The 72,089-nt window shown below is 36.0% G+C and overlaps 3 protein-coding genes, 1 long non-coding RNA gene and 2 pseudogenes across 4 annotated transcripts; 4 read left to right on the plus strand and 2 right to left on the minus strand.

Annotated features, from left to right (window-relative positions):
• Positions 1-5,386: 5,386 nt before the first annotated feature.
• On the minus strand, positions 5,387-5,888 carry LOC148585325 (epoxide hydrolase 3 pseudogene; annotated as a pseudogene).
• Positions 5,889-7,963: 2,075 nt separating this feature from the next.
• LOC148585326 (uncharacterized) lies at positions 7,964-10,543 on the plus strand (annotated as a pseudogene).
• A 1,738-nt stretch (positions 10,544-12,281) lies between these two features.
• LOC148585327 (uncharacterized) lies at positions 12,282-13,053 on the plus strand. Its single transcript, XM_088516713.1, has 4 exons — positions 12,282-12,326; positions 12,419-12,670; positions 12,773-12,865; positions 12,940-13,053. The coding sequence occupies exons 1-4, from the start codon at positions 12,282-12,284 to the stop codon at positions 13,051-13,053; spliced, it is 504 nt and encodes a 167-aa protein (XP_088372839.1).
• A 16,858-nt stretch (positions 13,054-29,911) lies between these two features.
• LOC148585328 (uncharacterized) lies at positions 29,912-30,887 on the plus strand. Its single transcript, XM_088516212.1, has 4 exons — positions 29,912-29,966; positions 30,042-30,146; positions 30,253-30,605; positions 30,706-30,887. Exons 3-4 carry the CDS (start codon positions 30,259-30,261, stop codon positions 30,752-30,754), a joined length of 396 nt encoding a protein of 131 aa, XP_088372338.1. The 5' UTR covers positions 29,912-29,966; positions 30,042-30,146; positions 30,253-30,258; the 3' UTR covers positions 30,755-30,887.
• An 842-nt stretch (positions 30,888-31,729) lies between these two features.
• Positions 31,730-32,405, plus strand: LOC148585329 (uncharacterized). Its single transcript, XR_015912062.1, has 3 exons — positions 31,730-31,783; positions 31,859-31,963; positions 32,180-32,405. It is a non-coding gene; the product is annotated as an uncharacterized LOC148585329 (long non-coding RNA).
• Positions 32,406-63,661: 31,256 nt separating this feature from the next.
• Positions 63,662-71,427, minus strand: LOC132183070 (wax ester synthase/diacylglycerol acyltransferase 4-like). Its single transcript, XM_059596465.2, has 5 exons — positions 71,239-71,427; positions 67,162-67,734; positions 64,769-65,122; positions 64,510-64,647; positions 63,662-63,826 (listed from the first exon to the last, which is right to left on the minus strand). The coding sequence occupies exons 1-5, from the start codon at positions 71,425-71,427 to the stop codon at positions 63,662-63,664; spliced, it is 1,419 nt and encodes a 472-aa protein (XP_059452448.1).
• Positions 71,428-72,089: the final 662 nt, after the last annotated feature.

Raw genomic sequence — 72,089 nt, forward strand, 5'->3', positions numbered from 1 at the left:
TGCGGTTCTTCGATTCATTCATAAAAAAAAAAAAATCAATAAAATATTTTTTTATTGTTGTATTTATTTTTGAAAGGATTAATAAAAATGAGAACTCTAAATATAATAATAATATTAAAATAAATATTATTTAATTAATATATAAATATTAAAAAAAAAATAAGGCTTCATTTAAAAGTTTATCCTAAAGCCCAAAAAAGACATTGAGTCGGCCCTACAGTCACATATTTATGCTCAACAAAAACAACTACCACAACTTTGAGGTGTAATTAATTTTCCAAGTCACAAGTGACTGCAAAATAACTAAAAGCTTAAAAACAAGGCACAAAAAGTTTCTCCTTGACAGAAAAAGAGTGCTGATCGGAACCTTGCCGGAAAAATCCTGTAAAACGTCGGAAAAAGCTAATCTCCCAGAAACTAATGGGGACAATGGGAGGTGCAGCCTTTGAGGTGGCGCTACCTATTGTTCGTTGAGGCCATTAGGGAGAGATTGGATTTGCCCGACGAGTATTTGTCAGGAAGGTAGTCACTTCTGGTTCACGTTTTTCACACGTTGGAGGATTCTCAAAACCGTTTTCTCGCTAGGATCTACCTAGAGGAGAAGGATCCGTTTTCCTTATCTTCTTGAGATTAAGGAAGGAGTCAGTATGGAGGGAGACCAAAACAAACCTTGGCCAAATCATCCTTTGCTGGAAGAGGAATATGAGGAGGTCGAAATTGAAGCAGAAGAAGTCAATGTGGTAGCCTCATGGGGCCAACTATGTGTCATTGGAAAACTAGTAGCGGATCGGCTTGTGAGTAGGGAGACCATCAAAAAGTCTCGTATGAGCTGGTGGAAACCCCTGGGATCTACTACTTTTAAGGAGTTGGGAGATAACTTATTCTTGATAGAATTTGATAATCACTGGGATAAAGCTCGAGTTCTTGAAGGGAGACCCTGTGTCTTTGAAGGATCGCTGTTCTTAGTTGAGGACTTTGATGGCCGATCGTCACCATCATCAATTACCTTTGATCGGGCATCCTTTTGGGTACGAATGCTAAACTTGCCGCTGGTCTGCATGGTAGAGAGGTAGGCCGTAAAATTGGAGCGACAATGGGAGTGGTAGAAGAGATTGACACAGATGCTGATAGGGTAGGATGGGGGGAATTCTTGAGAGTTAAAGTCTCCCTGGATCTGTCTAAACCTCTTTCTCGGGGCAGAATACTGAAGCTCCAGGGGGTTTCTAAGTGGATTACATTCCAGTACGAAAGACTACCAAAATACTACTTCCAATGTGGTGTCCTTCAACATGTAAGAGGAGGATGCCAGAAGCAGAGTTCTCTGAAAAATAATGACTCTATGGGTCATTGTGGTCCAGAACTTAGAGCACCTTCACCAACAAGGAGGGGGGAAAGAAATCAAGGGAGACAATCAGCTAGACCGGGACCGGTGGGAGTAGAAAATCCGGCAAAAGACTACACCAACCGAGCTCATCCTGATATGCGATACCAACAGCCGAAACAAACACAGGAGGAGAAAGGAGTTCCTTTAGACGTCTCCGGCGAGGATTTTCCGGTGAGCCCACAGGATCGATTCGGCAAGGGAAAAAACGTAAATCACGGAGAAAATGGGGGTGGTGAATATCGCAATGAATGCCAAGGATCTGTAACGGCTGGAAAATCTGCGAACAACCTGGATGCTGTCAATGACGGGATGCGCAGGAGGAATTCACGGGATTTGCGCATGGAAAGATCTCCACTTTATGCAAATACTAGAGAAGATTTCTCTCAAAAGGAAAAGTTTCCTACTGGAGGAATGTCTGAGATGGCGGGGGGAGGCTTTGATGGCACTATGCAGGAAGCATCTAGTGAATCAGGTGGGGTAGGCCCAAAGGCTAGCCCAGGAGGATCAGCTTACAAAGGCCCACTAATAGCTGAAGTAGCCAAGACTGTCAAAGCAGCCCAAGAAGCAAGTAAAAATCCTGACAAAGCTTTGGTTACGTGGAAAAGAAAACATGGGGAAGAACTAGACGCACAGGGTACGAAGAAAACACTACAAGCAATATGGTCTTTAGCGACCAAATAAATAGCGGCGACCCCAAAGTCGCCGCTATTGAGGGGTCATTACCGGCGACTTTTTTTAGTCGCCGCTAATGACCCATTAATAACGACGACTTTTAGGTCGCCGCTAATAGTGGACGCTTAAAACCAAAAAAAAATTTATTTAGCAGCAACAACAATAGCGGCGACTTATAGTCGCCGCTATTAAGCATCATTAGCGGCGACGCTACGATGTCGCCGCTATTAAACAACAATAGCGGCGACCCCTGTCGCCGCTAATAATACACCAAACAGCGGCGACCTTAGGGTCACCGCTGATGAGAGTCAACAGCGGCGACTCTAAGGAGTCGCCGCTAATAAGTTGTCATTAGCGGCAACTCTACAGTCGCCGCTATTGACATAAGAAATAATTAAAAAAATAATTAGCGGCGATAATAGAGTCGCCGCTATTGAGGGGTCATTAGCGGCGACTACAAATGTTGCCGCTAATGACCCCTCAATAGCGGCGACTTTGGGTCGCCGCCATTGACCGGGGAAAAAAGTAATTAAAATTAATAGCGGCGACCCAAAAGTCGCCGCTATTGACACGGGAAAAGTTATTAAGATTAATTAGCGGCGACCCAAAAGTCGCCGCTATTAATGGATCAGTAGCGGCGACTAAAAAAGTTGCCGCTAATGACCCCTCAATAGCGGCGACTACTGGGGTGGCCGCTATTGACACGGGAAAAAGTAATTTAAATTAATTAGCGGCGACCCAAAAGTTGCCGCTATTAATGGGTCATTAGCGGCGACTAGAAAAGTTGCCGCTAATGACCCCTTAATAGCGGCGACTATTGGGTGGCCGCTATTGACACGGGAAAAAGTAATTTAAATTAATTAGCGGCGACCCAAAAGTTGCCGCTATTAATGGGTCATTAGCGGCGACGTTTTTAGTGGCCGCTAATGACCCCTCAATAGCAGCGACCCAATAGTCGCCGCTATTTACACCTGAAAAAAAAAAAAAAAAAAAAAAAAAAAAAAAAAAATTATAAATATTGGGGCGATGCTATTGATCCTACATATATAATAGAAAAAATTATTTACCAAAAATTCACCCCGAATCCTCCGATAATATGTCATTATTTCTTTTATATTAATTATTGGTGAATTTTTTCTATTTTTCTATTTTCTATTCTTATTTTATATAAAAAATCAATATTTATTTTTTTCTTTTAAAGAAAACAAATTATCCTATTAATTATTATTGAAGTTTTCTATTTCTTATTCTTATTTAAACGTTTGATCGAACAATCGACCGATCTTGGTGAATTAATTCGATTGATCGTGATAGAATCAAATGATTGATCAAACATCCGATCGATCCAGGTGAATTAGTTCAATTGATCGTGATATGATCAAATGATCGATCAAACATCGATCCTATGAATTAGTTCGATTGATCGTGATGGGGTCAAATGTTTGATCAAGCATCCAATCGATCCTGGTGAATTAGTTCGATTGATCGTGATAAGAACAAATGATTGATCGAACATCTGATTGATCCTAATGAATTAGTTCGATTGATCGTGATAGGATCAAACATCTGATTGAATCCTCCGATCGATCATAATGAATTAGTTCAATTGATCGTGATAGGATCAAACGATCGATCATAATGAATTAGTTCGATTGATTGTGATAGGATCAAATGTTCAGTCAAACATCTGATTGATCCTAATGAATTAGTTCGATTGATCGAGATAGAATCGAATGTTCGATCGATCTTACTGAATTAATTCAATTGATCGTGATAGGATCAAATTATCGATCAAACATCCGATCGATCCTACTAAATTAATTATATTGATCGTGATATGATCAAATGATCGATCAAGCATCCGATCGATCCAGGTGAATTAGTTCAATTGATCGTGATATGATCAAATGATCGATCAAACATCGATCCTATGAATTAGTTCGATTGATCGTGATGGGATCAAATGTTTGATCAAGCATCCAATCGATCCTGGTGAATTAGTTCGATTGATTGTGATAAGAACAAATGATTGATCGAACATCCGATTGATCCTAATGAATTAGTTCAATTGATCGTGATAGGATCAAACCTCTGATCGAATCCTCTGATCGATCATAATGAATTAGTTCAATTGATCGTGATAGGATCAAACGATCGATCATAATGAATTAGTTCGATTGATCGGGATAGGATCAACTGTTCGGTCAAACATCTGATTGATCCTAATGAATTAGTTCGATTGATCAAGATAGAATCAAATGTCCGATCGATCCTACTGAATTAATTCAATTGATCGTGATAGGATCAAATTATCGATCAAACATCCGATCGATCCTACTAAATTAATTATATTGATCGTGATATGATCAAATGATCGATCAAGCATCCGATCACTCTTAATGAATTAGTTCGATTGATCGTGATATGATTAAATATTCGATCAAACATCCGATCGATCCTAATGAATTAGTTTGATTGATTGTGATATAATCAATTGATAGATCAAACTGGATACAATTAAAGGTTCAATCGAATACTCAATTGAACTGTAAGCTTTTTACATTATCTTAGTGCCTTAGTTATATTGATTTTATATTATTTTTGAATTTTGTAGTATTTTATAATTAATTATAAGATAAATATCAACTTAATGATCTTTATCATAAAAATTTATTAAACGGAAATTTTTAGTTAATATTATAATAATAAAAATATATTACAAGAGAAATTTAAAAAAAAAAAACCCTAAATAAATAAATAAATAAAAATTAAAAAATTGTAAGTATAATTTAAAAAAATAAAAAAAATAAAAAAAAATAATAATTAAGCTCATTAGCGGCGACTAAGGTCGCCGCTATTGAGTGCGCATAAAAACTTGGCGCCAGCTATTGGCGCGATTTCTTAAATTTTCAGACCTGTTTTCTTTGTTTTTTTCTTCTTTTTTTTTTCGATCAAAATCCCTCATCACTCATCAGTACTCTCTCACTCAGACCTCCCTCATCAGTACTCTCTCACTCTCACTCTCTCTCTCTCTCTCTCTCTCTCTCTCTCTCTCTCTCTCTCTCCGGCAGCTCTCTTTCCGGCGCAGCTCTCTCTCTCCGGCAGCTCTCTCTCCGGCGCACTCAACTCTCTCCGGTAGCTCGATCTCTCTCCGGCGTACCTCTCTCCGGTATGAGTTTCTCCTAAATGCTTGAAAACCTTAAATGCCTCTCAGTACTCAAATAGTATATATCCATGAATTGTGATTTGAAGAAATTAAAAAATGTGTACTGCCTCTGCTCTAGATCTGCTTCTCTTTCTATTTTTTCCCTACAGAATTGATTGTTTCCTTTAAATTGATTGTAAACTGTTTATTTCAGCAATAGCTCCCCGGTCAGTTCCCACCACAAATGCCTTCTCACATCACAAAAGCATAACAATCAATATTCCCTATAGAAATACCAGCAATTTTGCTGCAAAAAATTATTGAGGATCCGAATCACAGGAAACAAACACACACACACAAAACACACACACACACACACACACATATATATATATATATATATACCTGGTGTTCACCATAATGGTCAAGCAGGCCAATGAGATCACCAACAATATGCATACAAGTGTAGGAACTGGGGCTGATTGGGGAGTCAGAGCCGCCATAACCTCTCAAATCAGGTGCCACCACATGATACCCCTGGTTAGCCAAGTGGGTTATCTGGTGGCGCCAAGAAAACCAGGTTTCCGGGAAGCCATGAAGCAGTAGAACAAGTGGTCCGGTCCCTTGCTCTGCTATGTGCAACCATATCCCGTTGGTTTTGATCCTCTGCTGCTTCGTTTCACTCATGGTCTCCTCTCCTACCTAATTTTTCTAAAATTTGAGAGAGAAAGAGAGAGAGGCCTTGTCAATCATTCTATGGATAAGGATGCAGAAGTTGGTAAATACAAAGGAAAACGACATAGATGAGAAAGTTGACTTTCAACACATGGAATGATTCTATGGATAAGGACGCTTTGTGTTAAATTATTATATAATTACTGTACAAAATCAGGTTTTTAATACAGTCTCAAGAGAATAAAATTTAAAAATCATAGTAAAGATTAAGAATGAATTTTATTGCTTGGTGTGAACTAGATAGCCTAAAAATAATAAACCACAATCCCCTGCTGCTATCCGGAAACTAAAAACTGCCATATATACTGAGCCAAAGTGTGTTACTTAGCCTGATTCATACGTAAAGAATTGACATATAGGAGAATCGATTTGAAGTGTCTCCATATAATTCCTAAGAACATCTCCCACATCTGTGAGGTTCAAGATTACCAACGAAGTAACCTTATAGGTTGAGCTGCAAGCTTTAGCTTCAACCGATTTGCTCAACTTCTCAATCTACACCAAAAACATACCATAAATAATCTGAAAGTCTTATGCAGACAATAACTGAATACAAGATCACATACAATAAACTAGCAGCAATTGTTGAAAACCCCAGAATGTTTATCGCTTTATACCTTTCTTTCTTTGCAGGGAAATAAAAATAAATTAAAAAAAAAATCCATTTAATATACATTAAATATTTTACAAATTGTGATTCAAAGATTGTTATGACTGATAAGATGCTTTGACTTGCTCCATTGATCAATGACAGCACAATTTTATTATTCCTAGTTTGGTAGTACATCATTTTTTTTTTCTGTTTTGTTTAATCTTGACCCCCAATAATGTTCTTAATTATGTGCACATGGCACGTAGACAACAACAATTCGTTTACCAAGACATGATATCAAACCAGCCAAACAAAAGTATAAATTATTGTTAGGCTTCAATAATTTGGGCCACTACATTTATGACTTCTTGTTATAGTGGATAAAGATGCTCAAACACAAGCCAAAAACCACTACTTCAAAATCAACCTTTTTAATTTTTGAAAACCCATCTCATCAATTCACATCATGCCAAACTAATTATAGAACGTATTGGCAGGTTTATCTTAAACAAGTTTTATGGTAGCTATCAAATATATTAATAGTCTCTACAGTTAAAACAGACGTACATGTATTTAAGCCTTGTTTGGGAAGCAAGATTTTTCAACTCAAACTCAATTTTTTTTTTAAATTCATGTTTGGCAATTTTTTAAACTCAACTCAAAATTTTTTAACTTAACTCAAAAATTTTCAATCCAATTAATAAAAATTAAAAAAAATAAAATAAAAATAAATTTAGGGTGACCGAAATAAAGATTGAACAACCAAATTTTTTTTCTTTAAAAAAAGAAAAAGAAAAAAACATTTAATGAGCAAAAACTACTTTTGAAAAGTTTGGCAAAAACAATAACTTTGCAAAAAGTCAAGAGATATGTTATTGTGTGGTCATCGAGACACCATAAACGTGTATGGTGATCAACGCCATACACGCCAAAATGGATGAAAAGTTTGAGCAAAATGGATGAAAAGTTTGATTATAAAAAGGTCAAAAAAAAAAATTAAAAATTAAAACATGTAAACGTGTATGGTGATCAACGCCACAAAGATGTCAGTTTCATTGCAGAAACTAACATCTTTTTTAAGCCTCAATGAAGACAGAGGTAAAATTTATAGAATGAAACTATTTGTAATTATAAAATTACAAATATCCGTTTTATATGGGCTTTGTCCTTTAATATCAAACCATTCCATAAACTGCAAATTATATATATGTCACGCATGAAAGAAGATGACATCTTTTACAACTACAAATAAAAGATGTCAGTTTCTTGCACAAGATGACATCCAATGATTTAATGTCATAACCCTTATGTATCTTAGATGTTGGTAAATAGTTCCAAGTTGAATAATTTCATATTATAGAGGTAACGTTTATCTTCTCTAAACACGCTTGTGATTAAATGTAGGGAAAGAGTAACTTGTGATAGTGACATTGAGATGGATAAGAGTTGGATGCAAGAACCTATTCGATGTTCAGATCGATATCTAAAAGGACTTGAAGAATTCTTTACAATGGCACGTCCATGTGTGGATGTAAATGGTATTATGAGGTGTCCATGTCGTGATTGTGCAAATCGATATTTTCGTCATATTGAATTGGTGGAGAGTCACTTGTATCTACATGGAATTGATCGCACATACACTCGATGGATATTTCATGGGGAAGAAGATCCGGGTAATATAAACGTGACTGCCAACTTACACACTAATACAAATGCGAGGATAGAGGAGGTTGATGAGATCGAAGAATTGTTAGGCGATGTTCAAATGGGGACATTTTTGGAAGCCAACATAGGTGAATCCTCTACTAGTCGGGGTCCAGCAACTGACAATCACGAACATAGAACCGGTTTTGGTCGATTATGGGAAGATGGCATGGGTGAACTTTATCCAGGCTGTGATAAATTTACAAAAGTAGCTTTTATTTTGAAGATGCTTAATATAAAGACGATTTGCAACATAAGTAACAAGGCATTCGATATGATTATTAAGTTGACAAAGGAGGCCCTTCCTGATGGAGAGACTTTGCCATGCTCCTACCGAGCAGCAAAGCGATATTGCCGGGACTTGAGTTTTGGTTATGAGTCTATACATGCATGCCAGAATGATTGTGTGCTTTTTTGGATGGAACATGCTGATAAAGTACAATGCCCAACATGCAACACTTCAAGATGGAGTTGTGTTAAGGGTAGCGGCAAGAAAATTTCTCAAAAGGTCTTGCGGTATTTCCCAATAAAACCGAGGTTGCAACGATTGTTCATGTCGAAAGATATGGCCAAAAATATGAGGTGGCACAAAGATGAACGAAAAGATGACGGCAACACTCTAGGACACCCAGCCGATGGTCTTGCATGGAAAGAGTTTGATAAAGAACATGAATGGTTTGCTCGTGATTCCCGCAACGTGCGACTTGGTTTGGCAAGTGATGGTTTCAACCCATTTGGTAATATGAGTACCACATATAACATATGGCCAGTAGTATTAATGCCGTACAATTTACCTCCATGGATGTGTATGAAGGATCCAAATATGATATTGTCCTTAATTATCCCTGGTCGCACTGCACCTGGAAACGACATTGATGTGTATTTGCGGCCTTTAGTTGATGATTTGCATGAATTATGGAATGAAGGTGTAACCACTTATGATTCTTTGACTAAAGAGACATTTCAGTTGCATGTAGCGTTACTATGGACCATCAATGATTTTCCCGCGTATGGAAACTTGTCTGGTTATTCTACGAAGGGAAAACTGGCATGTCCGGTATGTAACAAGGATACAATGTCTTATAGGTTGAAGTATGGGTCTAAAGAGTGTTGCATGTGTCATCGTAGGTGGCTTCCTCAAGACCATGTGTGGCGACAAGAAAAAGAATTGTTCGATGGTACAGAGGAGCATAGATTGGAACCTGAAGAAATGTCCAGAGATCAACTGTTGCAACAACTAATACATGTTGAACATGTGCAGTTTGGGAAACATATTGGGAACAAGAGAAAGCATCGCACAAGTGATGGTGATATAAATGTGTCGAATTGGAGGAAGAAAAGTATTTTCTTTAAGTTGCCTTATTGGTCAACATTGAAATTACGACACAATTTAGATGTCATGCACATTGAGAAGAACATATGTGATAGTATCTTGGGTACATTGATGAATATTCCTGGGAAGACAAAGGACACAGCCAACGCACGAAGAGATTTACGTGAGATGGGTATACGTAAAGAATTACACTTGCAGACAAATGGTGCAACCACCAAGATGCCAGTTGCGGCGTACACTTTGACAAGAGATGAGAAGAACCAGTTATGTGAGTGGCTGAAATGTGTAAAATTTCCTGATGGGTATGCGTCTAACATTGGTTGATGTGTGAACAAGCTTCCTGGCAGGATATCGGGAATGAAAAGCCATGATTGTCATGTTTTCTTACAGCGCTTACTTCCTGTTGCGATCCGTGGAAAATTAACGCCTGAAATAGAAAAAACATTGATTGAGATGAGTAATTTTTTTACGCAGTTGTGTGCACGGACATTAAAAGTAGATATCTTGAAGCAAATGAAGGTCGACATTGTTGTGATTCTATGCAAGATGGAACAAATATTTCCACCAGCATTTTTTGATGTTATGGTCCATCTAGCAGTTCATTTACCTCGAGAGGCTGAGCTTGGGGGACCGGTACAAAACCGTTGGATGTATCCAATGGAAAGGACACTTGGTAAACATAAGAGGAAGGTGCGAAACAAAGCGCGACCGGAGGCTTCAATTGCTGAGGCTTATTTAGTTGATGAGTGTTTGACGTTTTGCTCCATGTATCTTCGTGGGATTGAGACAAGATGGAGCCGTGAAGAGCGAAATGCTGACGGCTGTATGGAAGAAACGGAACAAGGCCTCGATGTGTTCTTTCAGCGAGTTCGACCATTGGGTGCGGCAAAATATATGACACTTGATGAGAACATTTTTGCGAGGGCTCGATGGTATGTACTTAGCAATTGTAAGGAAACAGCTTCATACTTGCAGTAAGTGTATAATTGTGGGTTCCTTATCCGATTCTCTTTTGTTTAATCATGACACTAGATGATTACTAACGACATACACTTGTCTACGCAGTGAACACTATCAGATGATCGAACGGGGAGGTGGCCATGACATTGAGAAGAAGCATGAGGCCACATTTGAGCGCTGGTTTCGAGATAATATATACAGTGGTGGGCGTAATGCAGAAAATGTCCCAGAACAATTATATCATCTTTCACTCGGGCCTGATCGTCAAGTTAGATCGTATAGAGGTTGCATTGTGAATGGGGTTAGGTTCCACACAAAAGAATGTGCAGAAACTCGTACTACCCAGAGTAGTGGTATTGTTGTGAAAGGTGGGTACAACACGTCAGACGATGAGTACTATGGTGAGTTGAAGAGCATTTTTGAGTTATGTTACCCTGGCTGAAATCGGGTGTATCTATTTGAGTGCGATTGGTGGGACACTGGGAGTAATACGCGGGGAATAAGAAAGGAACAAGGTTTTACAATTGTGAATACCTCTCGTAAATGGTATGAGTCCGACCCGTTCATATTAGCATGCCAAGCTGCGCAAGTGTTTTACTTGAGTGATCCTAAATTGGGTGGCAGTTGGAAAGTAGCACAGACGCTGACCAATAGAAACACATACTATAATCCAACAGTGGTAGGGGAAGATAATGAGAATGGTGACCAAGGAACCAACAATGAGGTATACCAGGAAAATGAATGTGTTGGGGGTAATATTGCAATTGTTGAAAACTCTACTATGTTACGTAGAGATGATTCGACAATACCTATTGACGAATTATATGTGCAACTTGATGCAAGCATGTTCATTGACGATAACCCTTCGATTGAGGAGCACAATACTAACTCCGATAGTGAAGAAGAGTTAAGTAGTAACTATGACACAGAATCTGAGCACACAGAGAACTCTGAACACGAACAGTCATCCTCAAGCAACAATGATACAGACTATGATACAGAATGATCAAGTTGGAATTGGATTAACAAATTGTATGATGTGTTGCTACTCATATTTTATTTTTAGTTTTTCTTTTTCTACATATTGACCACTTATGTGCAATTAACTAAATTAAGTATATGAACAATTTTTTTTGTCCAAACCATATAGCATGCAATATTATGGTTATATGACTGATCCACATTTATTTTGTGTTGTTTGCAGATCTATCAGAACAACTACAAATGGTGATAGGGCAAAGCCAAGGGCGTGGCCGAGTCCAAGGTCGTGGTCAACTCCGAGGTCAAGGCCGAGGCCTGTGTCATGTTGAGGATCGTGATAGGCCGACTCTCGTTGATGTTGATGACGATATGGACATGCCATCACCGGTGACCCTCGATTCGGCGGAGGGCCATAGCCATTCTTCCCATGAGCGGTCTAATGACATACCCTCATCGGGAGTTGCACCCACTGCAAGCTGTAAGTGAATATAAAATCTTTTTCTTATTAGTTTGTTGCATACACTGTGCGAACTTCTTTTCCAGATACAACTAACTATGTTTTCATATTTTGATTAATAGCTAGCACGTCTGTTAGACGGCCAAGGGGTCAGAACAAGAATTCCAAGGTTAATGATATGATAGATAAGGATGGTCCGCTCAATTTGGAATTCAAGGATGAGTATGTCGTACCTGTGGGCGACAATTCCGGGGCGTGGTCGAGGATAATTCTAAGATTGTCCTCGATCATTGCGACCTCCATTATCAGAGTTGGACCATGGTCCCAGATGAAATGGTGAAAAGATTGGAAGAACGAGTGAAGGTATAAATCTCATTGTGTATGTGTATTATGTCACTTGCTACAAATAATGTGACAAACTTTTGACCATTGTTTTCGTAATTACTATGTCTCAGGGTACATTCGTTTTGGATACGGAGCTACAGAAGCACAAGGATGCCTTAAAGCATCAACTAGGTAAGGCCTATAATAGGAAACACTCCGCATTGCACCTCAAGAACTACCAAATTTATTTCAAAAATGTGGATAGAGATGATTTAGTAGCAGTGGCCAATGCTCAAGCCGAGGCGAGGGCCAATGTTCCAACTGGTATTTCTCCGGAACAATGGCCTGCTATATGTGATTCATTCGAAGTTGATATATGGAAGGTAAACACATCTTATTCAAATAGATAGTCAATTATTATTTCTAAGATTTGTATTCAGCTATAAAAAATGAAATTAATATGTTTTTTGATTGAATTTTTGTAGAAAAAATCTGAGCGAAATAAGAAAAACAGAGCAAAGATGGAAACAAATCATACCGCTGGCAGCACGACGTTCGTCAATATCATTCACAAGAAGGTAAGAATATATAGTGTTAGGCTTTTATAGTAATGTTCTTCAGTGTAACAGTTAATTATGTGTATTATGTGCAGGCAAAGAAAACTAATGCCGCACCCAATCCGATAGAAATATACAAGGACACGCACACTAACAAGGATGGGATATTTGTGAGTGAGTACGCTGAGAGTAAATATGTAAGTGAATGAAATGGGTACTCATGATGAATATGTCTAATGAACTTGCATGGCTTATTTAGTTGAGGTTTATATGGATTGTGCAGAATGAAATGGAATCAATAGGAGCAAACTTCGACAACACTAATGCCAGCCAAGAAGACATTTTCTTAAAGGTGCTAGGTGGACACCGCTCAGGACATGTCAGAGGAAAAGGTTGTGGTGCCAAACCTACCAAGTCAAATTCCTCATGCAACCAACAAAACCATGATGAATGCTTGGCTAAACAGCTAGAAACCGAAGAGAAACTAGCTGCTATGGAGGCATCATTTCAGGCCGAAATTAGGGAGTCAAAAGCATCACAAATTGCTATGGAGGCAACATTTCAGGCCGAAATTAAGGAGTCAAAAGCATCACAAGCTGCTATGGAGGCAGCATTTCAGGCCCAAATTAAGGAGTCAAAAGCATCTCAAGCTGCTATGCAAGCACAAATGGAAATGCTGCTAAAACATATAGGAGGGTAAAAGAATCTTGCCTACAACTTTTTTATTTTTTTATTTCACACACATATCAAGTAATTGTTAGAAAGATCATTGATTATGATATGAATTCTATTATTCCTAGGATTGGAGGGAGCTCTTATGGATCTCAAGCAAGCGGAAGCAACATTTGAAAGAGTTTTTGTTGTATTTAGTTTAAGACTTTGTTTTAATATTATTAAGATTTGTATTATAGGGTAAGAACTTTAAATAGTTTGAATGTTTAAGAACTTGGAGAGTGCTTTAGTTGTACTTTGTTGAAGAAGTTTTAAAATTACAAAGATTATAACAAATTTGGTTTGTGTTAGAAGGTAAGAACTTCAAACAGTTTTTTTGTTTAAGAACTTTGAGTTAGTGAACCTCTCTTGACATGTTTATCAAGTTGAGTAAACAATGCAAGAGAGTAATATTATATAACAATATTTCATTTTTAAGTGTATACAGGATGACATGAGTGGAAGATGTGCAAGGAGTTGTGGCGCTAAAGGACTCAAATAACAATGGGTAAGATATTTCAATCCCATTGTCATTCACTTGTTGGTGGGAAGTTAATTCCATTTAATACAAGTATATAACACTATTTTCTTTTTTTAGTGTATGTAGAATGGCTGGAGAGAAAGATAGGCAAGAAATTGTTGCACTAAAGGACTCAATTGATGGTAAGTTATTTCAAACCTATTGTCACTCACTTGTTGGTGGAAGTACTGTGAAATGTAGCGAGCGGGAGGCTTGCATGGAGTTATAAGGATGAGTAAAATGTGAATTGGAGTGTTTGGTTTTTGATTATATTTGTTTGTTGGTTTGCGTTTGTGACCTCATTAATCATATAAGCTTATGTTTGTGTTTGATTGTGGTAATTAAGGCCGACGATCTTTTTTTGTCTTACGTTATTTGTTTCAGGAAAAAAGAATTGCTTTTAGTCTTAGTTAATTCTTTTTTTTTTTTTTTTTTTTTAGTTTCTTCATATGAATGTTTGTTTCAGATCAGTGAGCTATACCCAGTTTGTAGTTAGATCTAACAACTAGTTTGACACCCCAAGAAGGTCTCATTTGGATGGTTTTTTTTTTTAAATTTTTGTTTGTTTTCTGGTGAATTTTATTTTCAACATTTGTTTGTTCCACCGTTATGTGAGTTGCTCTTCTTTTTATAAGAATTTGCAAGCATGTAAATAGCAAATACTAGAAGCATTTGAATAAAAGATAGTGTTATTCCTTTGCTTGATGAGATGAAGTCCTTTATTTTTTTTTGGACATAGTTTGTGCTCATAGGTGAGGACTCAAACCCTTCAATATATGTAAGGTTTGTTGCTCTTAGGGTCCACAATTCAAAGGCAAGCCTTGGATTGGGTGGTTTAGTTTGATTGACTTAGCATGAGTTTACTTTTGATTATAACCTCATTATCCGAACGTCCCCAACATGTCATTATTTTGTGTTGTTGTTTCCCTCTTTTCACTTTTTGTTTCATGATAAGAAGTGAATCCTTGAATCCACTTGTCCTTCCATATGCAATGCTTGCACCAACTTGTTTTAATGGTTTAGCTATTATTCATTTGCTTGATGAGATGAAGTCCTTTATTTTTTTTGGACATAGTTTGTGCTCATAGGTGAGGACTCAAACCCTTCAATATATGTAAGGTTTGTTGCTCTTAGGGTCCACAATTCAAAGGCAAGCCTTGGATTGGGTGGTTTAGTTTGATTGATTTGGCATGAGTTTACTTTTGATTATAACCTTATTGTCCGGACGTCCCCAACATGTCATTATTTTGTGTTGTTGTTTCCCTCTTTTCACTTTTTTTTCATGATAAGAAGTGAATCCTTGAATCCACTTGTCTTTCCATATGCAATGCTTGCACCAACTTGTTTTAATGGTTTACCTATTATTCCTTTGCTTGATGAGATGAAGTCCTTTATTATTTTTTGGACATAGTTTGTGCTCATAGGTGAGGACTCAAACCCTTCAATATATGTAAGGTTTGTTGCTCTTAGGGTCCACAATTCAAAGGCAAGCCTTGGATTGGGTGGTTTAGTTTGATTGACTTGGCATGAGTTTACTTTTGATTATAACCTTATTGTCCGGACGTCCCCGACATGTCATTATTTTGTGTTGTTGTTTCCCTCTTTCACTTTTTGTTTCATGATAAGAAGTGAATCCTTGAATCCACTTGTCCTTCCATATGCAATGCTTGCACCAACTTGTTTTAATGGTTTACCTATTATTCCTTTGCTTGATGAGATGAAGTCCTTTATTATTTTTTGGACATAGTTTGTGCTCATAGGTGAGGACTCAAACCCTTCAATATATGTAAGGTTTGTTGCTCTTAGGGTCCACAATTCAAAGGCAAGCCTTGGATTGGGTGGTTTAGTTTGATTGACTTGGCATGAGTTTACTTTTGATTATAACCTTATTGTCCGGACGTCCCCAACATGTCATTATTTTGTGTTGTTGTTTCCCTCTTTTCACTTTTTGTTTCATGATAAGAAGTTAATCCTTCAATCCACTTGTCCTTCCATATGCAATGCTTGCACCAACTTGTTTTAATGGTTTAGCTATTATTCATTTGCTTGATGAGATGAAGTCCTTTATTTTTTTTTGGACATAGTTTGTGCTCATAGGTGAGGACTCAAATCCTTCAATATATGTAAGGTTTGTTGCTCTTAGGGTCCACAATTCAAAGGCAAGCCTTGGATTGGGTGGTTTAGTTTGATTGACTTGGCATGAGTTTACTTTTGATTATAACCTTATTGTCCGGACGTCCCCAACATGTCATTATTTTGTGTTGTTGTTTCCCTCTTTCACTTTTTGTTTCATGATAAGAAGTGAATCCTTGAATCCACTTGTCCTTCCATATGCAATGCTTGCACCAACTTGTTTTAATGGTTTAGCTATTATTCCTTTGCTTGATGAGATGAAGTCCTTTATTATTTTTTGGACATAGTTTGTGCTCATAGGTGAGGACTCAAACCCTTCAATATATGTAAGGTTTGTTGCTCTTAGGGTCCACAATTCAAAGGCAAGCCTTGGATTGGGTGGTTTAGTTTGATTGACTTGGCATGAGTTTACTTTTGATTATAACCTTATTGTCCGGACGTCCCCAACATGTCATTATTTTGTGTTGTTGTTTCCCTCTTTTCACTTTTTGTTTCATGATAAGAAGTGAATCCTTCAATCCACTTGTCCTTCCATATGCAATGCTTGCACCAACTTGTTTTAATGGTTTAGCTATTATTCCTTTGCTTGATGAGATGAAGTCCTTTATTTTTTTTTGGACATAGTTTGTGCTCATAGGTGAGGACTCAAACCCTTCAATATATGTAAGGTTTGTTGCTCTTAGAGTCCACAATTCAAAGGCAAGCCTTGGATTAGGTGGTTTAGTTTGATTGACTTGGCATGAGTTTACTTTTGATTATAACCTTATTGTCCAAACGTCCCAACATGTCATTATTTTGTGTTGTTGTTTCCCTCTTTTCACTTTTTGTTTCATGATAAGAAGTGAATCCTTGAATCCACTTGTCCTTTCATATATATGCAATGCTTGCACCGATTAACTTTAGTTATCTCGAGCGATTTGACTATAAATAGGTCGACCCTAAAGAGTCGGTAGTAAATCAAAAAAAAAATTAAAAATTAAAATAGATGACTAATAGCGTCCACGCTAAGTGGACGCTGAAGATACCTCATTAGGGTCGACTTTTATCGACCCTAAAGAGTCGGTAGTAAATCAAAAAATAAATAAAAAATTAAAATAGATGACTAATAGCGTCCACTCTAAGTGGACGCTGAAGATACCTCATTAGCGTCGACTTTAAAAGTCGACCCTAATGCTTATGTATTAGGGTCGACTTTTATCGACCCTAAAGAGTCGGTAGTAAATCAAAAAAAAAAATTAAAAATTAAAATAGATGACTAATAGCGTCCACTCTAAGTGGACGCTGAAGATACCTCATTAGCGTCGACTTTAAAAGTTGACCCTAATGCTTATGTATTAGGGTCGACTTTTATCGACCCTAAAGAGTCGGTAGTAAATCAAAAAAAAATTAAAAATTAAAATAGATGACGAATAGCGTCCACTCTATGTGGACGCTGAAGATACCTCATTAGGGTCGACTTTGAAAGTCGACCCTAATGCTTATGTATTAGGGTCGACAAAAGTCGACCCTAAAGAGTCGGTAGTAAATCAAAAAAATAAATAAAAAATTAAAATAGATGACTAATAGCGTCCACTCTAAGTGGACGCTGAAGATACCTCATTAGCGTCGACTTTAAAAGTCGACCCTAATGCTTATGTATTAGGGTCGACTTTTATCGACCCTAAAGAGTCGGTAGTAAATCAAAAAAAAAATTTAAAAAAAAAATAGATGACCAATAGCGTCCACTCTAAGTGGACGCTGAAGATACCTCATTAGGGTCGACTTTTTAATGCTTATGTATTAGGGTCGACAAAAGTCGACCCTAAAGAGTCGGTAGTAAATCAAAAAAAAAAAAAAAAAAATCTGTTATTGCGATCGATCGCACCTTGGGTGCGATCGATCGTAATAACAGAATGTTGAAATCCAATATTATTCAATTACTGCGATCGATCGTAACCATGGTGCGACCGATCGCAATAACAGAAAGTTGGATTTCAACATTCTGTTACTGCGATCGATCGCACACAAGGTACGATCGATCGCAGTAACAGAATGTTGGAATCCAACTTTCTGTTATTGCGATCGGTCGCACACAAGGTGCGATCGATCGCAGTAACAGAATGTTGAAATCCAACTTTCTGTTATTGCAATCGGTCGCACCCATGCAGAAAGACTCAAATATATATATATATTTTATTGCTGCCCAATAACGTCTACTAAAATTGTGTATATATATATCACTGCATTATTTAAAATTTTTAAATAAAGTGACACAATATGCACCGTCGATTCCATCCTCCTAAAGAAAGATTTTAAATTGTATATATTTGCCATTTGGTTAGTTGTTACATTTGGACTAAATTGAAGAGTTAATTCTCATTTCATAATTCATATTAAATTTTACAGATCTAATAGTGTATATATATTATATGATGAATATATTGATACCTTGTGGAAAGATTTTACACTGTTAAATATAACAAAATAAAATCTAAACCGTAAAATAATTCATCTCAGTTTTAAGTGAAAATATATTGATACCTTGCAATTCAAAAACTGGCCATGTGCAAATACGGGGTCATTCCCATAAGAAAACACAAAAGCAAGTCAAAAGAAACAAAACTAAAGACAAATAAAAAGATTAACTTAAAACATATTGAACAAAATAAAAAGGGTAAACTATGGGGTGCCTCCCATGAGCGCTAAGTTTAATGTCTTCAGCCAGACGATAGTCCCTGCTTACTGTTGTCTAGAAGATGATGCTCCTGCAGATGGTGGTGGCAACCGGTTGACAATGGACTGCATCAATTCTTCTAAGGCGCCTAGGCGTTTGTCCATCAATTCGTTATTTTTCCGAGCCTCCTTTCTTTGGCCAGCCAACTCTCTCCGAAGGCCCGCTATTTCTTCACTAAGTGAGCGGTTTCGTGCTTCACGAAAAATTCTCGGGGCCTCCTCCTCAGCTGTCTCTGAATCAACTATAGGTTCATCTTCGGCCATTGGCTCGGCCTCATACTCTTCCGCACCAGCTGCTGGTGCTGGAGCTACCTGGGGCATGTGGGAGAGGCTCTTGTTCCATTGGCGAATGCCAAATATGGGAGTAGTAGTGACTGGGTCATCAGCTGCGGTACCCTTGACGCCTTTCTTCCGGAGGATGTAGGAGATTAAGTATGGGAAAGGCAACCCCCATGAATGTGTGGACCCCGCTCCTCCAACGTGCACCCCATTCCAAAATTTGTAAATTTGCCTCCAAATTATGTCGGGAATGGAGTACCAAGCACCTTTATGGAAGGCGTAGAGTGCTTGAAGAAATTGATCCCGCCTCTGACTTTTGTGCCCCAAGGGAAAAGCATTACGGTGTAATACGGAGTCCACAAACCAAAGCCGTTGAAGTAGCTTGGATCGGCTGGCGGCATTATGGTGGGCATCGGCATATATCCCTTCGCACATGTCGTCAATAATTTCCGCCACGTAGAAGCTGTCCGGTTGGTCAGCAAGTTGTGCGGCTTCTGGAGGTTGCTCATCATTGCATTGAAGGGCAGCAGCAATGTCGGCCCGTGTTATGTCAATAGCTTTGCCTTGCACTTTCGAAGAGAGGGCAGCTATCTTCCTGCAGTCATGAGATAGGTGGACATAAAACTCGATCACCAATTTTCTGTAAGCAGTGGGGGTGACCGGCTTGAAAAGCTTCTTTAGCTCCCGTCGCTTGAACTCGGCGACCGCCCATTGAGTCCCCTCAAGATTTTCAAAGTCTTCGCGAATGGCGAAAGTGGTCTCAAATAGCAGCTCCCGTTCCTCAAAAGTGGGCGGGGGAGAAATGGCTCGGGTATCAGACCCTCGGGAGGACGAAGCTCGAGTTCTTGGCATGATGAGCTTGATTGGGGACTTTTGTCGAACACCTGGCGTGCACTAGAGATAGGCAAAATTGCAAAACAACACAACTTCGCTCAAAACCCCCTGCAAAAACATCCAAATCCAACCACAACAAAGCAATGTGGGTGGATGAACACCCACAATTGCAGAAATATGAGAAAAAAAAAATAATTCAAAAGTGCTCGTGGTTGGGGTGTTGATGGGAATGGGGAATGGGGTGTAAAGTAGAGGTGGTGAAAAGTACCTGGTATGGTTGCCGGAGAAGACAACCGTGTGGTGGTTGTGTGGTAGAAGTGATTAAAAATGGTGGACGAGTGGTTGTGCCGGAGGTGCGTGGGTGCCTTAGAGAGGTGTACGGCGCAAGGGGGGAAGAAAATTTTATGGGGGGTGGGGAGAAAGTGACCTAAAATAGGTCACGTGGTGTGCTGTCCGAGTGCAATCGATCGCACACATAGTGCGATCGATCGCACTCGGCCAAGGATGTGTGTGTTGATTCTGTGATTGCGATCGATCGCAATCACAGAATCACCATACATATATATATATATATATATATATATTTTATGCAATTATTATTTTTTTTAATTTTTATTGCATAATGTACAACAACTTCGATCATGATATGATCAAATGATTGATCAAACTTGAAACAATTGAAATTGAATGTTTGATTAGACATCCAATTGGTCCAACCTAGTGCATTCGTTTGATCGATCGTGATAACATCAAATAATCGAACAAAATTCAAACAAATTAAATGTTCGATCGAACATTGAATTGAACTCTAAGCATTTTCCATTATATTAGTGCATTACTTAAATTGATCGGGATACAATCAATAAAACTTGACATGATTGAAGGTTCAATCAAACATCTGCTAAAATCAATTCCGATCGATACTATTACATATTAGTTCGATTGATCGCGATATGATTAAATGATCGATCAAACATCCGATCGATCCTAATGAATTAGTTCGATTGATTGCGATATGATTAAATGATCGATCAAACATCCGATCGATCCTAATGAATTAGTTCGATTGATCGCGATATGATTAAATGATTGATCAAACATCCGATCGATCCTAATGAATTAGTTCGATTGATCGCGATAGGATCAATCGTTCGATCAAACATCCGATCGATCATAATGAATTAGTTCGATTGATCGTGATATGATTAAATGATCGATCAAACATCCGATCGATCCTAATGAATTAGTTCGATTGATCGCACAAATATCCTATTAGTGTTATAATTTATTTACTTCATTTTTGATCGATCAAACATCCGATCCGATCGATCCTAATAAACATACAAATTAGTGTCATATTTATTTACTTCATTTTTTATTCTTTTTCACTTCTCTCATTCTATAATTCTAGTGCAATTTTTTCTTTTCTTTTTGAATTTCCCTTTATTGACAAATCAGGGCATCTGTCTCCAACACTAATCTAATCTTCAACTGTCCACGTATCAGGCCATTTTTTTTTTTTTAACAAAAATTTAAAAACAATAACAAAATATCTCAATATATAAAATACTAAAAACTACTTTTAATTTTATATTATATTACAACCAAAGCAAAAAAATAAAACACACACACACACATTTTAAAAAATATTAAAATTTAGAGCATCTCCAGTAATATTTTTAAACTAGCTTTTTAGTTAAATTTAGTTATTTTGTTAACTTTTCTTGCTCCAATAGACACTGTAAAATAGAAGATTTTCCTATTACTGCTACAATGAACTTTCAAGAGCATCTTCAGCAGTAAGATGTATTCTACCTAGTCAAAGCACAATTCTATATTTTAGCTACTCATTTTTTAATACCAACTCCATATTCTTTGTTTTATTAAATATTATTTTTTAATCTTTTTTTTTTTTTTTGATTCGGGATTGCTTTTGCATCATCTTGTAAATTGCAATAGAATTGATTCACGTAGGATATCCGTGTGTTATTTTTATTAAATGTTTTTTGGAATAAATAATAAATAATTAATCATTGTAGTTTACCTAAATTACAAATTTCTTCATATCGTATTAAAGTAAAATTAAAGGTACAAAATTTGACTTCAGGGAATAAACTGTTTATTTTTTTAAAATATCTAAAGAACCGTACATTTGATTTTACTTTGTTAAAAGAATATGGGTATTATAAAAATATAACAAAATAAGTAGACTTTTTGATACAATTTGATAGTTTGACAGGCTACTGTAGTTTGGAGGATTTTTATTTATATTTTTCTCTTTTATTTTTTTTTTGTAAATAAAATACCCCAAATATTTAGCTGCACAAAAAAGTTTACCAATAGCTTTTTTGTGAACTAAATTTTCACAAAAAAATTTCAGAACTAAAATTGGCGGGGGTTCTAAAATTTTGGGAACTAAATTTTCACCAACCTAAAGACCTCCCGCCATTCGTCTCTCACTCTCACTCTCACTCTCACGCTGTCTCTCACTCTCACTCTCTCACTCTCTCGAGCTCACTCTCACTCTCTCCCTCCCTCTCTCTCGAGCTCTCTCTCTCTCTCACTCACTCCACGCAAGTTTCTCTCTCTCCGGCAGCTGTTTCCGGCGCACCTCTCTCACTGCCAGCTCTCACTCCAGCGAACTTAACGCTCTCTTGTAGCTCTCTCAGGTATGAGTTTCTCCTAAACCCTTGCAAACCTTAAATGCCTCTCAATCACTCAAATAGTATCCATGAATTGTGATTTGAAGAAATGGGTAAAGAAAAGGGGCAAGAATGGGTAAAGAAAGCGTGAATTCTTATAAATTCAAACTCTAATAGCTCAAGAATGAGTAAATAATGAATTAGTTTCACAATATTTCTTTACCCATTCTCAAATGAATTACTTTCACAATATTGCTTCATTTCTCATGAAATTGCTTGTAAATTCAAACTCTAATAGCTCAAGAATGGGTAAATAATGAATTAGTTTCACAATATTTCTTTACCCATTCTCAAATGAATTAGTTTCACAATATTGCTTCATTTCTCATGAAATTGCTTGTTCCAATGAAATTGCTTCAATTCTCATTATCCCACAGCCTGGGAGCTTAGGATCTGAAAAGAAGCTCTATATGCAATTTATTTCTTATAATTATACTTAGCATCCAAAGGCTACTCTTGATTAAAGCTAAAGGTTTTAAGATACACTTTGTGGTGCTAAACAAAAATCATCAAACATATATGAGAAAAATGTCAGAGCTTTGTTACAAAAAATATTATGCTTGTAGAATTAGAACATATATGTAGTTATCCTACAGGGCAAACATGACAAAGTGTGATTAGTTATCAACAAATATAACTTGGTTGAGAAAATACCTGCACTAAAAAACTAGGTGCTGTTATGAATCCCAGTTTGCTGAGCTCCATAGATGCATCATACTGCCAATTAGTCAATGGGACAAATGGTTAGTGTTTTTCCTAACAAAGAAATAGACAATTCTGACATAATTAACATTAAACAGTATACTAAAGAGACATGAAGATGAGTTTTGTACAGAGCATCCATTGCATGTAAAACAATGATAATTTTGCTGGACTTTATATATCTGAGATTCTTCTCAATTAGGAAACAGGGTCCATGCTGTTAGTTTAGGTTATGTAAAATAATTAATGTAAATTCATAACTTCCATCATTAAAAAAATGAAAATACGAAGATACAAGAGGTTTGTTTATTCAGCTTCATTCCTGGCCAAGTGCATCCCAAAATAAACACTCAAGCCACCTTATAAGCTTATACCTGGTTTCTAACACATGCAGCTTGCAAGTATAATCTTGGAAACCAATGTTACAAGAAACCTACCTAATGAGGCCAAATGACATCATCATGCCTCAAGATGGTGTAAAAATATATATATAGAGGTTCTAGATGAAGTCTTCCAATTAAATGTCCTACATGTCATGTTAGAATTGGCTCCCTTCAATGAAGCTAGCAACTTTAAGGTCCTCTAAATGTCTGGTGTATAAGAGCATATGAACTGAAAAAAAAAAAAAAAAAAAAAATATGCATCCATTTTACTTAGATCCTATCAATCCATAACCCCTTCAAAAGTCATAAAGAAAAAAAAAATACTGATATGTATTTGTGCTTGTATATTTGAGATGTTAAGGGCTGTAATATACTACACCTGAATGCCACCATCTTCACCAAATTTACCATGTATAACTGGTAAATTTGTGTCTACAGAAGCAGGAAGATGTTCTGCAAACGCCTATCTGCGATCGATCGCATCAGGCCTGCAATCGATCGCAGAGTACTCTGATTCTCAGTTTGAGCTTCTGATCCTGCGATCGATCGCAGTTTGCTCTGATTCCCACCTTGAGCTTCTGGTACTGCGATCGATCGCACGTGACCGCGCTCGATCCCCTAAGGACAAGCTTTAACATATATAAACACATATAATCTTTTGTGGTTCCATTAAACTTCTCTTCTTCTCTTGTTGTTGTATTAAACCTTGCTTCTTCTCTTATTATTACTTTTAGATTAGTATTAAGTCTTATTCTTAGATTACTATTATGTTATTAATTTTCTACTTCACATCTACTTCTGTTATCAAAGTTGGTATGAATTATAATTGTATTGTCTTTTCTATTTAAGTTCAATAAGGAAGCAGCACATTAAACTTGAAACAAGACAACATTCTATAATAAATATCAAACCTAACAACAATACTAAAAAAATGTAAAACTGTCATTGAGCTAAACTAGTAAATAAATTACAAATAGAAATTTGTTCTAAACTAGTAACCCACTTCTAGAATTCTCTCATTACCCATGCTCCTTTTAAACTTTCCCTCCCTTAATATTTGAGAACAGACCTCCCATTTAATTCTATTAATTCAATTCTTAAGAATCTGATCTTCTAATTCCCTTGTGTGCGTACATGTACGTAACGAATAACCTTTAATAGGGACATCAATATGGATAGGAGTTGGATGCGGGAAAGTACTCGATGTTCAGAGCGATTTCAAAAAGGTGTGGAAGAATTCATGGGAATGGCAGTTAAATCAGTTGATTCACGTGATATGACAAAGTGTCCATGCCGTGATTGTGCAAATCGATATTATTCTCATATTAGCGAGGTGAAGGGTCACTTGTATATGAATGGATTTACTCCGACATACACTAGATGGATATTTCACGGGGAAGAAGATCATTTTAGGGAAAACACTTCTACAAACATGCACACACATACAAGTGAAATGATGGAGGAGGTTGATGCAGTTGAAGAATTGTTAGACGATGTATGTATGGGGACATTTGTTGATGCTAACATCGGAGAATCCTCTACTTCACAGGGCCCCACAACTGATAATCACGAACAAACAAGCTCCTTCTACCAATTTTGGGAAGATGGTTTACGAGAACTTTATCCAGGCTGCAAGAAATTTACACAAATTGCTTTTATACTGAAGATGCTTCATATAAAGGTGTTCTGCAACATGAGTAACAAGGCGTTTGATATGATGATTGACTTGATAAAGACGGTCCTCCCAGATGGAGAGACATTGCCACGCTCGTATAGAGAAGCAATACAGTTTAGGCGACACTTGGGATTCGGTTACGATAAGATACATGCATGCAAGAATGGTTGTGTGCTTTTTTGGAAAGAACATGCAGACAAAGTGGTATGCCCAAAGTGCAACAATTCAAGATGGATTGATGGCAAAGGCAGAAAAAGTAATATTCCTCAAAAGGTCTTACGGTATTTCCCAATAAAATCGAGGTTACAACGGTTGTTTATGACAAAAGAAATGGCCAAGGAAATGCGGTGGCACAAAGAAGGTCGAGAAGATGATGGCAATACTCTCAGACACCCCGCCGATTCTATTGTATGGAAAGAGTTTGATAAAAGACATGAGTGGTTTGCAAGTGATTCCCGCAACGTGCGGCTTGGCTTAGCAAGTGATGGTTTCAACCCATATGGTAATATGAGTACAACATATAGCATATGGGCAGTAATGTTAACGGTGTACAATCTCCCTCCGTGGATGTGTATGAAGAGTCCAAATTTGATGTTGCCCCTTATTATCCCAGGCCCTTCAGATCCTGGAAAGAATATTGATGTATATTTGCGGCCATTGGTTGATGACTTGAAAGATTTATGGAATGAAGGCATACGCGTGTACGATGCATCAAAGAAAGAGACATTTCAATTGCATGCGACATTACTATGGACTATAAATGATTTTCCTGCATATGGAAAATTATCTGGGTGGTCTACAATTGGAAAGCTTGCATGTCCAGTATGTAATAAGGATACATCGTTCAGGTATTTGAAGTATGGGCATAAGGTGTGCTTCATGTGTCATCGTCGGTGGCTTCCTCAAGAGCATCCATGGCGCAAAAGAGGAGATTTGTTCGATGGTACAGAGGAGCATAGATTGCAACCTGAAGAATTGTCTGGAAGTCAATTGTTGAAACAGCTAAGAGATGCTGAGGGTTTGCAATTTGAAAAAACAAGCGGGAGAAAGAGAAAGAACACAGATGTTGTGTTGAATTGGAAGAAGAGAAGTATTTTCTTTGAGTTGCCTTACTGGTCAAGCTTGAAACTACGTCATAATTTAGATGTAATGCATATTGAGAAGAACATATGTGAAAGTATCTTAGGTACGTTGATGAATATCGATGGGAAGACCAAGGACACAGTCAAGGCACGAAGAGATTTACAGTTGATGGGTATACGTAAAGAATTGCATGTGCAGCCAAATGGTGAAACTTATAGGATGCCACTTGCGAAGTACACCTTGACAAGAGATGAGAAGAAGAGTTTATGTGAGTGGTTGAAAGGTGTTAAATTTCCTGACGGGTATGCATCTAACATTGGTCGATGTGTGAACAAGCTTCCTGGTAAAATTTCGGGTATGAAAAGCCACGATTGTCATGTCTTCTTACAGCGCTTGCTTCCTGTTGCAATTCGAAATTTCTCTACGTCGGAAATACAAACAACATTGACCGAGTTCAGTACATTTTTTACGCAGTTATGTGCAAGGACGTTGAAAGTTGATATCCTAAAACAAATGAAAGTCGACATTGTAATAATTTTATGCAAAATGGAAAAAATATTTCCGCCAGCTTTTTTTGATGTTATGATCCATCTAGCACTTCATTTACCTCGGGAGGCCGAGCTTGCTGGTCCCGTACAAAACCGTTGGATGTATCCGTTCGAAAGAGAACTTGGAAGATATAAGAAGTGGACGCATAACAAAGCGCGTCCAGAGGGGTCTATTGTCGAGTGTTACTTAGCTGAGGAGAGCTTGACCTTCTGTTCCAGGTACCTTCGGGGGATTGAGACAAGATGGAACCGTGAACGGAGAAATGTTGACGTTGATGTTGTAGAAATGAGCCAGCGCTTGGATGTGTTCTCCCAACGAGTTCGGCCGTTAGGAGCAGCTAAATTAGTAACACTGGATGCTAATGATTTTGCTAGGGCACGATGGTATGTGCTTACCAATTGTAACGAAACAGCCTCATATTTGGAGTAAGTTTAGTAATGGCCTTTGTGTTTTACTTGTTACGACATGTTATAATTGTAGGGTTGATGATCATTTACCAATACGTTTATTTTTCATGCAGTGAACATTATAATATGATCAAAAGAGAAGGCGGCCGTGACATTGATAAAAAGCATGAGGCTAACTTTGAACGTTGGTTCCATAAACGTTTATACAATAGTGGGCGTACTGCAGACAATGACTCAAAACACTTATATGATCTTGCATGTGGGCCTGATCGTCATGTTAGATCGTATAGAGGTTGCATCGTGAATGGGGTTAGGTATCACACAAAAGAATGTGCAGAAACTCGTACTACCCAGAACAGTGGTGTTTCTGTTTCAAGTGAGGACGAAACCTCAATAACGAAGTATTATGGTGAGTTAAAAAATATTCTAGAGTTACGTTACCCTGGCCAAAATCTCGTGTACTTGTTTGAGTGCGATTGGTGGGACACTAGGAGTGCAACAGGAGTACGAATGGACCAAGGCTTCACGATTGTGAATACTTCTCGTAAATGGTGTGAATCCGACCCGTTCATCTTAGCATGTCAAGCTTCGCAAGTGTTTTACTTGGTTGATCCCAAATTGGGTGGTAATTGGAAAGTGGTGCAGAAGTGGATCAATAGAGACATCTATGATATTCCAACAGTACAAAAGGGAGATAATACAGAAGATGACCAAAGACTCAGTGGTGACGTATACCAGGAAGGTGAATGTGTTGTGGGTAATATGGTCTTTGTTGATGAAGCGAATGTTGAAGCCTCCACTCAATTACGTAGAGATGATGCGACAATAGCAATTGACGAATTATATATTCAACTTGATGCAAGCATGTTTGCCAACGATAACTTGCCGGACGAGGACCATTATACAAACTTTGATGAGGAAGAGGAGTTATGTAGCGACAACGATATAGACTCTGAACACGAACAATCATCTTCAAGTAACAGTGATACAGATTCTGAATATGAATCTGATGATGAAATGTGTTGAACACATAAGCTCAAATTTGGTGTAAGTACAAAGTGTATTAGCATATTTAATGAAATTGATGCTCTCTCTCTCTCTCTCTCTCTCTCTCTCTCTATATATATATATATTGTGGTGTTTTTTTTTTTTTTTTTACTAGCATGATTATTGTATGTTTGTCAAAAATATTGAACATGCTATATGGTTATAAATTGACTAATATAATTTTGTAGTTTTTGACTTGTTAGCAGATTGATCATAACAATGACAACAACAGGACGCAAACGTGTTCCAGCAGCACGAGGCCGAGGCCGAGGCCAAGGTCAAGGTCGGGGCCTTATTGACGAGCATGAGAGTCCGACTCTCAATTCTGGGTTTGGTGATACAGATATGCAAGTGTTGCCCTCGCCCCCCCTCCTCCTCGAGTCAGTGGATGGGCATCCTTCGCATGAGTCTAATAATCCTATTCACTCAGTGGCAGGATTGGATTCACAGGGAGCCGCCCCTACTTCATCTTGTAAGTTCATGAATTTTGTATTTATGAACTGTTATTTTTGTATTATTTTGGTTTGTTATAGACATTTGACAATATACTTTTCCAAATATAACTTACTACGTTACCATGTTTTGCGTAACAGCTACCACGTCTGTCAGAAGTGTAAGGGGTAAGGCCAAGTGTAGAAAGTTGAGTGACCACATACTTAAGCATGGTCCCTTAGTGCTAAACATCCCAAATAGACACCGGGCACCTGTAGGCGAGAATGCATCATGGTTTGCAAGCAAGATTGGGGAGATTATTCGTAACATGTGCGAACTCCATCACGGTGAATGGAAAAAGGTCCCAGCTGAAGAAAAGAGCAAGTTGTTGTTTCATGTTCAGGTATGAATATCAATGTAATGTTTAATAATATGTTTCGTATAGAAAATTAATGTGACACATTTTTTACCATTGTTTTCTTATCTATTATGTATCAGTCAAACTTCGCACTGAATATGGAACGATACGAGCACATCAAAGCTGTTGAACATAAATTGGGTCGTGCATATGCTAGGCTTCATTCGAACTTGTATAGGGATCATTACAAGAAATATTTTGACGGCATTGATAAAGACGATGATGAGGGGATTGCCAAGGCTAAGGCTATTGGGAGGGAAAATGTGCCAGCAGGGTATGGTCCTCAACAGTGGAACCTAATATGTGACTCATTTGATAACGGTAAATGGAAGGTAAATATATATTATTATACTGATTAGAATATTCAAATTGATATAATTTGCATGCACTTGAAGACATTTTATGAATAATTGTGTTTTTTTTTTCTTTCCAAATTTCATAGAAAAAGTCTGAACGAAATACCCTAAACAGAAGCAAATTGGAAACAAATCACACAGCTGGGACTTGTTCATTTGTCAACGTCATTTACAAAAAGGTAAGTATCTCGTACCATAATTTAATGAAAGTAACGTTATTTAGTGTAAACTTTGATTATATGTATTAAATGTAGGAACAAGAAACAAAAGTGAAGCCTAATCCTGTTGAACTATATGAGGTTACCCATACAAGAAAAAAGGATAAACAGTTTGTGAACGACAAATGCAAAAGTCTATATGTAAGTAACTGTTTACGCTCCGATCATTAAGTTGATTAGTGAAGCACATGAATAGTAAACTTGCATGAAGTATATGTTAAACTAAGACCAACTATGACTTGTGCAGCTTCAAATGCAAGAATTAACGACCAGTGAGGCCTTAGAGGAAGGCAATGTGGAGGGAACAAGTGTGGATGACCGAATGCAAGAAATAGTCACACAAGTACTAGGGGGCCGACGAGCTGGGCACGTTAGAGGAATGGGATGCGGTCTTATTCCTACCCCTTTAGGAACTTCATCTCAAGCGTTCACCCACTTCGACAACCACGATGAGTGTAGGAGAAGACAAGAAGATACTCAAAGCGAGCTTCAACAGACTAGAATTGAACTTCATCAGTACAGGGAGAATTTGCAAGCCAACGTTGAGGAAACGAACAAATTAAAAGCCACTGTTGAGTTCTTAATGTCACGTATTGGAGGGTTAGTGAAACTCTACCTATGCATTAATTTTACAAAAACACACATACTAAGTAATCGTTAAAAAGCTTATTGATCATTATATGAAATTTTATTCTCTTAGGTCTGGAGGGAGCTTGCTTGGAGGTGCATCAAGTGAAGCCAACAATTGAGGGAGCTTTGGAATAACTTTATTTAGGATGTACTATTTGATAGCATCTATTTGTGATATATTTTTTGATACTATGAATTTGGATAGTTGTTGGTACTTTCTATTTGCTAATGTGTATTTGACTATTTGTTGATCGTGATCTGTTTGGTAATGTATATTTGTTGGTACTTTTTATTTGGTTTATATTATATTAAGATATTCGCAAAATTTTTGGTTCAACAACTTTTGAGTTAGTAAATCTCCCTTGACATGGTTATCAAGGTTAAAGAACTTTGAGTAAACAATGCAAGGGAGTAATAATATCTTTCTAAATTTTATTTTTAAGTGTATGCAGGATGACAAGAGTACAAGAAAGTTAAACCACCCAAGCAGGTTCTCGCTTTAATATATTTCATGAAGAAACACATTTTTAGTATCTCTTTCTCTATCATTTTGGGTTTCATTTTCATTGTCTTTGATATTATATATTGGTTCATTGTGGTAGATTACTCAAATTGCTTATGAGGATGAATTGGCAAGGAAGAGAATGCAGATAAGTACTTTATTTTGGGTTTTGGAATTTTGCTGCCCATGAATTGTAAAACATATATTTAATAGTTTTCTCCCTTGGCAGGTTTGGTTAATGGGGCAGGTCTCACATATTTTTTATGATTTTGATGAGGTTAGTCATTTTGAGTTATGTTTCTTGTGGGCATTTAGATTAGTTTGATTATTTCATATATTAATTGATTCATCAAACAATGTTGTTGTGTACTTAAACATAAATGCAATGTTTCTTATAGAGGTACTCTACGTGCATTTTATTTGCCCATGCATGGAGTTATGTTTCTCCGGATAAGTTTTCCTGCTGAATTCTTTTAGTGTTGGTTTCTTCATAGTGAACTTTTTTTTTTGGCCTCAATCTTGTTATTAGGCGCACAGTGCTTATCATGGTGTTGGCATTGTGAAATTGATGGGCCGTAGCAGTAGATATATAGCTATGCATGCATCCCTAGCTAGTGGACAAATTGACATATGTTTGATTCATGAGGTACTTATTACTAGCAATTAATTGGATAGTTATCTTTGTGAGCTGTTACTGATTCTACTGATATGCACATCTAAGGTATCTTTTAATTTGCACGGGCTTCATGGTGTTTTGAGTCATCTGAAATACCTGATTGAGACAAAGGGTTCAGCTGTTATTTGTGTCGCAGAGGGAGCACGGCAGGTGAGTTACGTAAGGAATTCATATTTTCGCTTTTGGGTTGAAAACTATTAATTGATCAGGTGATTTAAATTGTGCAGTTCTTTTTTGGCTTCATGAAATACTGTGAAAAACTGCCTGTGTTCATTTCATTGCATTGCATATATCTTATAACTTCTTCATTATATTTTTCCCCAAGATAAAGAGTAAAATTCAGTATGTTATTGTTTTTTGATGCAGAATTTTATTCAGAAAACTAATGCTAAAGATGCGTCTGGGAACATTGTATTTGGAGATTTCGGTGTCCACATTCAACAAGAGGTTGGTGGTTGTATTTTGACTAATTTCATGTGGTCTTCATCTCTCCATGACTCTTGAGACAAGTTAAGTGGGTTGATAAATAATGAGCTGACTGAAAGTCTAATTTTTAACATCAATTGATATGTGTTGCATGGATAAGAATGGATTGCAGTTTGGCCTTTTAGTTGTCATTTGTCGGAGTTACAAATATGATATATTTTAAGCCTTCAAGATCTTACTCTATTAGTGACTCTTTTTGCTAAGACTAGTTAGTTGACTTTTGATGTTATTTGTGTGAATTGTTCTTCACTTGAACTGGAAATCATTAGAAAACCTACTGATGCTGCGATTGATCGCACTTGGAGTGCGATCGATCCCAAAATTTCGAAAACCTACTGATGCTGCGATCGATCGCACTTGGAGTGCGATCGATCCCAAAATTTCGAAAACCTACTGATGCTACGATCGATCGCACTTGGAGTGCGATCGATCGCAAATTTCCGAAACCCTACTGATGCTGCGATCGATCGCACTTGGAGTGCGATCGATCTCCAAAATTTGAAAACCTACTGATGCTGCGATCGATCGCAGTTTTTTTTTTTTTTTTTAGGACCATTAGGGTCGACAAATGTTGACCCTAATGGTCGTCAATTTTTTTTAATATTTTTGGACCATTAGCGTCCACATTTGTGGACGCTAATGGTCGACTAATTCTTTTGTGTACATCATCTTTAGAGTCAAACACATGCATCTTTTAGGGTCGATAAAGTGGACGCTAAAAGTCATCATTAGGGTCGACTCTAAGTGGACGCTGATAGTTAGTTTTTTTTTTAAATTTTTTAGGACCATTAGTGTCCACAAAAGTGGACGCTAATGGTTTAACTATCAGCGTCCACTTTGATTTAGACGCTAATAGTTATTATTATTATTTTTTTAAAAGGGCCATTAGGTCCATAAAGTCGACCCTAATGGTTAACTAAAAGTGGACGCTAATGCTTGACTATTAGGGTCGACTTTCGCTTCCGTTTACATCATCTTTAGGGTCCAAACATTGTGACTTTTAGGGGCGATAAAGTGGACGCTAAAAGTGATCATTAGGGTCGACTTTTAAGTGGACCCTGATAATCAGACATTTGATCATTAGGGTCGGACTATTAGCGTCGACACCTTTAGGGTCGAAAACAACAGCGTCCACTTTAGGGTCTTTAGGGGCGACTTTAAAGACCTAATTTCTTGTAGTGCATTTACCATCACTCCATCTCTGAGATTGATGTCAAGAAGGCGGTTCTCCCAAACGGGCCAGATGCAGGTGGCCTGGCCACCCCTATGGCCAAAGAGGGTGGCCAGCCACCCCCCAAATGGCCAAGAGCTACCCAAATTTTTTTTTTTATTTATTTATTTATTTTTTAAATATAATTTTTTAATTTTTTTTTTAAAATTAATTATATGACACGTGGCGACCTCTGATTGGTGCTGAGTTGCGTTCTACTAAGTTTTGGAGGAAATTTTAACGGAGGTGCCATCTTTGTCTTCGTGAAAATCACAGGTACCTTTTGTGATAAAAATGAAATCCTAAGAGAAAAAAAAAATAAAGTCTTGAAACCCTAGAGGGCAAAAGAGTATTTAAAAACATAAAGAGTTAAATACTTTATGTTGGGAGTTAAATACTTTAAACTTAACCCAAATGGCTAATAAACATGACAGTTGGGAGTTATTAAAAAGTTCATAATTGATACCTAAAAAAAAAGGTTCATAATTGAAGATAAACTTGCTTTGTGCTAGTAGTGAATATGAATTTCATGAAAATCAAATGATCATTAGCTAGTTTGTGCTTAGATATGTTGATCTTACCAATCCAAGCTTGGCCTTTATGTGTTTGATACGATCAATAGAGAATGTCATGGTTGATATTGTGATTGGCCGAAACACTACTCCTTTATCCCCAGACCTTATTGGTGTCCGATCGTCCTTAACCAAAGTGCTCTTCAAAATGCTCCATCCAAAATCCGATAGAGAGTTAGAGATCAAGGGAAGGATTTGAAACGCTTTTGCAAGAGCACTTTTATTATCACTTTCTAGTTCTGTGTGTGGGCGTGACGGCAATGTTAAGCTTGAATACGTGAACTTCCCATAGTGGTTTGCTTTGGGGAAAGTGATCCATTGCTATTTTTGACATGTAATCGTCAAGATATGCATCGTATGATGTTGGTGACAATCCGGCAGGGAAAATGGGGACATTAATATGGTCTTCAAGTTTCACTTCTACTCTTTTCCATTGTCTATCACCTTTTTGGTCCATAACCTATTCCACAAGTGTGATGGGGTAAATAAAAAATTTAGAGAAACCCTCCTATGCAGTCATGCTGCGAAAGGAGGGTTTTGCAGCATCTAATAAAAGGACACCTCACATAAAGGGAAAAAATGCAAAAGAAAAAAAAAAAAAACCTACACCCTAATGCACCTGATTTTCAACTAAAGAAGAAAGAGAAGAGAAAGAAGAAGATCGTGGGTTTGCAGACCCACGGTGCTGACCCACAGCCGGCTTGGATCTCCACGACTAGGTATCGCCGGCTGTAGATTTGCTGAAATGCTGGCCGCGTGGGTCTTACTCCGATGGGTCTAATTTTTTGGTTTTTTCTTTGGTTTTTTCTGATGGGTCTTGCTCTGGTTTGGGTCTGGTTTTTTGGTTTTTTCTGATGCGTCTTGCTCTGGTTTGGGTCTGGTTTTTTGGTTTTTTCTTTGGTTTTTCACATGGCTCCAACACCGTGAGTGATAGCATGACTCTGGTTTTAGGGTGATAAAATCCCAAAAAGGGTTAACATTCCCCTCTAGGTTTTAGTTTTGAATACAAAATTGAATTTTGAGGCATTAGAAACGAATTTTGTTGCATTATAATTGATTTTTGAGACATTAGAAATTTATATTAAAGCATTAGAATCGATTTTTGAGGTTAGGTTTGGTAGAAAAGTCGCAGGAGAGTTGACCCACGGCTGGGTCACGGCCAGACCCAACGGTTGGGTCTGCCGCGACCCAGCCGTGGGCCACGCTTGACTCAACCATGGGTCACACCAGACCCACGGCTGGGTCTGCCATAGCTGGTGGGTTCGTTGTCACCGATGGTTTCATTGTCGCCGGGGTAGGTGGTTTGGTTCTTTGTTTTCTATTATCTAGTGTTTTGATTTCATTTTGTCAAAATAAGCTTTGTGATGTGTCACCTTGTGGTTAGATGCTGCCAAAGACCCATTTTGCAGCATGACCACATTGTAGGGGCTCCCAAAAATTTATCATTTTACTCTACCCTACAAATTGTACATTTGAAAATCAGTAATATAGACAAAATTAAAGATAACATTTGCTATTTTCCCTAAAAAAAGGGGAGCACATAAGAAGACAAGATGATCATACCACATGGAGAGAAAAAGAAAAAGAAAATATTGTTATATCATTTCTCAAAAAACTGAAAATTCCTATAAGAATATGGAGTTTTCAGTATTACTCTTTTTATAATATCCTAAGAAAAAAAAAAGTGTCATGTCTATAGTAATGTTTTGACTTTATCATTCACCACAAAAAAAACAAGGTTTAGCGACATGGTTATTTGGGGCATTTTTGGCCAAAAAAATGTCCCTATTGATTTCGCAACGCTTGATTAGGGGCACTTGGGACACGTCGGTTTTTATGGCGACTAGAATTTAAGATTGAGACGTTTTTTTTACTAAAGAGCGCCTCAAAAAGGGGATGTTTGGAACAAAGCGCCCCCTTTTTTAAAAGGGGGCGCTTAGTTGTGAAAAATGCCCCCTTTTTTAAATAGGGACGCTTCCTAGGCAAGCGCCCCCTTTTTTAAATGGGGGCGCTTCCCCTCATTCTAAAATTGGGGCGCTTGATTAGGAAGCGCCCCCGTTTTTAAATGGGGGCGCTTCCTAGGCAAACGCCCCCATTTAAAAAAGGGGGCGCTTCCTAATCAAGCGCCCTAATTTTAGAATGAGGGCGCTTCCTAGGCAAGCGCCCCCTTTTTTAAAAGGGGTCGCTTGCCTAGGAAGTGCCCCTTTTTTAAATGGGGGCGCTTGCCTAGGAAGCGCCCCTTTTTTAAATGGGGGCACTTGCCTAGGAAGCGCCCTCATTATAAAAATGGAGCGCTCAGGTGGGCAAGGGGGCGCTTGCGTGTAAAGGGCCCCTATTTCTAATGGGAGCACTTCCACACCGCATAGCGCCTCCAATAATTAATATATAAAGAAAATATTTTTCCCATGCAATCCATATATTTTTTTTTTATTCTCCTGATATACGATACGCAATACAATATTGTATTGCGTATTTTCTCCATAAATATTGAATTAATCCATAAATATTTTCTCCATTCATCAATCTCAAACAATCTTTTATATATATATATCTCACAATACATATTTAATCCATATATACAATCTCATATCTCATAAGACATCTAAATCCAAAATGATGATGTCATAAACACAAAGAGTACCACATCTTAAAGAGTTAACAAAAATTGTACCATACATATGAAATAAAATAACCAAAACGATATCATAAACACAAAGTGTACCACCTCTTAAAAGAGTTCACAAAAATTATATATTGCTCGTAAACGGCCAGTGTATTCTGCATTCTCCATGACCTTGGCATAAGCGTCATCAGTTGCCCAATTTATTCATCCATGTGTCAAGCTTGAGCTTACTGCAATGTCTTGTGAACTCAGAGCCCTCATCTTCTCCTATATTTATATAGAATATGGAATAGTGTTACGCACCAACTAATCGACTCATAAAGACTTACAATATTATAGTGTTTTTGAAAAAATAAACACATGCATACACAAATTAAATATACAAGTTAATCACATACAACTTTGTCCTCAATGTCTGTATTGAGGAAACTGCTATGTTACATGGTGAAATGCTTAGAATTTAATTTTTTGGAGCAGATAACTTTTTGGGAGGCATGTCTTACTCTTACTGATTATTATTTAAGACACCTTTTCCTTAGATTGCAACATTGATGATTAGCTAAGAGTTTAGATTTGCCTTATTTGGTTTTGACTCTAAAATAAATTTTCTTTACTGTTTTACCTAGTGCCCATAAACAAATTTCAAAATGATACAATAGTCAAAATTTAGCAGTAGAAGGGGACTTCAATGGAGTAGATCACTATTGATGATGCTATATATTTTTCTACCCTTTCAACACATCCGTGCAAAGTATTTTCTCCTAATGAAAATATTATTTGATCTCAAATTTCTAGCTAGTATGTGTGAGAAGATTTTTATTAGTTGAAAGTGGCACCTTAATTATCATGAGAAAAATACTTTAAAACTTATTTTTTTTCGAAAATCAGATGATTGACTAATAATTTCCTGATGATAAGATAAATTTTATGGCAAAGATAAGATCTATCTGGTGGATAAGACAATTAAAATTCAAAAAATGACACCAATCTCGACGAGTAATTTTTGATAGTAAAGCAGACTATTCTGGTACTATCAATGAAGAGGAAAAACAAGGAAACATGCTAATAAAGGATAAGGAAAAACAATAAAAAAAAATTAAAAAAAAAAAAAAAGAAGAAGGTATTACGAACGAACTGTACAGTGAAATCAAAACTGAATTAAATTTGAAAGAACACTACAAGACAACCACGGAGATTCTTCAAAATTGTGATTGCTGCATTCAACAAACCAACTACACCCTAAAAGCAGAGAAAAATTTGCTGAATTTAAAATCTCTAATTCTCCTAAAAATTATAATACATCAAAAATTTGACTATTAGAATCCTAAATCGACAACTTAAAGAGACAGCAGATACAAAGAAAAACAGAGACAGAGAGAGACTCACTAGTACAAGAACGTAGAGAGAGGCAGGCTGGTTTCGACTGGAGAAGATGGCCTGTGGGTTGGCCAACCGTGCGGGTCACTGGGCGCTAGAGAGAAAGATAGGAAAATTGAGATTGAGAGAGGGGCAACTGGCGCTGTAGAGAGAGATATGGATCGATATATATTGAGGGAGAGGGGAGAGGCTAGGGATCAAAAATATATATCAGGATATATATATATATATATATCCTGATGCAAAGAGGGGGGACTGGCGGGCCGCGCGGGGAGAGGTTAGGGAAAATATATATTGAGGGAGAAATTAAGTCTTAGAGCGGGAGCTGAGGAATCAAAAGGAAAATTAAGTTCCCGCTCGCAAAAACAAAAAATATAAATATATTAAAATTAAAAAACACTTATAAATTTATTTATAAAAATAAAAAGTAAATACAAAAATTAAAATACATTTAAAAGAGACTTAAACTAAAAAATATATAAATGCAAAATCAGTTAATGTGGTTGTCTAGATTAAAAATTCATCTATGTGATATAAAAACAAAAATAATACTAATTCAGAAATTATCGGGATAGGCCACAATAATAATTTAATTCCTGTAATCAATTAAATTCTGTCAAAGTAGTTAACGGATTCCATTAGTGTATCACATCATTACCAATAGATACATGTCATTCTTATTTAAAAGTAAATAAATATATTAAATATATAAATTAATTTTAATATTAAAAAAAAATGAGGGCAGGGATCGTTAGCCACCCCCAGAAATGGCCGGAAGTGGCGTGCGGCCACCCCTAGCCACCATGGGGTGGCCCGCATCCCACCCCTTAGGTGGAGGTGGCCTTTGGGCCATCGTTGATTAATTTGGTTGGGGGTTGGGGGTGGTGCACGGCCACCCCCAGCAAAATCTGGGAGTGGCTCGATGGCCACCCCACCTGCGGAGTGACACGCAAGGCACCCCAAGGTGGCCAAGGGTGGCTGTGCGCCACCCCAATGGGTCGGGGGTGGCAGCGAGCCACCAGGATGGCTCCTTGGCCACCGCTTCCCCCAAAGGGGGTGGCTACCAACCGGCAACCAACCCATATTTTTTTTCAAAAAATAATAATAATTTGTAAATTTTATGGGTATTAATTATTATTTCCCCCCAATGAACTACGACCACTCGATTACCATATACCCCTATATACTACCAACTTTACATTACAACCCCGACCATCAAATTAAACTATATCCTTTCGCTACTAAAACCCACATTCCGTCGGTTAAGGTTGTTTAGTCGGACGGGATCAACCGGCCATCACGTACGTGCGACTAGTTCATAGGTAGGGATTCGGTGGTGAGTGGGTGGGCGTTGGGTTAGAATTAATGAAAAATTTCATAAGATTTATTTGAATTAAAGATACTGTACGGGGAGAGGGAAAATATTGAAGGGAAAAGTATTAGGTGAGAGCTAAGGAATCATAGGTGAGCTTAATTTTTCCTAGGGAAAATTAAGCTCGCGCACTAACAAAAATAATTTCAGTGCGCCTACTATCCAGGTGCCCTTATTTAAGTGCGCCGGCTGGCAAGCATCCCTAATTAGGGGCGCCTGCCAGCTAGGCACCCTTAACAAAGGGCGCCTAGTTGGCAGGCGCCTCTAATTAAGGGTGCCTAGATGGCAAACTCCCCTAATTAAGGGTGCTTGCCAGCCAGGTGCACTTAATTAAGGGCACCTAGCTGGCAGGCGCCCCTAATTAACGGCTCCTAAATGGCAAGCGCCCCTAATTAAGGGCGCCTAGATGGCAAGCGCCCCTAATTAAGGGCGCTTGCCAGCCAGGTGTACTTAATTAAGGGTGCCTAGCTGGCAGGCGCCCCTAATTAAGGGCGCTTGGATAACAGGCGTTTCGAATTAAGAGCGCTTGCAAGCCAGGTGCCCATAATTAGGGGCGCTTGCTAGCCAAGCGCACTTAATTAAGGGCGCTTGCCAGCCAAATGCACTTAATTAAGTGCACCTAGATGGCAGGTGCCCCTAATTAAGGGCGCCTGGATAGTAGGCGTCCCGAATTAAGGGTGCTTGCCAGCCAGGCACACTTAATTAAGGGCGCCTGAATAGTAAGCGTCCCGAATTAAGGGCGCCTGGATAGTAGGCGTCCCGAATTAAGGGCGCTTCCCAACCAGGCGCCGTTAATTAGGGGCGCTTCCCAGCCAGGCGCACTTAATTAAGGGCGCCTATTTAGCAGTCGGCCCTAATTAAGGGCGCCTGGATAGCAGGCGTCTCGAATTAGGGGCGCTTGCCAGCCAGACGCACTTAATTAGGGGCGCCTACCAGCTAGGCGCCCCTAATTAAGGGCGCCTAGATAGCAGGCGTCCTGAATTAAGGGCGCTTGCTAGCCAAGCGCACTTTATTAACTAAATTGGGGCATGTCTTATTGGAATGTCCCGAATTAAGGAGACGTTTTTCTGTGCAGGCGTTGCTAATTTTATTTTGTGTCGTTTACACAATAAAACGTCCCTATAAGGGGATGTTTTATTAAACCGCCTCTATTCCAAGCGTTACTAAACCTTGTTTTTTTTGTAGTGATTCCAAATTATCATTCTTTTTGTTATATCGCATAAAAATTTTAATTTAAATAAGGACAGTTTTTTTTGAAATTGGGTTAAAAGAATTTTCTTCAACCTAATTTATAAAAGTGGCATATGTGTCCATGAATACGTGAGATGCGCATTTTTTTTAATAACAATGACCATGTTGAAATAAATTTTATTAAAAATTCATGTGCATCTGACATGTTATTAAAAAAATGGACTTATATCACTTTTATATACTAAGTTAAAAGAAATTGCTTGATCGAGTGCCACCACAACGGACCATGAATAATTGCGCCGTCACCCTTCTCCTCAACCTGGACCCCCACAATTTTTTTTTCCAAACCCATTTTATTTGGAGATTTCAATGAGGAGGTTCTCCGCCAGCGGTTAACATCCGCCACTCTTTCAAGATGACACATCTTTTCTTCAATTTAATTAAAAAAAAAAAAAAAAAAAAAATTTAAAGAAATATGTTGGGCCTAGAGGCCTAGCTAGTCTTACATAGATATGCCATATATATATATATATATATAAGAGAGAGAGAAAGAGAGAGAGCCTTCTTTCGTTTTGTAACTCCCGAGGAGTTTAATCATCAAAACTAAAGGCATTAAAGCTTAAAACATAATTTGTTGTAAGCTTAATGCGAGTTTTAGAAATTAACGTGATAAAATCTGAAATTTATTTGAGCTAATTTAATGGAAAAAAAAAATATTATTATTATCATTATACACCTTCATAAACACGTGTCCAAAGTTTGGAGTCAATTGGACTTCGTTTGGGGGTCCAATTAAAATAGAAAAGAAAAACGTACTTGAAACTTCAACTCGAAACTTACCTATTTCTTCTTCTAAGAATATAAGAGATGCGTTGTTGGCCATAAGTACAACCCCATAACGCTAAACAAACTTGGTGTTGTGGATGGACTAAAGAATTACATGCGTTGTTGGCCAACTGAAATCAATTTTGTCTGATAGTACGTATAATATATAAAATATCAAACAAATAAAGAATTATAAACACAAATTAATAAGCAAAAGAGATAAATTTTTTTAGGATTTTATACATGCATGCTACGTCATTTTTTTTTTTCTTTTTTTCTTTTTTTTTTTCTAAACCTTCCTAGAATATCAAATGGACTCTTCTCATTACATTTTGCTTGAGACCTTTTACCATTTCTTTAATACAAACACCCTTTTTCATATGTCATTGCCTTAATTGGCCTAACCATATGCATGGAGCCGACCATGACCACCACCACCACCGACTGTCGTTCATGTTCCCGGCCGCTTCTAAATCAGAGAAAAATGTATAACATAAAAAGGAAAACAAAGAGAGAGAGAGAGGGCACCATGACGGAGGAGAAGCGTGGATTGATAGGGAGGAATAAATCCTTGAGCAAAGATATGGTGTGCACGTGGATGTCGGTGATAATTGGAACTTCAATTTCCAAAACGGTGAGAATAAATGCAGATAATGCAGAGCTGTTGAAGTATTGTGCAGTTGGACTCACTGGCTCCAATCCTTCCTTCAACTCCATAATGCTTTCCGTCTTTCTGGCCTTCAATATTTGTGTTGCACTCCCACTCGGACAAGTAATTTAATATGGGAGCAATTGCACACAAAATTAATGTAGCTTGCGACTCCTGCTCTAACCATTTAAACCTAACTAATTATTCCCCAATTGCACACAATAAGTGATGTCTAAATCATACTGACATCCAATTAGCCCCAGTTTGTTTCCATCTAAAACATTTTTCAGCAAAAAAAAATTGACTATTTTCGGTTGTTAATTTGTTTGAAGCTTTGAAAATGGTTTGAAAAATATTTTTGGGTATTTGATTCATATGAAAAATTTTCAAATACTTCTTATATTTTTCTTATAATTTGAACAGCTGCAAGGAAGAGAAATACCGCTAAAATGAGCTGCGACGAAAAAGAGTGTATAAGAATAAAAGGCCCCAAAATAGTATTTATACTATATTTTGTCACGTTCCTAAGCTTAAAAATAAAAAATAAAAAAACCAGTCCAACTACTAGTGGTCCTTAAAAATATTAAAGATAATAAAACCTTAATTGCCAATTCATTGGGATTTGCTTTCAAGCATTTATGAATTGGGTGTTTCTGGTTACTGGTAGGTCAGAAGAAAACTAAATATATGTCGGTATAGAATTTGGAACAGAAAGATAAAACTAGGTTAATTAAGACGATTGGCCGTTTCTGTCAGGCAGGAAGAAAAGCACATTTTCCAATATTTGTAAACATATATCAACTTGGATTTAGCTTACATGTTATTATTAAAATAACACTATGTATGCTGTAATTTAATCAATAGTCAAGATTAAATTTTTCAAAATCTTTTTTTATTTTCTCTCTTATTAAATGCTTATAAAAGAAAGTTAACTTTAAAATTCAATCTTGGCCGTTAACCGCATATAAACCGGATCTCATCAACTTTATCTTTAGCAATGTTTTGGTACTTTGTATGTTCAATTTCAGATTTTTGTTCTGGTAGCTCAGCCATCAAATCATATACTCCCCACCTTTTCGATTCGTGTCGTTGTTGCCTTTTACAGTTCCAAATTGTAAACGAAGTGGCTATGTGATGTGGGTACGTTCTACATATTGAACAGTTAATTTTGAAAACTAAAATGACAAATGTGCCACAAATGTCTTTGCATGTGTTTTCTCAAATTATTAATTGTGTCACTATCAATATTGGCTCTTGATGTATGACCATATTTATTTATATTTTTTGTAACAACAAATATAAGAAAATATAAAAAATAATATTAGAATAACGTCGCTTGATCAGAATTTTATACTTACATTCTTTGACAATGGAAGTATAAAATAAAAGATTTGTCACGATTTGAGCTGATTTTCAATTATCTTTAATTTTCTATTTGATACTATGATTTTATTTTATTTTATTATGATCTTATTTATTTTATTAGGACTTTATTTACTTTCCTTATTAGAATTAGATTTGCTATTGCTACTACGATTAAGTTTACTTTCTTTACAAATATTTATCTTCTATAAATAGGCTGTGGTGCAAAACGGAGACTCAATTGAATTATTATAAAATCAGATAATCTTTTCTTAAATACTCTGTGGAGTTTTATCTTTCTTCAGCCTGCGGGCTTGTTTTATTTTTTGGTCAAAAGACGAAGACGCTTTGATTTTAGCTACTTAGCCTTCCGCTACGTCACCCCCAAAGCAAGGAAAAAAACAAAAATAAACTTTACAATTTTTTAATAAGATAAAAGTATCCTTATAAATTCTAGGAAAAAAAAAACAAATAAATAACAAAACGAAAATAATTGAAAAAAAAAAAAAAAAAAAAAAAAAAAAAACTTAATTTTTTTAAAAGAAAAAAATTAAAATAACACCATCGATTTGCTATTTTTTTATCTTTTGTTTTTTTTTTTAGATTTTTTTTTTTTTTTATTTTTTTTTTAAAGTTAGCTGATGTAGCGGAAGACTAAGGTAACTAACCAAAGAGCAACGTCTTTGATTTTGCAAGAAGAAGCGTCTTCGTCTTACAATAATGTCCCGACCGGGTTCCGGCAACAACCTCACTAGGTCCGGCGAATCCCGACCAGCTCTTGACGAAGACCCAATGGTGGTTCAGTTGGGTCCCAGCAAAGTACCAATGGTAGCCCGACCGGGTCCTTGTGAATCCCAACCGGGTCCTGGCCGTGTCTCGATCGAGTCCTAGTGGTGCAAGACAAAGTCTCGGCAGTGGCCTTAATTACTAGGTCCCAGCAAAGGCTGGACGGTAGCCTGATGAGTTCTGATTGAGTTCTAGTAGAGTCCCAACTAGGTTCCCACGAAGTCCGGGCGACGGCCTGACGAGTCCAGATTAGGTCCCAGCAAGGTCCATACTATGTCTTGATTGGGTCCCAACAAGGTCTTGACCGTGTCCCGACAGGGTCCCAGTGAAATCAGAGCGGGGTCTCGACGATGTCTCGGTTGGGTGTGTTAATTTGAGAATAAGATGCTCTAACTCGAAAAATAGTTTACTGCTTTTAAAAATGAAAAGTATTTTTCGAAAATTAAAGAGGCTTTTTTAGTAAAACTGAAAATATTTAATAGTAAATATTATTTTCAGTCGCACCAAACACCCGAAAATATAAAAAACAAAAATTATTTTACTGAGTCTAAGATAACAATAATCTGCTACCTGTCTAACTAATTTCCTGCTGATTCACCACGTGTTACTGCAGTTCTTAATATTTGGTTTGACCTGATTAATTCTATTGGTTGTTGGCTGTTACACGTCCCAAATTGTTGACAAAGTGGCCATGCATAAGGATTCATTGGCTCTAACCCTTCCTTGAACTCCATAATTGTTTTTGTTTTTAAGCTTTTAGTTATTTCGCAGTCACTTGTGACTTGGAAAACTAATTACACCTCAAAGTTGTGGCAGTCGTTTTTGTTGAGCATAAATATGTGACTGTAAAATAGTTGAGTTTCACATAAAAATATATGTGCCTCAACTCATAAAAATATGGTGTTTTATCTTGCAATAATATGGGTTCAAAAAAATACTTCCCAAACTCTAATAATCTCCCTAGTCCCTAACACGCTTCTCATAAAAAATGAACACATGGAGATAGCCTATCGATTTAAAATAAGTGATTCTTATCTGCCGACTTGTGGTTGTTTAGGGGCTGTTGTTTGGGTTGCTCATCATTTTTGTGTTTTTATCTTGTTATAATTTTTTTTTTTTTTTTGTAAAGTTTACTTAACCCCTTCAAACTGCCAACCCCAATGATAATCTACTCCCAAAACTACCAAAACAATGACAATGTACTCCAAATTTTAACAAAATAACAAAATTACCCATACTAAAATAAAATAAAAAATATTAAAATTTAATTTTTTTTTTCAAATTTTAAGGGTATTTTTGTCTTATTAAAAATTCTATAGGGGTAATTTCGTCATTTTGTTAGCATTGGGGGATACATTGTCATTGTTTTGGTAATTTGATGGGTAAATTGTTTGATAGTTTGGGGAGTAGATTGTCATTGAGATGGTAGTTTGAAGGGGTTAGGTGTACTTTACCTTTTTTTTTTTTTTTTTTTTTACTTCCCATATTTAAAAAAATAAAAAACAAAAGCAAAAGTTATTCCCTTCCCTCCCGCAATAAATGCCAATTAAAACTTGAGATCGAGGTCAAAATATTGGACCAAGGTGCTTATTTATCTCCCATAATTCATGTGGTCTATTGAGGTTTCTTTTGAAGAAGGGGATAATTACTTTGTAGCCCGACCTATGTATTTATATATAAAACTATGGCCACCTCCCACCAATATTGATACATGAAAGAGAAGAGAGAGATTATTTTTTTTCGGCTGCCCCATTTTTCACAATTGCAAAAATCTTCGTTCATTTCAGTTGACTTTTAAGTTTTATAGCATGAGAGAGTTAGAGAAATGTCCCCTTTTGTGAAGAACTCTCTTTTGTCGGACTGTGAGAATTTGGATGCAACTGAAATTTTGGATTTTGAGTTTTATAATTCATTTTTCATAGCGAAATTTCTTTTGGTCATATTTATCTATGAACGGAGACTTGTTAAGCTAAGCTAGAAAATTTTTAGTGTTTTGTATAATTGGCTTATTTTATTTAATTGTGAGCTTTTTGTTTTTTTTTTTTTTGTTTAACGAGATGGCTTCTGCAAAATTTAACATAGAAAAGTTTGATAGTTGAAATAATTTCCGTTTGTGACATTTCAAGATGCAGGCTTTGTTGTGACAACAACGCTTGACGAAGATTTTGGATAGTGTGGCACCATCAACATGGTTAAAAACAATTTGTGTAACCTGAAGAAAAAGTATCGCATCCCACATTGCCTGAATATGAGAAAGAGGATGTGTTTATATAGAGCATGTTATCTTTAAATGGTATGAGGTCTTATGAGGTAAACCTAATAACAAAATCATGTGGGCTGAGACCCAAAGCAATCAATATCATTGTTAAAGTATTCATTAAATTATTAGATTTACCTCTTCGTATTAGCCGTCCTTCGTTGACGAAAAAACTAGAAATGATTTTTTTAAAAAAGGAAAGTGGTTTTTGCCGGTTGGGTAGGGATGGCCTGCGAGCTACCCACAAAGGTGGCGGAGGGCGGCTTGACCGGCAGCTACCCATTTCCCTTCTTTTCCCTAAAATTAGTGATAATGATCAAGGCTTGATTGTATTTTGTTCAAAATTATATTTCTTTGATAATTTCATTAACTCAATGTTGTACGGTAGAGATATCATCTCCTTAGCTGGCATTAAGTTTGCTTGGCATTCTTTGTAGATAAGGAAAAGATTGAATGGGAAATCTAATGTTGATCAAGCTCGAAGTTTATTTGTTAAAGGTATTTCGATAAATTCCACTAATTTTATAAGTCGATCCAATGACAGAAACTCAAGCAATGGCAAAGAAAAATAAGAATCCAACTACAATCGTAGTCTAAAAAGAAAGTTAAGTGTTACAATTACAAAAAAAATGGGCATTATAAAGTCGAGTATTTGAAGTTGAAAAATAAAGCAGAAGATGATAAGTCAAGTTCTTCCTTTTTGCTAGTGTTGTGAAAAAAAAAAAAAAAAAATAGTCACTTTAATGACAAGTGAGTCCTTGATTATCGCTATACATTTCATATGTGCCCTAAAAGAGACTGAAATACTACTTATGAGTCAATCAATAGTTGGCTTAGTCTTGATTAGTAATTAACAAATGTAGCCTCTAACATTTTTGGTATTGGTAAAATAATAATAAGGATATATATATGAGATAATTGTTATTTAGTCCTTTTGACAGAATTCGAGATATAGCATATTTTTTTTTAATTATTATTAATAAATTGAGGTCTAAAATTAATTCTTAATCTTTGATTGTGTGAAAATCTCTATTTTGAAACCGACCAAAAAATAAAAATAAAATTTGTAAACCATTCTCTTATTAATTAGCCAAAGGCTGAGGTTGATCATCATAGAAACTAGTGCCACACACGATATGTAGTATAGAACCACATATAAGTAATTCAAATCTTATTACTCAACCAAAAGTTAAAAGGAGAAAAAAAAAAAAAAAAAAAAAAAAAAAAAAAAAAAGAGCCAATAATATAAAAACATACTTTCAACTAGTTATAACTAGTCCATTCACAATCATAACGGGATTGGAAATATTCATTATGCTTACCGAATAACAATTCGTTACACTTGATGCATATAAAAACCTTCTAATTAAAGTTTTCCGTAGGGGAAGTTTATCTACGGCTTTGAGCATCATTTCAAAGGCATTTTCCATGCATGACTTGAACTTTTGGGGATCAAGGAATCCCTTTTCTATTCCGGCAGAGACCCTCAAATTTCCCATATAACTTACTATTGTTATAGTAAGATTCTGCAAACCCACAATAGTAATTATTATTATTATTATTACAACAGCCCATAAACTATAATGAAAATTTGAACAGAAACCATGGTTTATTTGTTCTAAACTTATCATTGTAATCAATAATAAAATATCTGAGTAAGTGTAACACCAACGATGTTAGCCCTTCACAAATCGAAGTTAAGAAGTAAAAATATTAATTTAGGAGAATACTAGGTGTTCTCCTAATGTTCTTCTCGTTCTATGTGAATATTATTTTTTAAAAATCATGTGAGAGAAAAAAGGACCAATTTTTTTTTTTACTTATTAAGAAAATAATAGTTATCTTGGACAAGGAAAACATCGTTGTTCTTTTATAGTTGATATGTTGGATGCTGTTTTATAGTTGTAAATTTGAATTATGTAAGAAAAAGAGTTGAATGGACAACAAATTAACATCAAAGCAGTCCTTATTAATTGATAGGGGTATTAATTGATAGGGCACTTATCTAGAGAAGACCCAACAAAATCACATGCTCTTTGTTTTATAATGGAAATACGTGACGTCTCCATAAAAATATGTCATGTTGTTTGCCAAACACTACCGTTATCAAGAAGGAGTTGGCGAGAAAAGTAAGACAATCCATAGAGGAAATCAATGGCGATTTGGTGACAAGTTTACAGGGCGATAAAGGGTTCTTGCTAAAAAACTCTAAACAGATAAATATCATGATTTTATGCGGAATTAACGGATATTTAAATTTAAGCAAACAATCACCAAAAACAAGTAAAATCAAACACAAAGATTTTGGTGACGAAGAGGAAATCTTTTAGAAAACGCTCTAAAAGTAAAACCTCTCTGGGGCTGCCAAACTCAAGAAATTACTATCAAAAGATTATCCAGAGATTACAGACACTAGGAACACTTACAACTCTTTGCAAGACCTTGGCTCTGTAAGATCGACAAGCCTCCAACTTGTCACCTTGCTCACAATCTTCTTCAACGTGATTCTCCTTTATCGGACCCTTCCGATAGACTTCAATTAAGCACACAATCAAAACTAACAAAAATCCTCTAAGAGGAATCAATTTGGCTCACAACAAAATAATCACTCAAGCACAGCCTCATACGAACTCTCTGGGGGTGAAAATTCGTACCCCTCTCTTCTATAATGATGTATATATATCAGTACATCAAACCCTAGACCCGGGCCTACTAAAAACACGTTTTTGGGCATAATAGGTATGGGGTGTCCGGACAGGTTAATGGGCTGTTCGAACACGGTCTTGTGGAGCAAAAATAAAGTTTCTGGAAATACGGTCCGGACTCGGGGAAGGCCTGTCCGGACTGGGCATGCAATGGGTGAAACAGCATTATGGAAATGCTGTCCAGCCTTGATCAACAGCTCCGATCGATGGGCGTTCGTGGTCCAATTGAGCTAAAATTTTGCAGAGACGTTCATGACACATGAGTCTACATTATGGACGGTAGAGATTTGATTCTGAGCATTCTATATCAGTGTTTAAGCTCATGAACAGTAGCCTATGCATTTTGGAACCGAATTAAGCCAACACAAGCACTAACAAACTCCCCCTTTAGCAATTCGGTGACAAAACTAAAATGCCAAGCCAATCCCATCATCTCCCCATATTTACTCCCCCTTTTTTGTCACAGAATGACAAAAGGTCTTTATGTTTCCTGAAACACTTCACAAAATACATCAAGGCATATGTGGAACAAGAATACATAAATAAAAGTCATGAAAAAAAAATGACGTAGAATGCAAGATCATAAAGAAACATCAGCAAAACTCCCCCTCAATGTATGACCCAATTATCAACAAGAAACTGAAAAAGCAAAAACATGTTTCTCCCCCTCAAAAGTCAATTGAACACACATGATATACACATCAATGACTCATGTATTGCATAATGAATATCCCAAACATGCTCCAAATATGCAAAATATACATGAGACTAGAAATGGCAAGAAACTCATATTGCTTAACCCAAGCAAAGAAAAATGTTCCATTCAACCCATGCTTGTGTGGTGTGTGTGCAAACTATCCAAAGAGAAAAAATTTCAACTTACAAAATGAGGAGAAAGTTTCACCACCATGAGGTTTTGACAAGTATATCAAATCAAAAGTCAAACCTTATCATACTAGGGCCTAGCCACTCTCATCCTATACATTTCTCTTTGTAAAACATTTTGCACAAGTTTGACACAGTGAAATAAATTCCTTTTGGAATATGATCTTTTGATTTTATTTGTTTCACTATTTTGTTTATTTTTCTCTTTGAGAAAGTGTCCTTAAACTTTTGGTGCTTATCACAAAAGAGAAAGTAGAAATTTTTAAGCCCTAAGTTCAACTAGCATATGGTCAATTTGAAGAATATGATTAGTTAAAAACCTCATATGGTTACCTAACAGACCTCACAAATAAAGTGAAACAAAACCTCAATTTAAGCTTAACTGTGCACAAGAGATAAAGCATAGGCAAAATGTACCACATAAGCTCAAGCTTTAGGTAACCACAAAAACAAGTCCATTGAAACAAATTTTCATCTTATGCATATTAAAAACATTCCAAGACGCAAGGAATTAAATTCATAAAAAGCAACATGAGAAATTAATAAACTATCTAGGTGCATAAGACAAAATAAAGAAAAGAAAAAAAAAAACAACCAAAGTAAAATATTTTTGTCTTTTTGTTATTTTTCACAAAAGAAATGCACACAAACAAAATACAATTTCAAAACAAAATAAAACAAAAATGCAATGAAAAACGAAAAACAACATGCTCTAGAATATGCAAAGATATGCAAGAAAATCAATCCTAGGCATGTGGGTGACTCACCTAACATAAGGTGAGATCATCACCACTCCCCCTCAAGGGGTGAATGGTATCATCCTTCCTAACCCAAACTTGAGAAATCTTTGGTCTAGACTTATGACTTTGCTCAAACTTATCTAGCCTAGATAGCACTTCTCTCATCATTATGACCAAACCCTCACTTTCTTTCTTAGAATATAAATTTTCATTTATATGCACATGAGGTTTCAAATAAAAACAGTGAGGTCGAATGTGACCCACTTTGCCACAATGATGACATGTAGGGACAAACCTTTGAAAAGATAATTTCCTAGGAGGATGCATGACTCTAAGTGTAGGGTATGATGCATGAGGCTTAATGTAGATTTTCTTACCTTTCTTACCTTGAGGAGTCAGAGCAACTACTTGCTTTTCTTCACTTAAAGATTCTTCTACTTTCACTGGTTTAACAAAAACAGTCTTTGAAGTAGAAGCACGGTTAGAAGACAAAGAAGTAGTTTTATCAAATCCTAAGCCAGATCTGTTGCTAGAATGCTTTTGAATATGCAACATTTTATCAAGCTTTTCACTAGAGAATTTACTTAAGTGATTTCTAGATGCAATCAAATCATTTTGAAGGGATTTATTTTTAGCAATTAACAAATGATTTTCAGATTTGAGAGTAATGCAAACATCATGTGAATTACTCAAAGATTTCAACAAATTATCCCTTTCAAGCTCAAGATTCTTAAAATCTTTAACAATTTTCAAGTTAGTATTTCTAAGCATAGAAAACTTTTCCATTCAATTGTTAAAAGAGTTTTAAAGATCATTAACCCTATTTGATTCATTATCAGAGGCAGACTGAACATCTGATTGATTAGAATCATCAGAATCATAGGATGCAACAAAAGCCATATAATTAGGAGTTTCTTCCTCATCGGTGTCACTCAAGGTAATATTGAAGGCTTTTTGGTCTTTTAGCTTATTACTCTTGAGATTAGCACAATCATTGCGAACATGACCATAGCCAGAACACTCATAACATTTTGGACCACGTGGGTCTCTTTCATTTCTTTCCTGAGTACTACCTTTTTGTTTTTCAAATCTCTTGGAAATTCTATGTTCATTCTTATAAAACTTTCTAGCTATCAAGGCAAGTTCCTCATCATCTAGTGATTCCTCATCAAATAACTCATCAGAGTTCTTTCTAAGAGTTCTAAGGGCAAGATCCTTATTTTTCTTAGGTTGAGGCAAAGAAAACTCTTAAGTATGAAGGGCACTAACTAACTCTTCTATCCCCATGGTTTCCAAATTAATGCATGACTCAATGGCTGTTACCTTCATTCTGAATCTTTTATGGAGTGATCTCATGACCTTTCTAATAATCTTAGTGTCAGAAACTTTCTTTCCTAAATTTATCATGGAATTTCTAATTTCACTAAGTTTACCAAAGAAATCATTAAATGTCTCATCCTCTAACATTTTAATTTCCTCAAACTTAGAAACTAACATTTGAAGTTTTGAAGCTTTAACAAGATTTGTTCCTTCATAAGTAGTTTCTAGGATCTCCCATGCATCTTTGGCACTATCACAATTTGAAATTCTGAAGAACTCAGTTTGTGAAATTGCCAAGCATAGAGCATTTATAGCTTTGTCATTCGCTATACGAGTTTGTTTTTCAACATTAGACCATTCAGCTGTCGGCTTATCTGGAGCTTTAAATCCAGATTCAAGGACATGCCAAACGTCTATAGATTTTAAGAAAAATCTCATACGGGACTTCCAATAGCCATAATTTGATCAATCAAAATTAGGCACAGTGTTAAGGGTTTGAGACATCTTAAACAAGAAACAAAGATCACACTCAGGAATTTAATCCTTCACGGAGTGAACCCGCTTTGATACTATATGAAAAACTCTAAGCAAATAAATGTCACGATTTTATGCGGAATTAACGGATATTTAAATCTAAGCAAACAATCACCAAAAACAAGTAAAATCAAACACAAAGATTTTGGTGATGAAGAGGAAACCTTTTAGAAAACGCTCTAAAAATAAAACCTCTCCGGGGCAGCCAAACCCAGGAAATCACTATCAAAAGATTATCCAGAGATTACAAACACTAAAAACACTTATAAACCTTTGCAAGACATTGGCTCTGTAAGATCGACAAGCCTCCAACTTGTCTCATCGCTCACAATCTTCTTCAACGTGATTCTCCTTTATCGGACCCTTCCGATAGACTTCAATTAAGCACACAATCAAAACTAACAAAAATCCTCTAAGGGGAATCAATTTGGCTTACAACAAAATAATCACTCAAGCACAGCCTCACACGAACTCTTTGGGGTGAAAATTCGTACCCTCTCTTCTATAATGATGTATATAAATTAGTACATCAAACCCTAGACCTGGGCCCACTGAAAACACGTTTTTGGGCATAATAGATACGGGGTGTCTGGACAGGTTAATGGGCTGTTCGGACACGGCCTTGCGGAGCAAAAATAAGATTTCTGGAAATACGGTCCAGACCTGGGGAAGGCCTGTCCGGACCAGGCATGCAATGGGTGAAACAACATTATGGAAATGCTGTCCAACCTTGATCAACAGCTCCGATCGATGGGCGTTCGTGGTCCGATTGAGTTGAAATTTTGTAGGGACGTTCACGACACATGAATCTACATTATGGACGGTGAAGATTTAATTCTGAGCATTCTATATCAGTGTTTAAGCTTGTAAACAGTAGCCTCTACATTTTGGAACAGTACCCACTGGAGGTGGCCGAGCCACCCCCTTGGTGGCCGAAACCACCCCCAATGGTGGTTTGGGAGTGGTTTTAGCCACCCCCTTGGCTCCATGGGGGTGGCTGAGCCACCCCTAGTACCCACTAGGGGTGGTTTTGGCCACCTCCTTGGGCACCAAGGGGGTGGCTCGGCCACCCCCAACCCAATTTTTTTTTTTGAAAAAATATACTTTTTTTAATTTTTTTTTTAAAATAAAAAATTTAATTAGGTGGCCACATCATTAATGATGATGTGGCCACTTATGCCAAGTGTCGAATTTTAATTGGTTTACGTGTCAGTGACGTGGACTTCCGTTAAATCAACTAATGGTCAATGGATGGAGGACCAATTTGATCTTTTTCAAAACCACAGGTACCTCTAGTGATACAAATCAAAACCTAGGGAGGAAAAACTAAAGTGTCCAAACCCTATGGGGGTTTTTAGTATTTAACCATAATTAATATATGAGCCTCTTTGAATAGTTTTGAAAGCGAATTGCATGTGGCTATTGTAAATGTTGGGGACCATATGTCCACCTTTTGATCTTTGTTAAAATAATAGCCATGACGAGGTTGGTTACTTTTAATAGGACAATAATTTTCTGTTTATTACCCAATAATACTTTTTAAATCTTTATTAAGAAGACCTTTTTAGGATTATGGCATCAACTAATTAAGGTGGGGAAGATATTTAATGCTAAAACACGTACGACATGAAAGAGCTAAGTGCAAATAGATTATCTCATATGATCCCAATGAGCATGGATTTTGTAAATTGTTTTCAATTACTGGCTACCCTTCTTTGTTACAAGCTAGAGTGGGACACAGAAAGATAATCAAAAGAAAAATATTAAAACCAAACAACTGATCTTTGGCTCCTTAAAACTGTAAAGAAGCCACAAGAAGTTTAGTCAAACATTTAGGATCTATAAAATAGTTTTTTATTTGCTTGATTCAAAGATTTAAGATACTTGGGCATACTTGTTACTTATAAGGGATTGAAGCTATTACTTTAACCTGAGTAATAGAGTTTTAAATTAAAATTTAGTTTTAAATGGAAGGTTGCTATATTATTGCCATTGCTTATGCAAGTTCATGAGTTTGGCAAGTCATGTTCCAGAATCACTTGGATGTGCTTCAAATCCTACTGTTGTGATCTTTCAAATTATTTGGCAATAGAATATATATATTGAAGAGATATATTGAAGAAAGAGAGAGAAGAGGAAAGAACAGAAGCAGAGATACGTAATAGACTACATTTAGTATATTGAGTTATGTATTAAACTATGTTACATAGCTCTTTATTGATAGAGAGAGAATCAGTGTCCACCTAGACTAAACCCAAAAAAATAAATCAACTTAGAATAATATCAAATATTCTAACAATATATATATATATATATCCGCAAAAGTATGTTAATTAGGAAAAGGAGGGATAAAGGGTTATTGAAAGAAATAGAGAAAGAGGACAAAAAGTTAGGAATAAGGAGTAGTAGTCGATGCTTATTGATGAGTGAGTGAGAAGCTTCACCCAGAAGCACACATGCATGTCCCACCAGATATTAAGTACTTAATTAGCATCTTTTCTACGTTTTCCTTATCTTGTCTTCCCCTTTCAACTCCCTCCCAACCCCCCCATGATCACCCCAAATCCTTCCACAGGAGTTCAAAAATCTTCGTAATATTAACATCTCACTATCTTCTATGACTAGTACTTATAACGTGCTTTTCGGGCCACACAAGACCCTGACTAATTAATTCGCAGGAGTTCAAAAATCTTTGTGATGTTAACATCTCACATCGCAACAACTCTTAATTAATTCTTCTACGTACAGTGTCTCTTGATCTCTTGACTTGAGATCATATGGACCTCATCTATATTTCATTGAATTATTGAGAATTGTTGGAGCATTTTCAAGTCCAAGAATTTACTACCTCATCAATTTTACTTATAGCTAAGCCGTGAAGGGACCCTGTACGGCAATGAGGTTCCTACAAAATGAAAAACAAGGTCAAAGGGTCTTTGGTTGGAGTCGAAGACTTTCGATCTGATGCTTAAGTTAACATCTTCATTTTTGGGTAAGAAAGATAATGAAAATCCGCATCTATTATCCATGAATCAGTGTGTGTTGAAAGGTATGCGAGAAATGAGAGAGAGAGAGAGAGAGAGAGGGTCGTCAAAGAAAGGGAGAAACATGTGAGAGAGAGAGAGAGAGAGACGTGAAAGAGAGAAACATGCGAGAGAGATATGAGGGTCGCCAAAGATAGAGAGAGAGATGTGAAGATCTCTGGGAGTCCCTCCGAAGAGTGAACTGTGTGTGGGGAGAATAAATAATAAAAAAAGAGAGCCCTTCTCCTTCCTCTTTCCTCCTTTTATCCAAAGATGCAAAAAAGGTAGACACATGTCATTAGGTGAGTAGGTTATGACATGCGGTAAATAAGTGTAAAAAAATGGGGTCCACTAGGGGAGATTTTCTCCCCAACAAGAACTATTTCTCTTTCAATCCACGTTAAATATAGTCCATATATTTTTAGTAGCTAAAGGTCCCAGATATGGCCTGTATAATAATTTTATCGTCTATCTACCGACCGCGTACGTAGTGTGCCAGGTGTGGCTTTTGCTTCTTCGTGACAGCATATTATGTTCTCATTATAAGATAGATATTCTTGATGATTTAATTTGATTCTTGATGCAACATGTTATGTAGGTCAAAACTAAACCTCCTTAATTTTATGTCTCTCATCTCTTTTCCTTTATCTCTTTAGATTAATTATTATGAGCTTCTACTCATACTTAGGGTCTGTTTGAAATTGCATTTGAGAGGTGTAAATGTGCGTTTAACACTTAAAAAGTCAATTTGAAGAAAAAGATAGTCGTTTGTAAAAAAATTAAAAACGCTTTTAAGAGTCTAAAAAGCCTAAAAATGGCCAAAGCGCACTTTTGGCAAAAAGTTAAAAATGAAGTTTTTGCCAAAAAACGATTTTTGACTTAAAACTTCTATTTCTCAAACGCAATCCCAAAATGACTCTTTTTTAGACTGAGCCAACTTTTGAATGTGCTTCTTTATTCCTACTTTGTTCTTAAAGGCTAGCTACAATGGACTACTCCCTTCAAGAAAGAGCATTAAACTAGTACTTTTTGCAAATTTCTAATTGATTTATTTTTCTTCCCTTAGTGTAACACCCCTAAAATTGGCCTTGGCCAGTCTGGCAAGATTACTGGTAATTATCCCATTTTAACCAATTGGTGACTAAATGGGGAACCACCCGTCTAAGCATCATCAAAGTTAATGCATAGGAAGGTGAAATAAATCTGAGAAATCTACGAGTCGTTAGAAGGACAAGTATAATCCTCAATTTAAGACATGAAGCAACTAACAATAACTTAAAGCAAACCTGATAACATCATGAAGATCTTAAGATAAAGTCTGTACTGGCAACTGAACCACTTTTGGGCCCTAGAGGCAAGCTCCCTATAAGAGTAATAACTGTGTATGTCTAATGACTTAGTAAGTAAACCTCACAATTGGGTATGATATGAGTCGATTATCATTAAGCATAAATAAATGTGCAATGTTGGTAAACGTTTGAAAGAGGTGTTGCTTCCGTTAATACACCGTAAAAGTATTGTTTATTTAGAAAATGGGTGGTGTACTCTAGCGGCAATCGACTAGGTGTTTAAATGCAAAAAAACTAATATTTTATAAGTCATAACTATCATATATGGTCTACCCGAGATATTACCTCTTCTCAGTAGGGTTGATATTGTCTTGAGAGACCTGTAATACAAGACCGGTGCCCTAAATATTGTACGCTCCCATCCATAACACTAGCAGCCCGACCAAGTCCGACCTCGGGTAGCCCACACTACTAGTGATCTTCGTCATGTAGTGACTAACCGTTAGGCATGGCTTCGCCGTTCACGAATAACCATTGAATCCATGACCCATATAACACACACATTTGACCATAAAATCAAGTCTATATAGTAAGCCCATGACCATTATACAGCACGTACCGGTGTACCATGTCATATAATGCATCTTATCAACCAGTTATTAAAGTAGTTACCAAGTTATTATAAAAAATGTAGGTATGCTCATATCATACGAGTGCTCAATCAACTGACATATCACACATTTTTAAGGAAAGTGTTCGTAAGTATTTACTTACCTCGCGCACTTGCATGAGTCCTCTGACATCACAAATCTCTACTATAATGAAATATGACATATCTTTATGCGCAGTACTAGAGAACTCCTCCGAGTATGGTACTAAAGTCCTATCTAGCAAAAAGGGTCACTGAACCCTAATATCGCACATTTGGAGCTAAGGGATGGATGCATTGCTTCCTGGTTGAACGTTCGGCCAGTGAGTGAGGTGTCCAGGCCAAAAGCTCCAAACTGCGTTTTGAGGCTTCTATCTAATCTAAAGGTTGATATATCTCATCTTAGGCTACTAAGCAGGCACATGCAAGGTACATATCATGTTATCATGCAACTCAAAGCAATGAAAGAAGAGTTTAAAACTCTTTTAAAACATACTTGGCTCTTGTAAAGAAATAGGCATGAGGTTTGTCAAAACATCTTTACACATGAAACGACAAATAAAGACCATGAAATGGGTAAGGATATTGCCTTAGAGCATGTTTGGGCCTGCGGTTGCAGACCCAAAATGCGCGTCTGAAGCATCAAAACCTCATTTCAGCCAAAATATGGTCGTTTGGTAAAATGGTTGTGAAAGGGCTTTTGAAGTTTCAAATGTTCAAACCCACGTTTGAGCGTAAGCTGGATAATGAAGCTTCTACACAAACGGACGATCAGAAGAAAGGCGCGCTGCAATTTTGTAATTAATGAAATATATGCACAGACAAATATACCATTACAAATTTCACAAAATGACAACAAAATTCATATATAAGCATCTCTTCCCACCCTTCAATAAATCCTTCTTGTTGCCTTCAGCCACTCCAGAGAGAGGGAGATCAAGGCAGGTGAGCAATAGCTTCGTTTAATTTTGCTTTCGCTCAAAATAGATCGAAGGTAAGAAGATAAAGGAGAGATAACTCACCTGCTTGGATGGTTTTGGGTGTCGTGATAGGAGATGGGTTTGAGAGTGAGACAGTGATAGAAGATGGGTTTGAGATAGGCTTGAGAGTGAGATAGTGATAGAAGATGGGTTTGAGCGTGCAGTGGGAAAGCTCCCACGTGGGTTCTTTTACCCAAAAAACAATATGAATTATCCCCCACTGCAGTATGCTCAAACAATATTTTTCTTAAAAAAAAAATGCCCCACTTGGCTTCATAATTATCCCACATGGGTTCGAGTGTACAACATGCTCATTATATATATATATATATTTAAAGCTTATGATGGGGGAGAAACAATTAGTGTATGTGAACTATTTAATGCTATTTCTGTTGCAGAAACTTGATTCCATTATTTTTGGTTGTTGCCATTTTATTTGATGGACATGCATATTATTCATGTAAATATAAATTTTTGCATTCTATCCGTTGATCACTTGAAATAAATTTTTAATTGTTAATAATGTTTAACATACTTTTTTTATTTATAATTTTATCAGCTTATTTATTGTGTGACAAACATGAGTAAAAAAGGTCAAAGTAGCGTTGCTGCTACTGCAGATACTCAAATAAAGAAAGTAGTTTGGACTGAAAAAATGCTAGAAGATTATCTTGACATATGTATTACTAAGATTCATGCTCGTAACCGCCCAGGAACACATTTCAATAGGACAAGATGGAAAAATATGATAGATAAATTTAATGAAAAAACTGGAAAACAATATTACTATAAACAACTAAAGAACAAGTGGGATGGTTTGAAAAAAGAGTGGAACATTTGGAAAAGATTGATAAGTAAGGAAACTGGCCATGGATGGGATCCGGTGAAAAAGACAATTGATGCGCCATATGATTGGTGGGAAAAAAAATTGCAGATACAATATTTATACTTACTTGTTTTTGTTTAAATGATTTAAAAAATGTTTTATTATTGATTTTTACAAATACCTAAATACAGGAAGTTCCAGAAGCAACCAAGTTTCACACGAAAGGTTTGGCTTATGCTGTGAAGGTGGAAATATTGTTTAGAGATACAACTCCCACCGGGGAGGGATCTTGGGCACCATCCATAGGGTTGGTTTCTAATGATATTGGTGGCATAGATGTTGCAACTGTAATGCTTGATGAAGATGACAATGTGGTAGAAGGTTTAAATGTTTTGGATGATGAACCAAATATCAATACACATGGCATTGATAATATTCCTGTTGATTTAGATATGCATGATAAAAGAAATAAGAAGTTTGGTCTTGCGGTTCAATGTAAGAAAAGAAAGAAAGGAGTTCAAATCGTTAGTCAACATTTGAGTCGTATTTGTGATGTAATAGAAAGTAAGAATACAGTGAGAGTTACGATAAACCTGGATATAATATTGAAGAGGTTATGGATATTGTTCGGGGGATTGCTGAAAGAGAAAATAACATTGACATTCTTAAGTTTGAAACAGAGGTTTTACTTAAGAGATCACATAGAAAGATGTTTGTGACTATTAAAGAGTCATGGTTGCAGATTGACTTTATCAAGCGTATGGGAAATAGAGAAATTAATCGTCGTAGCATGGAATAATGTTGTTATTTTTTAATGTTGTTTTGTTATGAACTATTTGAAAAGCTAAATGGATTTATTTGAATGTTATTTTATTTTATTTTTTTATCTCTTTTTCTTATTTTTATGGGTGCTTATATATTTATTTTTTGTTTATTTCTTTATTTTTTTTTTCCTTACAGACATGGACAATAGTGATTCTAGGACTCAAGATGGTACAAGCGATAGTGATTATGGTGAACAGGAAAATGAAAATGAAAATGATGTTTTTATTCTAGCAACTGCAGCAGTAAAATTTGTTGAGAACTATTATATGCCATATATTGCAAATGAACCTTGTAGGATCTCTTCTCAAACAGGTTATAAGTGGGTTATGAAGATTTTACAAGGTAATCCTGATAGATGCAAACAAAATTTTAGAATGGAAATATGTGTATTCATTTACTTGTGTAAAGGGTTGAAAGAAAGATATCATTTAAGAGGTACTAGGAAATTAATTGTTGAAGAGTTGGTGGCTATGTTTTTGAAAACTTTAGGCCATGGGCTTGGGAATAGAATAATGCAAAAAAGGTTTCAACATTTAGGAGAAACAATTAGTAGACATTTTACTAGTATTTTAATGGTTGTTTCGAGAATGACGATTGGCATTATTAATCCTATTGATAGGGAATTTAGGAATGTTCCAAGCAAAATTTGTGATGATGAGCGGTATTGGGCATACTTCAAAGATTGTATTGGAGCCATTGATGGAACCCATGTGCCAGTTAAAATTTCTCCATTAAAACAAATACCATATATTGGTCGAAAATGGACTCCTACTCAAAATGTTATGGTTATTTGTGATTTTCGTATGTATTTCACTTTTGTTCGGGCTAGATGGGAAGGTACTGCACATGATACACGTATTTTTTTGGAAGCTATTCGAAAGGAAGAATTACAATTTCCACACCCACCTAGAGGTTTGTATTTTGTTAGTTCTTGTGTTGGCTTAATTCAGTTCTAAAATGCAGAGGCTATTGTTTACGAGCTCAAACACTGATATAGAATGCTCAGAATCTAATCTTTACCGTTCATAATGTAGATTCATGTGTCATGAATGTCTCTGCAAAATTTCAGCTCAATCGGACCATAAACGCCGATCGATCGGAGCTATTGATCAAGGCTGGACAGCATTTACAGAATGCAATTTCACCCATTGCATGCCCTGTTCGGACAGGCCGTCCCCATGTCCGGACAGTAGTTCCAGAAACTCTGTTTCTACTCCGCAAGGCCCTGTCCGGACATCTCATTAACCTATCCGGACACCCCGTAAGTTTTAGGCCAAAAAATGTGATTTTAAGTGTGTTAGGTCTAAGGTTTTGTCGAGAGTATATATACATCTTTATAGAGAGAGATGTACGAAATTCTACCATAGGTTTCGTGAGAGGCTATACTTAGAGGGAAAATCTGTGTGAGCCTGATTATTCCTCTTAGAGAATTATTGTTAGTTTCATTGAGCTTTATTGAGAAGTCTATCGGAAGGGTCCGGTAAAGGAGAATCACGTTGAAGAAGATTATGAGAAAGGAAACGAGTTGTCGACTTGTCGATCTTACAGAGCCAAGGTCTTACAAAGGGTTGTAAGTGTTCCTAGTGTTTGTAATTTTTGGATAATCTTTTAATAGTGATTTCCTAGATGTGATTGCCCCGAAGAGGTTTTACTTTTAGATCGGTTTCTAAAATGTTTCTCTTCGTCACCAAAATCCTTGTATATGATTGTTTATATTTTGGTGATTGTTTGCTTTGATAAATATTTGTTAATTCCGCATAAACTGTGATATTTATCTGTTTAGAGTTTTTCATATTTAATAAAAATAACAATTATTAATTATACATGAAAAAATACTTTTCAATATTTTTTATGACCGTTATTCGTATATTTTTTGCTGTAAAATATTACTTGGTAGACGCAGGATATCCTCACATGAAGGGATACATGGGGCCATACAAAGAAGAGCGGTATCATCTACCAGACTTTTGTCGCGGAAGCCAACCGAGGGTATGCATGAAATTTTTAATCATGCACATTCATCACTTAGATGCACTATTGAAAGAACATTTGGAGTTCGGAAAAATAAGTGAAAGTTATTACATTGCATGCCGAATTTTCCTTATGATAAACAAGTGAAAATTGTGGTGACATCTATGGCTCTTCATAACTTCATTAGGAAGCATGCAATAAATGATGCTGAGTTCTAACCATATGATGATGATGATGATTTACTACCTACTGACAGTATAGGCGATCACGAAGTAGAAGATGAGTTAAGCATACAACAATCAGAGACGTCCAATGAAAATTCTATGAACATTGAATGTGATCATATTGCTAATCTACTTATGACCCGCTAATGTTTTTATTTTTATTTTTTATTTTTTTAATGTTGTTTTGTTATAAACTATTTAAAATATTGTAAGGATCTCCTTGAATGTTGTTATCTTTTATGTGTTAAATACTTTGAAGTGTTATGGTGTTAAAAAGTGTGTTAAATACTTTGAAATGTTAAATATTTTAAATAATTTAAAAAAAGAAATAAAGAAAATGATTGACATCACTTTTTATTACATATAAGTAAAAAAGAAAGAAAATGTTGATGTTTTGTTACATAAACCGTTACAAAATAACTTTTACTTGTGAAAACAAACATTAAACATTTTTATATAAAAAGGTTGGTATAAAATGAAAAAAACAAAAAACAAAAAACAAAAAAATCATTGCCAACCTTAGGTCTTTATTGAAAAACATATAATGATTTCACGTAAAATGACATATATTTGGTGAGACATGTAATGATTTTTTATTTTTTATTTTTTGGGCCTATACTAAAAAAAAATCATTACATGTCCTTTATTGTCATTTTTGACACTAAAATCGCTTTTTCAGTTTTATTACCAAACATGTAACACCTCGGCTTCAAGTAGTATGATATTATCCACTTTGGGCCAAGCCCACATGATTTTATTGTTGGGTTTACCTCCAAAAGGCCTCATACCATTTAGAGAGAGTATATTTCATATAAATACATTATATTTTCTATGCCTAGGCAATGTGGAACGTCACAAAACATCGAAAACATAAAGAAAGCACTTAAGACATGCAGTTACCTGTAAACATGTAAACAGTTTTTCAGTAATAGCACTTTTGCCAAGAGTTCACAGGCAAAAGCTCTATATCCAAAAGCTCTATTTTCCACGACAATCCTAAACAGGCTCTTACTCAACCAAAAGTTAAAAGAAAAATAATAATAATAATAATATAAAAACATTCTTTCAACTAGTTATAACTAGTCCATTCACAATCATAACAGGATTGGAAATAATCATTATGCTTACCAAATAACAATTCATTATACTTGATGCATATAAAAACCTTCAAATGAAAGTTTTCCGTCGGGGAAGTTCATCTACGGCTTTGAGCATCATTTGAAAGGCATTTTCCATGCATGACCTGAACTTTTGGGGATCAAGGAATCCCTTTTCTATTCCGGCAGTGACCCTCAAATTTCCCATATAACTTACTATTGTTATAGTAAGATTCTGCAAACCCACAATAGTAATAATAATTATTATTATTATTACGATAGCCCATAAACTATAATGAGAAATTTGAACAGAAACCATGGTTTATTTGTTCCAAACTTATCATTGTAATCAATAATACAATATCTGAGTAAGTGTAACATCAATGATGTTAGCCCTTCACAAATCGAAGTTAAGAAGTAAAAGTATTAATTTAGGGGAATACTAGGTGTTTTCCTTTTGTTCTCCTAATGTTCATCTCTTTCTATGTGGATATTATTTTCTAAAAATCATGTGAGAGAAATAATGGTTCGTTTCTTCTTTACTTTTTAAGAAAATAATATCCATCTTGGACAAGGAGAATATAAATAGAACATTGTTGTTCTTTTATAGTTGATATTTTGTTTTCTGTTTTATAGTTGTAAATTTGAATTATGTACGAAAAAGAGTTGAATGGACAACAAATTAACATCAAAGCAGTCCTTATTAATTTATAGGGGCACTTATCTAGAGAAGAACCAACAAAATCACATGCTATTTGTTTTATAATGCAAATATGTGACGTCTACATAAAAATATGCCACAAGTACTTATTCATCCTTGTCTAAATATTAAGAAATAAGATGGCCACAAATTAATTGTTAATTTTTATGTCTATCAAAAGTTCAATATCAGAAAGGGTAGTAATACAATATTAATACCTGATGCATACCAACTGTCGTAAAATATAAGCCTTTAACGGGATATTTAGACACAGTCGCCTTTTCAATTGGCCCAATCATATTTGAAACCGTCATACTGGAGTTCCTTAGTGTCCCACAAATGTATCTAGCAACCGCCTGTATTATTTGCATGCCCATATTAAGAGAAATTTCTGATATGGTAATCTTTCAAAAATAACAAAAATATATATGTTTCCATATATATATAAGTATAACTAGTATTAAAAAGAATATTTACCTCAGGTCCTCTAAGTTTCTTCATAATCTCCAAAAGCCTGCTAGTGAGATAAACATCTAATGAGCTTCTCTTCCTCTTGATTATCTTGTGTGCTTCCCACACAAACTCAAGTGGGTCCAAGGATTTAGGATCCTTAAACTTTGGAATTGGAACATGTAAGAAGGCAAATCGGTTCCCCCATGGAGCCTCTGAGTCAGGTTCAACCATCTCCTTCACTGACTTGTATGCCCTAATCATCCTTGTGTTGAGCAACACTAAGGCTGTGGAATGTGCTTTACTTGATTCATGGCTAATCTCTTGCATGCATAAACGGGTGCCCAAGAAGATAATTCCAGTTATTACATCATTTGACGTCTGCACGCGTGGGAAAATACAGTTCAGTACTGATGAGCTATAAGAAACTAACTATAATTAACCTAAGAAGAGTAATAATAATAATAAAAATAAAAATAAAAAGTAAGAAAGAAGATAATGTTATCCATATAATTGAATTCAAAATCTTGCTTTGATATTATGTTAAATTAACAATTATCTCAAAAGCTTAAATTAACAGGAAGAGGTAAATTTAATTATTTCATCAATATTTTAATAATAGGACGGTCGGATAGGAAGAAGAAATCTCAATGCCTTCCTCTTAAAAGGACCATTCCCAAGTAGCTTCCTCTTAAAAGGGGCACACATTCCGAAGTATGCACAATCTCCTCATCCTCTACGCATGCAGTACTCTCCCTTTTACACCGGTCCAGCTATCCAGAAATTTGTGTCAACAAGGCATAATATAAATTGGTCAAGTTAGTCTTAATATAAATAGGCATTGTTGTGATCGATGGTCCTCAAAATTTGAGAATCATAAGGATTTAACCATGAAGATTCTAATGATATGATAATGAGGCTGAAGCTGTGACATTCGAACAAAAGGGACAACTTATGGGTCTTAAGTAGGAGAAAATGATTGTCAATTAAAAGTGGATCTCCCGTCCTTCAATGGCTAATTACATATATATTGATCATTTTCTTGATTTGCTTATAGAGGTGGCCATTAATATATTTTAATTAATTAGTAGTTTTAAACGATATGAAAGTAAAATTGGTCACTTATGAGGAGGGGGAGGTTGATGGGCAAGGCCTCTTCTCTAAGATTACATGATGAGGATGAGGAATCTTGGTTTGAACAAGGGAGAAAGAGAGAACAAAAATGGAGATTTAAGATATCCTCATTCCTGGCAATCTTGACTCTTTTACCCTTCTTTGCTTCTAACATTTCAAAGGCATAGGCTAGGGAAAAAAAATGGCTTTCGTTGGGAAAGAGTCCAAGGTTTTAGAATTATTTCTACACTGAATGAGGCAGAATTCAAAGAAGGGTATAAGAATAAAACCTAATAAATGAAGCAAATGGCTTGAACTATCTTATTATGATCAAATAAATCATGTGATCAAAAGCATAAAATCTCATTTAAATTAGGGTTAAATACTCTTTTACCCCTTAGGGTTTCAAGATTTTATTTTTTTCTCCTTAGGAGTTTCATTTTTATCACAGGAGAGGTATATGTAGTTTTCATAAAGAAGAATATAGTACATCCGTTAAAATTCCGTTCAAAATTTAACGGAACGACACGTTAGCACCAATCAGATGTCGTCATGTGTATAAAATTAATTTTTTTTTTTAGGAAAAATTATATTTAAAAAAAAAAAAAAAAAAAAAAAAAATTGGGGATGTCCGTACCGGCCACTCCCTTGGCCAGCCACCCCCAAACCGGCCAGATGGGGGTGACCTGGCCATCCCCTTGGCCAACCACCCCCAAACTGGCCAAATGGGGATGACCTGGCCATCCCTTTGGCCAAAGGGGGTGGCTGGAATGGCCAAGAGCCACCCCAAAATTCTTTTTCTTTTTCTTTTCCCTTTTTTTTTTTTTTTTCAAATATATATATATATATATATATATATATATATATATATATATATATAATTTTTTGATTTTTTTTAATATTTTTTTAAAAAAATTAATTATATGACACGTGGTGACATCTGATTGGTGCTAATGTTGCGTTCCTTTAAGTTTTGGACGAAATTTTAACGAAAGTACCATCTTAGTCTTTATAAAAATCACTGGTACCTCCGGTGATAAAAATGAAACCCTAAGAGGCTAGGGAAAAAATAAAGTTTAGAAACCCTAGGGGGCAAAAGAGCATTTTAAAACATAAAGAGTTAAATACTTTAAACCCAAATGGCTAATAAACATGACAGTTGGGAGTTATTAAAAAGTTCATAATTGATACCTAAAAAAAAAAGGTTCATAATTGAAGATAAACTTGCTTTGTGCTAGTAGTGAATATGAATTTCATGAAAATCAAATGATCATTAGCTAGTTTGTGCTTAGACATGTTGATCTTACCAATCCAAGCTTGGCCTTTATGTGTTTGATACGATCAAGAGAGAATGTCATGGTTGATATTGTGATTGGCCGAAACACTACTCCTTCATCCCCCGACCTAATTGGTGTCCGATCGTCCTTAACCAAAGTGCTCTTCAAAATGCTCCATCCAAAATCCGATAGAGAGTTAGAGATCAAGGGAAAGATTTGAAACGCTTTTGCAAGAGCACTTTTATTATCACTTTCTAGTTCTGTGTGTGGGCGTGACGGCAATGTTAAGGGAGCAGAAGGATTATCAGCACTTCGTAGACAAGAAAGAAGTGCACCCATGAGAGAGTAGCCATCTCCAAGCGAATGATGAAGCTTGAATATGATATTACCAGCTGCATTGCTTGTTGGATACTTGAATACGTGAACTTCCCATAGTGGTTTGCTTTGGGGAAAGTGATCCATTGCTACCTTTGACAAGTAGTCGTCAAGATATGCATCGTATGATGTGGGTGACAATCCGGCAGGGAAAATGGGGACATTAATATGGTCTTCAAGCTTCACATCTACTCTTTTCCATTGTCTATCACCTTTTTGGTCCATAACCTATTCCACAAGTGTGATGGGTAAATAAATAATTTTTCTTTTTGCTCTACCCTACAAATTGTACATTTGAAAATCAGTAATATACACAGACAAAATTAAAGATAACATTTGCTATTTTCCCTAAAAACCGGGAACACATGAGAAGACAAAGAAAAATTTGTATCATATAAACCACATGGAGAGAAAAAGAAAAAGACAATGTTATATCATTTCTCAAAAAACTGAAAATTCTTATAAGAGTATGTAGTTTCAGTATTACTCTTTCTATAATAGCCTAAGAAAAAAAAAATGTCATGTCTATAGTAAAGTTTGTCTTTATCATTCCAAATTATCTTTCTTTTTGTAATATCGCATAAAAATTTTAATTTAAACAAGAATAAAGTTTTTTTTTCAAACTAGGTTAGAAGAATTTCTTTCAACTTAATTTATAAAAGTGACATGTCTCCATGAACACGTGAGATGCACATGTTTTTTTAATAATACAGACGAAGTTGAAATAAATTTTATTAAAAACTCATATTATTAAAAAAAAAATACTCATATCACTTTTATAAACTAGATTGAAAGAAGTTGCTTGATCGAGTGGCCACTACAATTGGCCAAGGATAATTGCGCCGTCACTCCTCTCCTCAACTTAGACCCCCCAATTTTTTTTTGGAGATTTCAATGAGGAGGTTCTCCGCCAGCCGTTAATATCTGCCACTCTTTCAAGATGACACATCTTTTCTTCAATTTAAGTAAAAAAAAAAGGAGAAAAAAAAAAAAAAAAAAAAAAAAAAAAAAAGAGGTTTTAAAGAAATATGTTGGGCCTAGAGGCCTAGCTAGTCTTACATATGCCATATTCTATATATATATATATATATATATATATGAGAGAGAGAGAGAGAGAGCCTTCTTTTGTTTTGTAACACCCGAGGAGTTTAATTATCAAAACTAAAGGCATTAAAGCTTAAAACAGAATTTTTTTAAAGCTTAATACGAGTTTTAAAAATTATGGCGCATGATAAAATCTGGAATTTATTTGAGCTAATTTAATGGAAAAAAAAAATATATATATATTATTATTATCATTAGAGAAAATGTTAGGGAGTCAAACAAATGAACTCAAAAAAATTTTCTAACTGACTCGACTAGGATTTTTAAATTAAGAAAATGACATTCTCTCCTCCTTATCTACTACTCACGGTCTGCCATGTCAATTTGAAAAAAAATTTGGGATCATTTGTTTGGCTCCTTAACACTTCCCTTATCATTATATACCTTCATAAAGGAGTCAATTGGACTGCGTTTGAAACTTACTTGAAACTATAAAATAGAAAAAGAAAAACGTACTTGAAACTTCAACTTGACACTTACCTTTTTCTTCTTCTAAGAAATATAAGACATGCGTTGTTGGCCGTAAGTACAACCCATAATGCTAAACAACCTTAGTGTTGTGGATGGACTCATTGCATGTTGGTGTGTTCCCTGCTATGGCATATTCTTAATATATATATATATTAAGAATATGCTATATATATATATATATATATATATATATATATCAAAGTAATTTTTCAACAACAAAAAAAAAACACAATTCTCAATTCTCATTTTTTTTTTTTTTTAAAAAAAGATAAGATTATATAATAATTAGAGTAAAAATACAAAAGAAATAAGATAAAATAAGACAAAAAAGATACAAAAACATGCAGTAGCATCTCTTCGCAAACACTATATCTGAAACAACCCCCTCCATGCAAATATCTTGCAAAAACTTTTAGATCCACCTCACCAACCACACTCCCGAACTCAAAAAACCATCATTGATATTGCAAAAACTTCTTGCTAGCATTCATTGAGAAAGTCTAAACGCTTTTTTCTTGTCTTTCTCCTATATTTCTTATTTTAAAACTATTACGTTATTAAATCTGTAGAACCCACATAAATGAAAATTTATGAAAGTATGAATCTTGAATAAATTCTACAGATTTAATGATTGGTTTTAAAAACAGGAGGACGGGAGAAGGCCATGAAATTGACAAATATAATTAGTTTGGCGCTTTGGGGAAGTTTGAAGGTTATGGGGAGCTGAGAGCAATAAATGCTAAGGGGAGAGATTTTTACTTGGTGCGAAATGTGGGGAAATTGTAAATCTGCAAGGCTCGGGAAAATTTGAAGGCTAATTTTAGGAAAATGTTAGGTGTTCTTCTAGTGTTCTTCATGTATCTTTTTAATTGTAATGTGACTTTTAAAATTATCGTTAAATTTGAGATTATCATTATTGACTTTTAATCTATTGGTGATTTTAAAAGCTACATCACAGTTGAGAGGACATCAGGAGAATACTAGAAAAACACCTAGCATTTTCCCTAATTTTAAAGGAACTCGAATTCACTTGAACAAGAGAGTATCCTAATTATATTTATGAGTATTTTTGTCTTTTACAATTTTTAAGATTTTTTAGATGACAAAAATACCCCTAAAATATAACTAATTGAAGAGAATCCTAATTCAAATTCAGGTCACTTGTCAAAAATTTGGGAGAAGTTCGAAGGCACTTTATTTTGTTTTCCTAATTACCGATGCGATAAGAAGGTTAATAAATAAATGACATAAATAACTTTGCGTCAGTTAATTGACATAAATAAAAAAATTTAACATCCCAAGAGGTAGCTCAATTGGTTGTGAACTATGCTCATAAAGCAGATGTCACTAGTTCAAATCTCCCTCTCCATTCTTTTTGTGTGGACATGTCAAAAAAAAATAATAAAAATTAAAAAAAATAAAAAAAATTAACAGCTTTTAATTGAAACAACGTAAACTTTCAAGTCGTTTATATATTGAAAAAAGACGTAAACTCTCAAGTCGTTTATATCTTAATAAAGGACGTAAACGTAAAACTTAATATTAAGTTTCGCTTAGGTTAAACGACATTAAAAAAATGGACCCTAAAAAGGTTGGTAGCTAGTGATAGAACTTCTCTTTCTTGTAAAACAAATGATTGTAAGTAGAATTTAACTAGTAGTACTTGTGTACTAAAATCAAATCGAAACAACGGCCAACTGAAATTAATTTTGTCTGATAGCTAGCACGTATAATATATAAAATATCAAACAAATAAAGAATTATAAACACAAATTAATAAGCAAAAGAGATATAAATTTTTTTAGGATTTTATACATGCATGCTGCGACATTTTTTTTTCTTTTCTTTTTTTCTTTTTTTTTCCTAGAATATCAAATGGACTCTTCTCATTTCATTTTGCTTGAGACCTTTTACCATTTCTTTAATACAAACACCCTTTTCATATGTCATTGCCTTAATTGGCCTAACCATGCATATGCATGGACCCGACCATGACCACCACCACCGGCCGCTTCTAAATCAGAATCCCGCGGCCATATATGGACGCAACATAGAAGTGGTGCTGGTGGATTTGAGACTACATGCATAAACCAGAGAAAAATGTATAACATATAAAGGAAAACATAAGAGAGAGAGAGAGAGAGAGAGAGAGGGCACCATGACGGAGGAGAAGCGTGGATTGATAGGGAGGAATAAATCCTTGAGCAAAGATATGGCGTGCGCGTGGATGTCGTTGATAATTGGAACTTCAATTTCCAAAACGGTGAGAATAAATACAGATAATGCAGAGCTGTTGAAGTATTGTGCAGTTGGACTCACTGGCTCCAATCCTTCCCTAAACTCCATAATGCTTTTCGTCTTTCTGGCCTTCAATATTTTTCTTGCACTCCCACTCGGACAAGTAATTTAATATGGGAGCAATTGCACACAAAATTAAAGTAGCTTGGGACTCCTGCTCTAACCATTTAAACCTAATAAATTCCCCAACTGCACACAATAAATTCCCCAACTGCACCAAGAAAGAATTAGCTTCACGTCCCTCTGATTGCAAAGGAGTAAGTTGATTCATTTGCTAACATACTTTTCCTTTTTTATAGTCTATGTCTTCATTGTTTTAATACCAGCAAGTCATGTTTTACATTTGGGAATCATTAAAGCAAATAACTTGTTGTTGAGTTGGTTGCATCATCAACAATTGCAATAGGCCACGTCCAAACCAGTTGGCCACTTCCTCTGTTTTAGTTCCCATAAACAGAGTGTAACAGAGTATAAGTGAGGGGTTGCCCTGCCCTTGCCCGCTCTGACCACACTATGTATTATCAGGCACCGAAGCTTCTCTACACACTAAAGCTCAAAGATTTGCGTTGAGCCACCTACCACTAATGCTGAAAGAGCAACATTACTAATTACTATTCAGTTAAAATAAGCTCGAATCCGAACATTTTCACCTCTGCGCCTGCATGCACGCATACTCATACAAAGCCCACTTGTAAGTTTCAGGCAAAAGA

The sequence above is a fragment of the Corylus avellana genome, chromosome 5 (assembly GCF_965113065.1).
Source record: "Corylus avellana chromosome 5, dhCorAvel1.hap1.2, whole genome shotgun sequence".
NCBI classification, from domain to species: domain Eukaryota; kingdom Viridiplantae; phylum Streptophyta; class Magnoliopsida; order Fagales; family Betulaceae; genus Corylus; species Corylus avellana.

Coding starts and splice junctions, on each gene's coding strand:
- LOC148585327 (XM_088516713.1), top strand. CDS start 12,282: ATGGTCCCAGATGAAATGGTGAAAAGATTGGAAGAACGAGTGAAG. Junction 12,327..12,418: donor GATTGGAAGAACGAGTGAAG/GTATAAATCTCA, acceptor ACTATGTCTCAG/GGTACATTCGTTTTGGATAC. Junction 12,866..12,939: donor TCAATATCATTCACAAGAAG/GTAAGAATATAT, acceptor TATTATGTGCAG/GCAAAGAAAACTAATGCCGC.
- LOC148585328 (XM_088516212.1), top strand. CDS start 30,259: ATGCAAGAATTAACGACCAGTGAGGCCTTAGAGGAAGGCAATGTGGAG. Junction 30,606..30,705: donor TTAATGTCACGTATTGGAGG/GTTAGTGAAACT, acceptor TTATTCTCTTAG/GTCTGGAGGGAGCTTGCTTG.
- LOC132183070 (XM_059596465.2), bottom strand. CDS start 71,427: ATGGAGTTTAGGGAAGGATTGGAGCCAGTGAGTCCAACTGCACAATAC. Junction 65,123..67,161: donor TAAAGGCCAAGCTTGGATTG/GTAAGATCAACA, acceptor CCACGCGTGCAG/ACGTCAAATGATGTAATAAC. Junction 64,648..64,768: donor AGAAACTTAGAGGACCTGAG/GTAAATATTCTT, acceptor CAAATAATACAG/GCGGTTGCTAGATACATTTG.